General features: G+C 44.0%; 1 protein-coding gene across 2 annotated transcripts; it reads left to right on the top strand.

The window, feature by feature from the left end:
- The first annotated feature begins 14,881 nt into the window (after positions 1–14,881).
- On the top strand, positions 14,882–71,097 carry CD2BP2 (CD2 cytoplasmic tail binding protein 2). 2 transcript variants are annotated; one of them, XM_069244370.1, is made up of 7 exons: positions 14,882–15,002; positions 37,536–37,644; positions 43,521–43,665; positions 44,661–44,818; positions 44,957–45,536; positions 60,633–60,721; positions 70,467–71,097. In XM_069244370.1, the coding sequence occupies exons 2-7, from the start codon at positions 37,567–37,569 to the stop codon at positions 70,575–70,577; spliced, it is 1,161 nt and encodes a 386-aa protein (XP_069100471.1). In that variant the 5' UTR covers positions 14,882–15,002; positions 37,536–37,566; the 3' UTR covers positions 70,578–71,097. The 2 variants fall into 2 exon arrangements, with proteins under 2 accessions (XP_069100471.1, XP_069100472.1); XM_069244371.1 differs by lacking the exon at positions 14,882–15,002 and adding an exon at positions 15,065–15,083.
- The last annotated feature ends 992 nt before the right edge of the window (positions 71,098–72,089 follow it).

Below are 72,089 nucleotides of genomic sequence, written 5' to 3'. Positions count from 1 at the left end.
GGGCTTCTCGGGACAGCCACCACCTGGGCTAGGAAGAGGGTCGCCTGGGGGTCACTCCTGCACTGAGGTGTCGGTTCCTTCAGATCCTGGGGGCTGCGGGTGCAGTGCTTGGTCCAGGCGTCGGGTCCTTTGTTACAGTCGGTTGCGGTCAGGGGGAGCCGCTGGATTTTCTCTGCAGGCGTTGCTGAGGGGGTCCAGGGGGGATCATCTCGGGCTACTCACAGGGTCGCAGTCGCCGGGGAGTCTTCCCTGTGGTGTTGGTTCTCTGGATCTCGAGCCGGGGGCGTCGGTGCAGAGTATGAAGTCTCATGCTTCTGGCGGGAAGAGTGAGTTCTTTAAAAGTTGCTTCTTTGTTGCAAAGATGTTGTTGTTGTTGAGCAGAGCCGCTGCTCACGGGAGTCTCTTGGTCCTGGGGGTCAGGGCAGTCCTCTGAGGCTTCAGAGGTCGCTGGTCCCTGTTGGATGCGTCGCTGGTTGCAGGTTTTCGACTCAGGAGACAGACCGGTAGGGCTGGGGCAAAGCAGTTGTCGTCATCCGTCGTCTCTGCAGGCTTGTAGGTCAGCAGTCCTTCTTTGTAGTTCAGGTTGCAGGAATCTGATTTCCTGGGTTCTGGGGTGCCCCTAAATACTAAATTTAGGGGTGTGTTTAGGTCTGGGAGGGCAGTGGCGGATGACTACTGTCCTGGAGGGTGGCTACACCCTCTTTGTGCCTCCTCCCTGTGGGGAGGGGGGCACATTCCTAATCCTATTGGGGGAATCCTCCAAAACTAAGATGGAGTATTTCTAAAGGCAGGGGTCACCTCAGCTCAGGGCACCTTAGGGGCTGTCCTGACTGGAGGGTGACTCCTCCTTGTTTTTCTAATTGTCTCCTCTAGCCTTTCCGCCAAAAGTGGGGGCAGTGGCCGGAGGGGCGCGCATCTCCACTAGCTGGGATGCCCTGTGGCGCTGTAACAAAAGGGGTGAGCTTTTGAGGCTCACTGCCAGGTGTTACAGTTCCTGCAGGGGAAGGTGAGAAGCACCTCCACCCAGTGGCGTAGCGTGGGTTGTCAGCACCCGGGGAAAGGCAAGTAATTTGCGCCCCCTAACCCGGGGCAAGGCAAGTAATTTGCGCCCCCTAACCCGTGGATTTTAGCACTCGAGTCTCTTCCAAGATGTTACGCCCGGTGCGGCCGCCCCCCCCCCCTGCACCCCCCATGCTACGCCACTGCCTCCACCCAGTGCAGGCTTTGTTCCGGGCCACAGAGTGACAAAGGCACTCTTCCCATGTGCCCAGCAACTCGTCTGGTTGTGGCAGGCTCGCAGAAACTGGTCAGCCCCACACTAGAAGTCAGATTGGTATTCAGGGGACATCTCTAAGATGCCCTCTGGGTGCATGTTACAATAAATCCCACACTGGTACCAGTGTGCATTTATTGTGCTGAGAAGTTTGATACCAAACTTCCCAGATTTCAGTGTAGCCATTATGGAGCTGTGGAGTTCGTGTTTGAGAAACTACTAGACAATATACTCTTATGGCTACCCTGCATTTACAATGTCTAAGGTTTTGCTTAGACACTGTAGGGGCATAGTGCTCAAGCACATATGCCCTCACCTGTGGTATAGTGCACCCTGCCTTAGGACTGTAAGGCCTGCTAGAGGGGTGACTTAGTATGCCACAGGCAGTGTGAGGTTGGCATGGCACTCTGGGGGGAGTGCCATGTCGACTTAGTCTTTTTCTCCCCACCAGCACACACAAGCTGTGAGGCAGTGTGCATGTGCTGAGTGAGAGGTCCCCAGGGTGGCATAAGACATGCTGCAGCCCTTAGAGACCTTCCCTGGCATCAGGACCCTTGGTACCAGGGGTACCAATTACAAGGGACTTATCTGAGTGCCAGGGCTGTGCCAATTGTGGAAGCAAAGGTACAGTTTAGGGAAAGAACAATGGTGCTGGGGCCTGGTTAGCAGGGTCCCAGCACACTTTCAATCAAAACTTGGCATCAGCAAAGGCAAAAAGTCAGGGGGTAACCATGCCAAGGAGGAATTTCTTTACAAAAATTAAAACGCAAAGTAAAAAACACAGCCAGTCATGGTGAATGAAACTATTACTGTAGAGCCAAAATTGTTCAAACTCAAAAATCCAAGGCACAAAATACAGCTAGTATCAAAAAGGTAAATGTGTCCAGAAAATAGTCCCCAGCGTGAATGGCAATCACACACTGGAGGAAATTAGGTTCTGTGTTTCTTGATGGTGGTGGTGGAGGTCTTGCCATTTTCTCCTGGTTTTCCCGGATAAACATCCCCTCATGACGAAGGGAGTGGGGATCCACAGTTGCAGGGACTTAGGTGGTTTCAGGTATTTCTTCTTGTGGCAGAGCCTCCCTTTCTGTGGCTGAGGCAGGTATAGTGGGCCCACATGCTGTAGGACTCAAAAAATGGGTAGATGTTCCTGGGAAAGCCCTACACATATGGTTGTAAATGTCAAACATCACCCCAGTGTGGGAACTCAAATTAGAGTTGGCATCTCTGCATTGAGCTCCCTCTGCAACTGTTTCATGTCCCGGAACTCTGTAAGACCTGACTCATCACGTCTTAGGTCTGATGTAGCGATCCCAAGACTTGGTCAATTGTGGCCTTGATGACAGTGAACCCAGTTGGCTCACTTTGCTGGCCCACAGATTCCCTCCCATGAACCCTACTCCCACTACTCTGTGCCCTTGAGCCAGAGTGCCCCAACCCACTGGGTCCCAGCTGAACTGGAGGTGGTGTTGGCTGAACAGCAGCTGGGACTGGGGGGCGGGGTGGCACAAGAATGGGCTGTTGTTTCTTTGGATACAGGAAGCAGAGGTATCCATGGGCTGAAGTGTGGTAACAGCAGGGGAAAGAGGAGCAGGTGTGGGCCGAATGAAACTCACTGGAGCTGTCTGCCCAGACAGACCAGATGATCCAGGAAGCTCATCATCATCCGGTCTTGCAGGAGTGGAATCCTTGCTAAAGGCTTGATCATGGTCTGGAGTGAACGTATCCTCTGTGGCAAATGGCTGTCCACAAACTCTTGGTGTAAGACCTAATATGAATTACAAGAAAAGCAAATTGTAAATGTCTGGATTATTCATCAAATAGGTTTTGACCTACAAATCAAGCAAACTAAAATTCAAAAGAAAATTATTACTATGAATAGAATTTTTAGTGTTTTTGGTAGTTACACAAACATTAGAAATTACATACATGCAGACGTTAAAAAAAGCAGGTAACTTAAGAGCAAAAACTGCAGTTACGTTTAGTGAGACATTGAAAAGTCTAATTTACCAGCCTCCACTCCACCAGAGATTTCTGTCAAGCCTTCAGTATGTAGGATCTGCAAGGCCTTCTCCTGCCAGAGATAATTGTAAGGAGAAGCTGGGTGAACCACCACCAGTCATCTGGGCTGCCAAGTGACGCATGGGGGCCAGGAAACACCCTGCCCCCCCCCATGCAGGTTGTTCCACCTCTTCCTAATTTCCTCCTTTGTGAACAGGTTGTTTGCTACAGCAGTCACTCTGTCAACTATTCTGGTCCACATTTGCCTTTTCTGAGCTGTAGTTGTATTTTGTACTTGGGCTACAAACAAATGTTGCTCTGCTCAAATTATTTCATCCACCATGATTGGCAATTCTCCCTCTGTAAAATCAGGATTTCTCCTCCCAGCAATTATGAGTAAATAAAATTTAACGAAATAGAGGACCCACCAGTTAAGAAATTAAAAAAGACAACTGAAAAATAAACAGAGGGAGAAAAAAAATTGCCTGACTTCTTTGTGGCAATTTGGGCAGCAAGATGATATTGTGCATTGGAATGGCATAGGATCATGGTCTGAAAAGGTGTGTGATTTATAGTGTGGCATGCAATGTTCACAATTAGCCAAAATATATCAGGTATGTGCTGCTTGCATCGATCCAATAGCCACAAACATATTAAAATGTTGACTGGGCCCGCAACGGACTCCCGCCGTCAAGAATCCACTACTAGAACAACTCCAGCACAACGGTGAAATCTAAATCTTCTCAGTGCAATCCAGCCATCCTGACAGCGATGAAGTAATGTTAGCCAGCATAGGTTTCCGCCCCATCGCCAGTGGGAAACCGCTTATGCGACGGACTACACTCTGTTGACGTGGACGGAGGTTCAGCCGCTATACATCTAAATACAGCAGTCGGAATTCCATCAGCTTTACAGAGTACTAGAAACCGCTGCCAAGGAGGGACAACGGAACTCCTGTCAAGATCTAAACCAGGCCCTTTTTCAGTTCCATTATTTTCACTGTACATATTATAGCCTTGACTGGTTGTGAAGTGAGCTGAGTCACTGCACTGTTGGTGCTGTGGGAACTCTGACAGTTCCTTCTTACACGTCATTTGGACCTGCTAGGCCATAACTACATATTGGAATACAATTAACATCAGAATCACACATCTCATTCAGATTACAGATATGGACTTGAAGGTGTCCTTGTTGGAGATAATGAGGGGCTGGGTAAACACTAGACTTCTACGCCTGTTTGTTAGAATCGGGCATTTGATAGCCAAGAGAGACACAGCTAGATGTTGAAGGCCCCCAGATCTCTCCAGTACAGCGGTCTTGTCAAGAGGAATGGACCACTGCTGCAAGGCAGAACACAAAATGTATCAATTTGGGGACTGCACCCCCAAACATAACAAGAATTGGGGCCTGTGGCTCTCAGATTCTACACCCAATAGAGACTGAAATATTTTCTCTGGAACTTTTGTCAGATACTGTGATATGGGTAAGGGTGTTTGATGCACACTATGGTTGCTCTTTGTCGCTGGTAACACTGACTTGCTATTATGGCATTTGTTATACTTCAAACACAATAGAACAATAAGGATAAGTTACTTACCTGTAAATCCTAGTTCTCTTCCAGGGGTATCCTCATAAAAGTCATAAACATTGAATATTCCTGCCCTCGTGCGGGGACCCCGGAGCATACATAAAATACACACATGTAAAAGTATGAAATATGCACGAAAAAAATATATATAGCATTTTTAGTAGACAATTTTCATACCAAACTCATGTATACGTGTGTACAACAACAATGCAGACTTTATTCATAAACAGGCTAAAATGCTTTATTTCTATGGAGTTTTTTTTTTTTAAACAGTCCCTTTCAAAATTACAATAAGAGAAAAAACTTTCCAAAGCCCAAAGCTGGGCGCAGGGAAAGAAGCAGTAGCAACATCAGTAAAAAAAGAGAAAAAACTACATTGAAAACAATGGAGCGTTATTAGCCAATAGGCTGCATGCAGGTTAACACAGGAGAACCATAAAATTCTGGCACTGTGCCTTTAAGACCCTGAGCACCTCCAGTATCCCACCATGCCCCAGGGGTGAAGGAGAGGTGACAGTTGGTTCACAGTTAGGTCAGTTCTTTTTTACGTGACAACGTATCCAACAAATTGTAGAGATAGTCTGTCCTGCACTTCTAAGAGACTTGGGTCCGGGGAGGAGAGTGGGTTGTTTATGACTTTGATGAGGATACCCCTGGAAGAGAACTAGGATTTACAGGTAAGTAACTTATCCTTCTCTTCCAGGGGATCCTCATCAATAGTCATAAACATTGAATAGATTAGCAAGCCCATCCCTTAACTCTGCGGACTGTCCAATAGAAGTGCAGGAAAAGATATACACTATGCAAACAAATTTCTCAGAGACTCTTGCCCAACTTGAGCGTCCGCCCTGGCATCTGAGTCCAAACAGTAATGCCTAGTAAATGTATGTACAGACTTCCATGTAGCAACCTTACAGATTTCCGAGATTGGAACATTATTAAGGAGGGCAGCAGTAGCCGCTTTTCCTCTTGTCGAATGAGCTTTAGGTCTAGCTAATAACTGTTTGTTAGCCAAATGATATGCAGTAACAATACATGAAACAATCCATCTAGATATTGTTCGTTTCGAGGCTGCATCGCCTGTTCTCATATGACCATAATTGACAAATAGGTGGTGAGATCGTCTAATCAATTTGGTCTTATCCAAGTAAAGTTTTAGCACTCTTTTCAAATCCAGAGAGTGTAAAGCTTTTTCCGCCAGAGTATCCGGATTCGGGAAAAAAGTTGGTAGTGAAATAGTCTGATTAATATGAAAATCAGACACCACTTTCGGTAAGAATGAAGGGTGAGTTCGCAGAACCACTCTATTTTCATGGAAAACCGTGTACGGTTCCTTGGAGGACAAAGCCTGAATTTCACTGACCCTCCACGCTGAAGTAATGGCTACGAGGAAAGCTGTCTTCCACGTAAGGTGTTGCAAAGAAGCTTTGTGGATAGGTTAGAAAGGAGGGCCCATGAGTCTAGAAATCCTTGACTACTGGTCTTGTAAAAAAGGATTCCTGAGAAGGTGACTTATGATAGGCTGTAATGGCAGATAAACGTACCTTAATAGATGACACTTGCAGACCTGATTTTGCCAGATGGAGCAGGTAAGACAGTATGACCTTCTCCTGAGCCAGTATAGGATTCTGACCTTGCTGACGACACCATATGTAGAACCTCTTCCACTTGAACGCGTAAGAACGCCACGTGGAAGGTCGTCTGGACTCCTTTAAGATGTTCATGTACTCCTGCGAGAGCCCTAGATGCCCATACTGCAGGAACTCAGGAACCATGCCATCAAGCTCAGAGAGGGAAGGTTGGGGTGAAGTATCCTGCCTTCCAGCCTGCAAAGGAGATCCGGTCTGCACGGCAGCCTCTTGTGCGGTTGTTCTGATAGGTTGAGGAGATCCGTGTACCAGAACTGACGAGGCCATGGCGGGGCTATGAGAATCATTCTGGTGCTGGATCTGTACAGTTTGTCTGTCACAGCTGGTATGAGGGGAATTGGTGGAAAGGCGTATAGAAATATCCCTGACCAGTCGATCAACAGGGCATTCCCTTGAGACCCTGGACGGTAGAACCTGGACGCGAAGTCTGGGCATTTCTTGTTTACCTCGTCTGCGAAGAGATCTAACTGAGGCCGGCCCCACTGAACGAAGATGTCTTCGACGACCTCGTCGTGAAGAACCCAATCGTGGGCGTCCTCAAGGGTTCTGCTTAGGAAGTCCGCCACGTTTTGCTGCCCTGGGAGGTGAATTGCTGTAAGAGACATTCCCCTCGCTAAGAGCCAATGCCAAATGGCCTGAGACTCCCGAGACAGGGGCAGGGATCTTGTTCCTCCTTGTTTGTTCAGATAATACATTGTCGTCGTATTGTCCGTTTGTACTAGGAGAGATTTCCCCTGAATCGATGGAGCGAAAGACTTGAGAGCAAGATGAACTGCTCTGAGCTCCAGCAGGTTGATGTGGTACGCTCTTTCTTTGTTGGACCACAGACCTTGAGCTTGAAAGGAACCTAGATGAGCTCCCCAGCCCTTGTGCAACGCATCCGTTACCAGAGAGTCGGACGGGATTGGCTGATGAAAAGGAACTCGTACTGACAGGTGATGTCTGTGCATCCACCATCGTAACGATTGTCGTGCTCCTATCAAAAGAAGCATTCTGTCTTCCCAGTGGCCTGTACGCTGGTTCCAGTTGTTCTCCAGAGCCTCTTGAAGAGGCCTTATATGCAATCTGGCGTTCGGGACAATGAAAATGCAAGAGGCCATGGAGCCCAACAGAGACGTCACCTGACGGGCCATAGGTGTGTGGGAACTCAGAAGGTCTGGACACTTCCTCCTGATTGATAACAGTCGTTCCTCCGAAGGATACACTCTTTCGAGCTCTGTATTCAGTATTGCTCCCAGGTAGTGGATGATTTGTGTTGGGATAAGGGTGGACTTTTGGTAGTTGACTTGTAGACCTAGAGATCGGAAAACACTGAGCACAATGTCCAGATGTTTTTTCGCCTGCTCAGGAGAGGAGGCTTTCAGTAGCCAGTTGTCTAGGTATGGATAAATGAAGATTTTCTGCTTCCTTAAATGCGCCACTACCGTTGCTACACATTTGGAGAAAACGCGAGGGGCAGATTTTAGGCCGAAAGGAAGCACCTTGAACTGATAGTGTTGGAAGGCTATCAGAAAACGTAGAAATTTCCGATGTTTGGGAATGATCGGGATATGAAAATACACATCTTGCAGATCTATGGAGCACATCCAGTCTCCTCAATGCAGTTGAGGGAAAATCTGGTGGAGAGCCAGCATCCTGAACTTTTGCTTCTTTATGTACTTGTTCAGCAGCCTCAAGTCTGGGATCGGTCTGAAAACTCCTTCCCGACCCTTCTTTGCTACTAGAAAATATCTGGAGTACACTCCTTTCCCTCTGTGTGCGACTGGAACCTTTTCTATTGCCTTTTTCTGTAACAGAGCATGAGCCTCTTTGCGTAATAAGCTCATGTGAGCCGGATTGCATTTGATTGGTCTCAAGTGAGGAGGAGGTTGCCGGAAAAGAAGAGAGTACCCATTCTCTACAATGTTCAGCACCCATTTGTCTTTTGTTATTCCACGCCACTCATGAATGAACGCTGTGTTACTTCCCCCAACCGGAGTGGGGCACAGTACTAAGGGAAGCGAATCCTCATTGTTTTGCAGGAGCTTTGGGGGTAGACTGCTGAGGTCTGCTTGACCCTCTGTCTCTTGTGGCTTTACGAGACTGGAAGAGCGGACGCCCTTGTTTCTGCTGTAGCCTCTGGGACCAATGAGGGGTTTTAACCCTCTGTTGGAATGGGCGTCTGTTGTAAGGCCTATATCTTCGCCTGAAGTCCTTCCTTCTCTCGTGGCCTACTGCCCTCATGGTGTCCACTTCCGCCTTCATACGCGCCATCTCCTCATCTGTGTGGGTTCCGGAAAGCGATTTTCCGTTAAATGGAAGGTTTAGGATACGCTGCTGTGCTTCCTGCTTCAATCCTGTGAGTCTTAGCCAGGAAGACCTTCTTGCACAGACCCCATGCGCGTAACCATGTGCTGCTAAGTCTGCACCATCTGCTGCCTCACTGATGACCTAATTTGAGACCAGATTTCCCTCCTGAAGGATCTCCTGAAAATCCTGTCTGTCCTCTCTAGGCAGCTTTTCTGTAAACCTGCTCAGTGAGTCCCAGAGCAACCAATCGTATCTGCCTAGGAGTGCGGAGGCGCTGGAGACCTTCATCAAGAAAGCTGCCGTGCCACACATCTTCCTCCCCAGAGAGTCCAGGTGCCTACTCTCTTTGTCCGGTGGAACCATGGAGGATGATGCCACTGAGTGCGTCTTCCGGGCTGCGGCCAATATGACTGAGTCTGGCGGTGGATCAATCCTGAGAAACAAAGGATCTTGATCAGGTGCCTTGTATTTCTTTAAGATCCTAGCAGGAGCTGATCGGAGGTTGGCTGGTGCTAAAAAGGTGTCCATGGTTGGTTGTAGAAGACCAGGCACCAGCGGTAACAATTTCTTTGAGACCGCCCTGTGTTGCAGGGTTTCAAAGATTACGGATGAGGAGGTTGAAGGCTCTGGGACCTCAATATTCAGCTTCTGTGCTCCCCTGAGAAACACCTTGTTAAAAGTTGTGATATCGTCCACCGGGGAAACTCTAGCTGGTGGAGAATCCGTTAGAGTCTGGGAGTACCCTCCTACTGAAGACCCCGACGATGTGGACCAAGAAGGAGACCTTCTGTGACGGCGTGATCTTGATCTGGATCTTCTCTGGGAGCGTGACCTGCTCCGAGATCTTGTTGCAGCGCGCCGAGGCCTAGTGGCAGGCTGGCGAGACACAGAACGAGCCTGTTCTGTCCGCGCTGTTTGGCGATGGTGTCCTCAGAATAGAAGCCGAAGGTGAGTACATTCTCAAGTATTGCGAGTCTGGAGAAGCAGTCGTTTTATTAAGACTCTCCAACCACCTTGGCGATAAGTTGATGGGCGAGATGTGCCCAGACGATGCGACTCTCGACCGCCCAGATGAACCACTCCTTATGGAGACCACTGGACTTGTTGGAGTGTTCTTATCAGCCTGCGGTAGCCGACGCTCTTCTTCTTGTGAGATGGGTAACACTTGTGTCCACGTCGAAAGTTGCAACGACGTCGAAGGGAGTACCACTGACTGTTCTGGTCTTGACGTCAAGTGTCTCGACGGTGACCGGTGGTCCCTTGACCGCGACCTGCTCGACGTCGTGTGTCTCGCCGTCGAATGGTGGGCCGCCGCCGGCGGATGTCTTTGCTCTCACCGTTGAGGGGATCTCGACGTCGTTTTCTGTGCCGTCGAGGGGTGGGAGGCCTTCAACGGCGAATGAGCACGCCGGTGCTGGCTCGACGTTGATCGGTGGGTTGCCGTCGACAGAGATCTGCCCTTATGATGGCTCTGTACCTTCGACGTCGTATCCCTCGACGTCGGTCGGGTCGCCGTTGACGGCGATCTATGACTATGTGACGGTGGCAGCGATGACGTCGACTGGGAACAAACAGGCACCTTCCTACCGGCTGACGTCGATCTAGCCTGTCTCTCCTGAGAATGGCTTGTTGGCTGCCTGGGAAGCGAAGAGGATGATGTCTTCTGTCTCTCATGAAGACCATGAAGTCTGATCTTCTCCCTGTCCTTCAGAGTTCTTTTTTACATGTTCTTGCAGTGTCTGCAAGTGTCAGGGCAGTGACTCTGAGGTAAACACACAATGCAGAGAGTGTGTGGATCAGACTGGGCCTTCTTCTTCCCACAGGAAGGGCACTTCACAAAAAGAGAAGGCATTTTCCAGTCAGGAAAAAATCCCTTGACTCAGACAAAGGTGTGAAATGTCAAGTGAAGGTAGAAAAAACGCTGTTTTAAAATATTTTCCTGAGAAAAACTCAGAAAAACTGAGAGCTCAATGCTCCAGGATCCTCTAAGAAGAAGCCGGAAAAAATAACTAACCTAACTGTGAACCAACTGTCACCTCTCCTTCACCCCTGAGGCATGGTGGGATACTGGAGGTGCTCAGGGTCTTAAAGGCACGGTGCCAGAATTTTATGGTTCTCCTGTGTTTTCAATGTAGTTTTTTCTCTTTTTTCACTGATGTTGCTACTGCTTCTTTCCCTGCGCCCAGCTTTGGAAAGTTTTTTCTCTTATTTTAATTCTGAAAGGGACTGTTTTAAAAAAAAAAAAAAAAAAAAAAATCCATAGAAATAAAGCATTTTAGCCTGTTTATGAATATAGTCTGCATTGCTGTTGTACACACGTATACATGAGTTTGGTATGAAAATTGTCTACTAAAAATGCTATATATATATTTTTCGTGCATATTTCATACTTTTACATGTGTGTATTTTATGTATGCTCCGGGGTCCCTGCACGAGGGCGGGAATATTCAATGTTTAAGACTATTGATGAGGATCCCCTGGAAGAGAAACAGATGTATATAAAATGAGGGGAGGTATGGGTTTTTAGTAATTTGAGGCAAAATGTATTTTTAAAGGGCTTAAAAACAGACAGTGACGCCTGCATGTGTACTGTATCCCCTTTCCATGACTTTACTCAACCTACCCAATTTCTCACTCGTTTAACAGCTGCCCAATTCTAAAATGGTAGTATTTTGGTAGACCTCTATATATTTATTGCTGCGTGTCAGATGTCTTAATAAGACACAAGTTAAAGTTAGTGGCCCCCTCTCTGTGACAGCAATGCTGGCTCCCACAGGAGGTGGGAAGCCAGTTGGGACCATGGGGGCTTTCAGTCTCCCCCCATGGTCCCCAACATTGAGACTGGGTGCCCTGGGAGGCATCCATTGTCACATGGATGAGCCCCAGGGGTGAGATCCACAGGGCTGAGATTGGCTCTGGGGACGGGGGTGCCGTGCCCCCCCCACAAAATAAATAAATAATTAGGCCAGTCCTGGGGGTTGGGGTCCCCAGGGCCAGGATTGGTCTAAGGAGGGGGAAGCGGACCCCCCTCCCCCCCCAAACAATTTTATGTTTAGGCCAGGCCCGGGGATGGGATCCATCGCCCTCTTCCCCCCAAAAAATATTTAATATTTACGCTGCGCCCCAGGAGATGGGGTCACCGGGGCTAATATGGGCCTGGGGGGGGAGGGGTCATGAGAGTTTTGGTGGTTATAGGGGTTGGCTTCAGGGACTGGCTGCAGGCCAGGCCCTGCGGCCAACCCCAGCCCTACACATCGGCGGATAGATTAACGTATAGTAATGAGAATTATTATACGTTAAAAAAATAAATAAAAAAAACTTTACTGAAAGATCAAAGGTTACAGGGACATTATAGTTAGGTTCTGAATTTGCTTATACTGTACAAACCCACAGAAATTCAGCAGTTGTAGAGTTCTTTCAAGTAACTATCTAACTTGCGCTCTAAGGTAACTCGAACTCGTGCCTTCGCCATGTACAGCTATTTACTTCACATATTATGTCACTGATGAGATCTTGCATGGCATCTTTGATATCACTGCAACGTTTGCAATAACAGTATTGATAAGAAAACTGTGCATGGCAATGGCGCGAGATATATTTACTTGAAAGAACTCTAACTATAACTGCTAAATTTCTATGGTTTTGTACCAGTAAATTCAGAACCTAACTATAACATCCCTGTAACCTTTGGATTTTTCAGTGAAGGTATATTATACCTACTGGTGGTTGCCAGTAGGTAGTTATAGTTAGAACCTAGTTTTCATAGGCAAAGGAAAGTGTTTTTTGTTTTGCGTATAACTTTGGTGCCAATTAACAAATCTTCACAAAATTTTCAAAACTAGTTTGCCAATTACTTCAACTGTTGTCTGGAAAGTTTTGGGATGATTTGTCAAGCAGGGGCCAAGAAAAAGGGGTGTGTGTGTCCCAAAAGCCGTTTTACCCATAGTTTCATATAAGGATTTTAGACACGACTACAGCCCAAACCACTGGATGGAATTAAATCAAGTTTGCCAGAAAGCTAGATCTTGATCCAGAAGGATCTCTTTTTCTAATTTGGTGTAAATCTGGTCAGTAGCTTTGGAGTTATTAAAGAAAAAAGATTTATGTATAAATAGAGACGTGGATATACTGCAGCGGATCCACATGCCAACAGCAATGCCATTCTTAGCTGGCCCTGAACCTGACAGGAAAGTTGCGGCCACCATTTTGTGTATTTGCCTAGGTGAGGGGAGGAGCTGGAATAAAACTTAAAACTATTAGAAGGGGTCAGCTTAGAAGTACCTGGAACCCATAGGACTGATGGAGGTGTCAGTGCGGGACCCCTCATGGGTGAGAAACTTAACCAAAAATGTTTTTTTTGGGGGGGGGGGGGGATTTGAGGATCCGCAGATCATTTATTGAAAAAACAGAGGGACCCATCCTGTAGGTATAACCAATAGTAATAGCACAAAAACCTGTGTGGTAATGCTGAAGCATCGTGATGACGATGTCAAGGGCCCGAGGGGGATCTACAAAATGTCACACGTTGCTGAGATTCTGACTTTTCTGGGAATGGTGAAATACTGTGAGGTAACCAAGTGAATAAGTGACTTCCTGAAAACAAACTCAGCATGTCTATGGTCACAGGACAAAAGCAAGGAAACAAAAATGGTGGATGGAATGCAGAACCAATCAAACATTCAGCCCCAGTCACAGATCTGGGTTTAAGCTATCAATTATTTTGCTCACGATGCCACCCCAGTTTGGCCCCAGCCATATGCAAATCAGTCTTGACCCTGTTCCCCATGGGAAGAGTCCAGCCCGAACTGCCAAGCATCCTGGGACCAGTGTCTGGGTGTCACCCTTCATCAACCAGGCTAGCTTGAATCCAGTGGCAGTGAGCCTGGGACCCACGTCTGGGCATACCCGGCACAATTATGGCGACAAAAGCAAGGAAACACAAATGATGGACGAAATGCAGAACCAATCAAACATTCACCCCCAGGCACAGATCGGGGTTTAATCCATCAATTCTTTTGCTCACCATGCCACCTCACTTTGGACCCCGCCATATGCAAATCAGTCTGGACCCTGTTCCCCATGGGAACAGTCCAGCCCAAACTGCCTGGCCAGGTCCTCCCTCGCATCAAGAGCATTTGTGGTGCATAACGGTGAGTCGCTTCCCAGAGCCAGAAGCACCCACAGATCCTTGGGGTAGAGGTTTGCCCCAATGACAGCCTGCGCTATAAATACACAGGCTGCGCGTGCTCCTTCGTTATGACCGGCCACCTACGAGACCTATTGAGATAATTGCGCAACCTAACAGTACTGCTCGTTCTGAGCATCTGCAACACTGAAGCGTCTAGGCAGTGAATGACGTAGAAATACAGAAATGCATGTACTTCTTCTCTCAGAGTACCTGATAGTTTTACTCTCCTATTTAAGGCACTGGACACTGCTGAGAAGTCTCGGTAGTATCCCTTCCGAATTAAAGTAAAGCAGTTCCGGAGTACCTGATAGACTGGGATCTCTGTGTATGAGCACCACGCGGAACAAACTTTTGACACATGGCCTGACGTGACAGGGGAAAAATCAATTTAGAAACAAAGAGCAAATCAAACCAGTGTCACATAACTAACAGAATATCCAACGTTACTGAGTGCTGGAAATGCCGTACGTCCCTTAACAAAATGCCATCGTAGCCGAGAACTGTAGGGCAGTCACCGATCCGGCCTGAGCCCCAGGAGCATGGATAGCAGCAAAGCCTAAAGGGTCCGCTGACTGTCAATAACGAATAGACTGTGTCAATGACCAAACATCGCTCACTCTGATCCTAACCTCGGTCTCCCATCGTGGTCTAGAGGATTATCTTAGTACAGCCGAAATCCAAACTCAGACCACCCCAAACTAGTACACATCTCGATTCCCCAGACTTAGCGAGGGAGCTATTTCAAAGGAGCGCATGGGCTCACAACCAATCATCACTTTAGAATTCTTTGGAGCATTTTAGAATTGGCTGAGGCGCCACCAATACTCTAATCATAGGTTGCCTAACATCTCACCAGTACCGCCCACTCCCGGAAGACTCCTAGCACGTGTCAAGCCTTAGGATTGGTTGTTATTCGACCCGGAAGTTCTAACATTATGATGAAATCACATCCGTTAAAACTGAAAAGATCAACACACGGCGGACAGTAGGCTGAAGTCACGGACGGACAGTTGTGTAAGTTGCGGAGAGGTAGTGGTCTCCTTAAGCAAATGCGCGGAAATACAGACTGAATATATGTGTCTGCTCTTCGACAAGGTGCTTATTTAGGACGGGTGATGAAAACCCCAATTGAAATACATTTGCAGAGCAGTGTGACTGAATGTTCTTAGACACAGTATGCGACAAAGGGCACGGTTTAAGTGCACTGACGGTTTCGGAGGATCCACAGTCTTTTAATAAATTACTGCTGCATTAGTATTATAATGTGCATTGGTGATACTTTTGGTGTTGTTGTAGTCGGATTGCTGCAGCACTGGGATCCGTTGGTGAAGCCGCGTTGAGAAGAGTTTTTATTTTTTTCGGGGGGGTTGGTACAGGGTGCGTGTGTTGGGGTGCTGTAGAGTTAAGTTAACTGGCTGAAAATATATACGGGTTTCTGTTGCTGCATTTGCAGTTAGATGTTGCTGGCAGAGCCGGACCTTGCTCGGAATGTGCCCTGTGCGGAAAGAGATGTGGCGCCTTCGCATGTGAATCAAGAGACACAGTTGGCCCCTTTTGTGTTCAAAGCTCCGTCCCTGGCTAAACACAGTAGGGGCTGGCCTCCAAACACAAACATCTTTGGTTCCCCGCCCCACACCCACCAAACTTTCCGGAATCGCCCACAGCTTAACTCCGTCACCTTCTTGCCAAATTGTTCGTTGGGCGGACGGGAGGCGGGTGTACAAAATGGAACCGACGAAGTATTAAAACGGCAGGCAGTATGTTAAAATTGAAGAAAAGCACTTCTACACCGATTTACCGAAGCTGAGTGAGAGGGACTCTGCTGTTTGCATGACCTTCAAGGAGACAAATCTAAGCGCCCCTAAGAAGATTGGCATCCTAGTCCCCGGTCTAGGTCGCCCATGACAAAAGCCAACTTGCTGCAGGCTTGTGGGCACCTGTCCCGATAGACAGTATTGAGATAGACCGGGTTACACTGATAAGACCTGTCTAATTGCTTCCCACTCAGCACAAGCATCAACTAGGGATATCACCTCACTTCAAGTCACTGCACCCTAACACACACCAATCGACCGACTTCCGCTACTGGCTGCTGTAGTGGCCAGACTCCCTCCACCCTTTGTGTTGCTTGATATATACTTCTGCAGCCCCTTCCATCGTGCTACATGTGATGCGTCGTCTGCCGACTTCGAAGGGGTGTCTGCATTCCGTGTGAAACGAAAAGCAATTTCTTTGTGGTGCCAGACACCTCTGCTTTCTCACATCCCAGCAGTGCCAAAAAGGCTATCCGCGCCTCACATTTCCTGTGGGAAAGAGGGCGCAGCTTAAGCTGACCTCCAAGTCCATTCATCGCAAAACCACATGGACTACAGCCCTAAAAGATGTAAAAGGGTCCCTGTATATACACAGTTTCAGGATTCAGTGATGTTACTAAGAGTCATGGGATCAGTTAGGCATTGATGAAGGCAAGCTAACATTACACTGGTATTGGATGTGGTCTTTCTTTAGCTGGCTGGCTGCTGCCATTTCTAATACTTTTCTATGGATGACTACCCAGTGAGCACAACGTGTTATTCATTTGCTGACTCCATAGGTATGTCATTTATTAAGTAGAAGAGAACATTTTCTTTATTAAATTGGATCACAAAGGGGCATGGCTTGGAGCATCAAGTTGGTAGTCGTACTCTGAGTGCTTCAGACTCTTCCGTCATCCGCTGCTATCCACAAGACATCAGGATGCTCGTTGTTTTGTAGCTGATCCTAGCTTTGCCTTTGGGCGTGCCCTGCATGCTGCCCACTCACAAAAGGATGTTGAGGCCCCATTTACCGACATGCCGCGACGCTCCTCTTTTCGTCCAATCATAGCTGCCCACATGGGACTAGCGTGGCTGGGCCTGGGAGTGTTGCAGGTTGGGCTGCCGCCCCTCGACTAGATCCGACACTTGAGCGTCCTGCTCGCCCAGTGGATCATGGTGTATCTTCAAAGATCGAGACGCTATCTCGAGAGTGGTCCGCTCTTGCCCAGACCTTAGATGCAGCAATGCCAAGGTGCATATTATTCCAGACTACACCAGAGAGGTGCAGATGCATCACTGTTCGTACGCAGCAGTTAAACAGAAGCTCCAAGGGCTCAACCTCTCCTATGTGGACTGTTATTCTCAACACGAGTTAGAGTTGTATACACCAATAAGACGCACTTCTTTGACAGCCAGAAGTCAGCCTGGACATGGCTCACAGTGGACTGACTGCTCTGCAGGCCAAGCCCCACCCACCTCTAAAGTCTGGGCTCTCTGAATCAGTGACAGCGATCACAGCTCCGAAATCAAAAAGGAACCGATCTCCTCCGTCCACTTATGTCCGAAACCTTTTCCCATCTACAGTACACTCATCTTAGCATCTCACTGGAGTAGGGTGACCACCTGGCACTGAGGCAAATTCTGGACAGGACTGTAAAAAATTCAGGACAAAGGGTCAAAATTCAGGACAAAAATTCAGGACAAAGGGTCAAAATTCAGGACACAAATTCAAGAACAAACGTCAGTTTTACAGACACACGCAAGAGAGGCCATGCCTCACTATGTTGTCAGTGCATTTATTTACTCTTTTTTAACATAGCACTATTAATTCACTGTGGTTAATTAATTTTGTGATTGCCTCCTGGTGTGCTACATTCAGGTGTCACATTATGTCCTTGTTCAGTAGTAAATTAATGCCCTTCACCCAAGGCCATCACCCCTACCCAAATCTACCCGATCTTTCCTGAAGAGAAAGTAACAGCAACATTTTGATTGTTTCTAAACATTTCAAAACCCCTGGCAAACAGTTTGGAAAACATTAAGGTAATTAACCTAATGCTAGTTTAAACAAATTGAACAAAAACATCTGGCTTACCCCAACCGCCCATGGACTTTCAACCTAATTTTTTTTAAAGAGGCAGGGCAGATGGTGTGGGTGACAGTCTCACACCTAATGACAGGATGTGATGTACCCATAACTAGTCTGTAGTCTCACTGCACTAGAGTGTATGTTTGGGACTCTACATTTATCTCAGAAATGGGAGCCCAGACTACCAATCAAAGATAATAAAAGAGTAGGATGAAATGGGAGATGCACGGCAAGTAATTCAAAGGGTTGTTGCTAACAACTGGATAAATAAAGAAGAGAAGAACAAGGTGGGACAATTCCTAAAATCAGACAAGATGGGTCCACCAAGACTATTTGAAGGTATTGGGTACCTGGGGAGTTGCCTGCACACAGGAGCAAAACAGAAGGGGCACTGTCAAGTGGTTGAACAATCAACACCCATCCACCTTGGCAAACTCTTCTGGTGCAATGGTTTGCTGTTAGTGCTTGTGAAGGGTGAGCAGGGGCCAGACCCCTTGCAAGGTTGTGCAAGGCAATTACCCACTTAGTCCATGTCTTTATATGGTTTTGAAATTGAGCAAAAGCCAAACTAGAGATCTGGGTTATCCCTAAGTGTCAAGTACACATAGAATCTTCAAAATATTTGGGATGTAAATTGCACAAACAAAATTTACAAATTTTAAAATTTAATTAGTGTTTCTTTAACATATGGCACTGTTTTCACCTTCATACACAATTAGATCTCAGATTGAACTGGGAACCAGTTACCTTTTGACACCTAATGATTAATATCTACCATTCTTACACTGATTTCCAGGATGAAAGTCTCGGCAGAGCGAACGGTCCCTCCAAGCCCAGTTTGCTTTTTGGTCTTCTCTTCTGCTTTCTGTAGAGGCCATGTGGCACTAGCGAAGATGGTGTGCTACCACAATGATAGTATTATTTTGCAAACCTTCCCCTGCTCGTCCTTCATTCCTTCTTCAGACAGGCCACACATCTGATTTGGTCACTGCTGCGCCATCTGGAGCTCTTTCCACTCTAAAGCTAACTGTGACTGCGGGTGGATTAGATCTTCTGGACTTAGAATGCTTTTATTCAGCTGCAGATGTCCAATGGGTGGCTCACTGGCTTTCTGCCCACCTCCCTGCATGAGATGGGGTTTACCAGTAAAGACTTTTATGGAATGCTTAATGCACTGCTCATCGTTTCCTACTGACCATTCTATGGATCACCATCCGGGGTTATCATGCATGGCTTTCTCTTGCCTTGCCTGAACCTGTAAACTCACTGACACGAAGAAACCCTATGCTCCTGCACTACCTTTGCTAAGCCTTCCCACTCGCACAGGATGGCTGTGCTCAGAGCAACTCCATCAGTGGCATGTTGCAGGTGTCTTAAAATTGGGGACTTTGTTTCTGAACAGTGAGCTACTAAATTTCCAAACCCTTGTGGCAGTCTACCATCTTCACCCCGGTCAACTCCTTACTTACAACCACCTTAAATAATCATTAAATGCCCTATTTCATGTCTGCTACCTAGCACTAACCCTACAAGAGGTGTGCCAGAAGCTCTGTACCATAGGAAATGGTGGCAAACTGATGGAATGGGTGTACAGACCTATCCTGCAACATGGAAACCACTCCAGGTCTTCTTGTCATACTGCCTGGGTGATTCATGTACCAAACCTCTGCAAGATATGGACTAAAATACTGGACTTTCCCCACAAAGTATCCCACAGCTGTCACTTTAGGTAAATTCATAGTGCTTCCTTGTGAATGCATTCTGCCCGTTGCTTGCCATTGGCCTTGTGGTTTGTAACTCACAATTTGTTGCTTTCAATTTGCTGGCTTTATTTGTTTTAGGCTATGCAGCTTGAATTCTTCCCTTCCCTTGCCAAAACCTTATTTACAGTATCCTGCTGAGTGCTCCCTTTCTGTAAACAGGCCTGTAAATCTTGTTCTTATCTTATCATATTTGCTGTGCATTCAAAGAACAAAGTCAAATGTCAGGCTCTGTCTTAGGTGGGAACTTACTGTTTACTTTCCTTTCTCTGACTTCAAAGTGAGAGGATTTATGAAACAATCTTGCTGGATACTGGGGTTAGGAAAGAGTTTTTTCTAATACATGACAACATTTAAATAGACTTCAGAATATATCAGAATTCGAAGTACAAATCAAGCACATTTTTGTTAATTCTGAACTGTGCTGGAAACAAATACCTTTACATGATTAAAACAAATCATTGCATTAGGTGATGCAATTTCCACACATCATAGTCTCTGCACAATATAGTTTGATTTGAAAAACTGTATATCTGTGCAAATGTAATGGTCATTTCAATCAAAAATGTGTTGTCTGTAATGGCAGCGTGTTACTACACCTGAAACAATCTATTCTACGCCACTGTACTCTATACCACTCTGACCACTGCACTCTAGTTCAATTCACTCTACACCACTGCAAGCTGACACTCTGCAACACTGCTCTGGCCGCCACTATACTCTACACCACTCTGCTCTGTACTACTGCATTTTGCACCAATATACTCTATTCCACTGCATTCTATGCCACTCTACTCTGCCCAATGCCACTCTATGCAACTGCACTCTACACCAGTGTACTCTAAACAACTGCACTGCCCTTTACTCTGCACCACTGTACTCTATGCCACTGTTCTCTGTACCACTCTACACCACTGCACTGACACTCTACTCTGCAACTCTGCACTCTACACCACTCTACTCTATGCCACTGCACTCTAGGCACTATACTCTACTCTACACCTCTCTACAATACTCCACTCTGCACCACTCTACACCACTACACTCTATGCCACATGAGTCTACTCTGCACCCTATGACACTGCACCACTCTGCATTACTGCACTCTCTGCTACTCTATTGTATGCCACTCTACTCCACTGCACTCTATGTAACTCTACCCCATGCCACTCTATGCCACTGCACTCTGCGCCAATGCACTCTAAACAACTGCATGCCACTGCCCTCTACTCTTTACCACTGTACTCTACGCCACTGCTCTGTGCCACTCTACTCCACAAAACATCACTGCACTGACACTCTACTCTGCAGTGTTGCACTCTCCACCACCGTACTATACACCAATGTACTATGTACTACTGCATTCTATGCCACTGCACTCTATGCCACTCTACTCTGCATCACTCCACTCTACAGCACTTTGCCCTACTCTGCACCACTCTACACTACACCACTGCACTCCCTGCAACGTGAGTCTACTCTGCAATCTATGCCACTGCACCACTCTACACTACTGCTCTCTCTGCCACTCTATTGTATGCCACTCTACTCCACTGCACTCTATGCCACTCTACTCTGTCCCATGCCACTCCATTCTAAACCACTGCACTCTACGCTAACGCACTCTAAACAACTGCACTGTACCCCACTGCACTGTACTTTGCACCACTGGGCTCTACGCCACTGCTCCTGTGCTACTCTACTCCACACCACACCACTATGCCACTAGCTTTAAGCCATGCTGAACAGCAGCTACGCTGGTGTATAACATGGCTAATGGCTAAAACACATTTGCAAAGCCAATAACTCTTTCGTAGATGAGACCTACTGGCTTTGCCAATGTTTGTTAGTACAATGAGGTACTGAGGTACCTGAAAGAACTGTAAAAAATACAATTACACCATAATAAAGGCTGCTACAAAATGCGCAAATACATTTCGGTTAAATAAAAAAAAAAGCGCTTCTCAAATACAGATTTGAATAATATACAGTTTCTACCTAGTGCTAAAAAAATGTTATAACACTCCATTAATACCACACACTCCACAGCTCACCTTGGAAAACCATTACAATACCTCTCTGAAAGAAATATCTTTGCCACCAGAAAACTTCAAGTGGCTCCTTCCAGTAAATTCAATGCAGGTTTTCAAGCCCCTTTGTATTTGCAGATTTACCAGTTGCCCACATTTGCATGTGTTTAGGGAAGGAGACCCCCTGGCAAGAAGGCCTTTTCTTATCTGTCTGCCCCTCCCTCCCTCAGAGCACAGGAGACCCCCTGCCTTCCAGCTCAGCTGGGGAAACTCCTCTGCCTGTAATTTCGCCCTGCCTCCGTTGCCCTTTAGGTGAAAGGCTAAAATTACGGACAAATACCGTCCGTTAAAGCTTTCATCACGGACAACGGTCAGCAGGGCGAAATTACGGACAGTCCGTGAAATTTACGGACGGGTGGTCACCCTGCACTGGAGTGGCCTGCCTGCCAACTCGGGATGACCTGCAAACTGTGATTGCCGCTCCCCCAACTGAGCAACTGGCAGACAGCGATCTGTCGTATAGTCTCACAATAGGATCCACCAGATTTTCTGACTCCCGACAAAAGCCGGGCACTGTCCCTTGTTACTTACTGAGCATCTTCCTTACTGATGGTTGGCTTTGATCTTGCATTAAGAAGGTGTACACCACCCCAGTCTTGTCATCAAATTGGGTTGTGCATTTGTTTCTAGTTTTTAGGCGGCAGATGCTTCTGGGGTGGAAGTATGGGGGGGTATTAGATGGTTGAGATTACGTAACGTTCTGTTTTTGAGGGGAGTGGTGTTCACTTGTTTTATAATGCTCTTTTGTTTTGCTCCATACTCAGACATACACTTATGCTGCAACTCACATGCCACGATCTAGGTACACTGCCATTCAGTGCACCCACTGGGCAAACGTTCTGAACCATCCTTTCTGCAGGATCAAGTGCCTCCTGCCTCAGATTGGCGCAAGATATCCCTCCACAGACATGGAGTCTTTACGGGAGTGGCCCTGGAACCTTAATGGGTTACCAGACTGTGTGAAGCATACCGAGGTCCTGAGATACATGCACTGCCTCCTTTTTGCTTGAGGAAACCCACCTGTTGGGGAAACTACTGTTCCTTCCTGTGGCACTAGGGATACGACAGGGTCTACCACTATGGTTATTCCCAATGCTCCCAAGGAGTGGTGATCTTGCTCTGATGTTCCTTCCCCATAGCTGTCGATCAGGAGACAAGTGACCACCAGGGTTGTTTCCTTGCTCTTACCGTCATGGTTGAAAGGTGAAACAGTAACCTCATATGTGCTTACGTAGCTCCTGCAGCCCTCGTTGATCGATCCAAGGTACTGTTAGTTCTCCCAGAAAGAATGATGATGATTAGGGGTAACTCCAATGTAGTTCTTGCCCCGGACATGGACTCCACTAGCACACACTCTGCCTCCTGTTGGGCCGGTCCTTGTGCCTGACTAGACCTCTGCCTCCGTCTTTGTGATGTGTGGAGGGTTTGGAATCCCCGTTACCATTAATACAACCACACTTCATCCGCGCACCTTACCCATATAGATTTATATTCATGCCAGCACCCGACTGCCACAAGGTGTTCCGGATCCTTCCACAAAATATCTGATCATTCTCCTTTCCTCCTCCACTCCCTGCTAACGACCCATGCCCCATGTGGCATCTCAGCGCTTGGTACCTCCAGGACGAGTGGTATAAGCAGATGCTGGAAGGGCGAGCAGAGAGCCTACTTCCAGGCCAATGTCTGCTCAGTCTGCTCTTTTGGCAGCTGGGCTCCCGGTAAGGCAACTATCAAGGGGTACTTCAAGGGCCAACATAATTGAGCCTTTAACTATGTCTACCAAATGTATTGTATTAGAGGACTTTAATGTTTACTTTGATGATAGTCCAGACCCTCACACCAAAGAGTTCCTGAACTTCATGGCGGATTTTAATTGGCAGGCATGGCATGGCAGGTCAGCTGCTGGCCGGGATACTTCCCCGTCATGATGACTTGATTTTGTTGATGAATAAGCCGCTTGATTGGACTGACCACCATCTTCTCATCTTTAGTTTGACTAATGTTCAATTCCCTCAGCATGTTAGTCCTACCATGAAACCAGTTAGATACTGGAACCGTATTAAGAGTCAACAACTCGGACCGGCATTGGTATCAGGGTGGGAAGCTGCAAGGAATCTTTCCTTATCGTCAACCAACAGCTTTAATCAGGGGATCAATATTGCAGTTGATCAACTTGCTCCGCCTAGAACCCCTTTCTTTTTAAAAAAGGAAAAAGTTAGTTGCCCCATGATTTACTAAGGATCTCAAGAGCTTACAGAGAAAATATCGCCAACAAGAACGGAGATGGAAGTTAGATCCCAACTCTGAGGAGAAAGAGAAGCTTAGAGCTGTCCTTAGGGCCTATAAAGATGCAAGAATTAAAGCTAAATCTGATTATTTTACTCAAAAAATTAAGGAGGCATCTAATGCCCCTAGAGAACTTTTCAAAAGTGGTACGTTCCCTTACGGTCCCCACTATGCCCCCAGAGCTGGAGAATTCTCAAGAATTTTGCAATAAGGTGGCTACCTTTTAAAAAAAATAAAGTCTTACAAATTTAAGCGAGTTTTACTCATTCTGTGAGGATATCTGACCCATGCGATTATTTAAATAGCACTTTAGACAAGGACTGCCCCATGTTAACTAATTTCCAGCCACTATCACCAGAAAGGATTAAAGAGATCATGATGGGTATTAGATTGTACTCAACGTGGCTTTATGGAAAGCCCATAGTACGGAATCCGCCCTCATTATCACATCAGATACTATCAGCAGACTTGTAGATGAGGGGCAAGGAGCTATATTAGCTCTATTGGACTTATCAGTTGCTTTTGATACTATTTCCCCTCATATTATGGCATCCTGTCTCTATCAAGCAGGGATTAGAGGTACAGCACTAAATATTTTGAAATCTTTTTTAGGAGAAAGATCTATTACAGTAAGTTGTGGAGATTTTAGAGCATCAGCATATCAACTTCTATGCGGTGGGTGTCCCTCAAGGCTCCTCACTCAGCCCCACATTATTTAATCTGTACTTAGCCTCACTGGCCAGACGTATTCGTTCGTTTGGCTTTTTGGCCACTTCTTATGCTGACAATACACAACTAATCATTCCTGTCCCTAAGAACTGGGAGGAAGTTGCAGATCGCTTCTATCACTGTATGAGTGAGGTTAACAGTTGGATGGACTTGAACTGGCTTAAGATGAATGGCGATCAAAGAGAGATTTTGCTTTTTGGCTCTAGTAAGGAATTGTGGAGTTCACGATGGTGCCCATCAGTGTGTGGCAAATTGCCTGCTCTGATTACTTGCACCAGAAATTTGGAAGTCCTATTCGACAACTGCCTATCTTTTAAGTCTCAAGTTAATTCCATCACCAAATCTAGCTTTGGACTCTGAAAATTCTGAAGAAAATTCTTCCTTATTTGCGAAAGGAGCTTAGAATCACAGTGATGTTGGCACTCGTAATTTCTAGATTAGAGTACTGCAATGCTCTAATGCTCAATGTTGACAACACCTCGCTTGGGAAACTCAAATTGATTCAAAATACAGCTGCCCGTTTAATATTAGATCTTCCCCGCTCAGCATCGGCCAGCAGAAGTTTGAAACAATTGCATTGGCTACCTGTTATAAAGCGCATTATTTGTAAAACTTTATGTTTGACTCACACGTCTTTGCATATGCATGGATCTGAATATCTCTCCTCAAGGCTACAATGGTATATACTGAGGCGTCAGCTCAGATCAACAGGAGCCCATCTGGTCCATGTCCCTAGAACTTGTAAGGCTAGATGGGGGATAAAGCATTTTTTGTAGCTGCTGCCAAACATTGGAATTTGCTCCCTTTGATTATCAGGAAGGAACAAAAATGTTTGGCCTTTAGGAAGCAAATAAAGATTTGGCTCTTTCCTCAGTAGTTTGTTTTTCTCCTTTTTGTTTTCCCTCAGACACTTTATCCTCTATTGCTTAGCGCTTCAATGCCATGGCCGGAATGCGCTTTATAAATACAAATACAAAACTCTGGGAACTAGAACAAGCGTGCTCCCAGCACCTCACTTGTCTGTAGGGGTAGAGGCACACCTTGCTGCCGACCCTCAGGGAGATGTACATCCGCAGCTAGGTTTAGTGCCGGAAGAAATATGCTTCCTGTAACTCGCAACTGTGAAACAAATATGGCGCAAACTAGGTTTACGGGTGTGGAAACAAGAATGGCAAACTGCTGTACTGGCTTGCCTCCTGCCCACTGGCGAACAGGATAATACCTGAAATCATAGATGAGCATGGCCAAACTCACCGATCCCTTCATGGCATTGAACAAACATTTGCTGATCAATTACAGCTGCCTACATACAGCGACCCCCAAGTTGGAAGCCAAACTTGACACTAGCTTACTTCACGAAGTGCCCCTTCCTTGCCTATTGCGCTTGGAGATTCAGCTGCTTGACCAGCCACTATCGGCTGAGGGGGTGGGAGTGTCTCTTTCAGCTATGGCCTTCAGGAAGACCCCTGGTTTTGATTGGTTTCCCACAGAATACTATTCCCTATTTCGAGAAATCCTAGCACCTCATCTTCTAATGCTGTACACCGAAGTGGCAAAGACTGATGCCTTTTTTTTCAACTGAGATGAATACTGCCACCATTGTGGTAATTCTGAAGAAACAACCCTGGTCGACCTCCTGCTCTGATTGTCGTCCAATCTCCCCTATTGATGGTGAGGCCAAAATCTTTGCTACAATCCCAGCTGCCCGACTCAAGCCAATCCTGTGCACCCTCATAAATTCTGACCAATGTGGTTTTATGTTGCTAGGAGTAAGAAGTTGCAGAGGTATCTATGTTTTCCAGAATCTTCCATGAACCTTACCTCATCAATTGTTCCGTGAGCTGGATATGGTATTGTCATCACTCCTCTGGCATAGTTCCAGGCCCCGCCTGGCCCGGAGCAGCTGCCAGCTTGCCCATTACAATGGAGGTTTGGGGATGGCCCATCTTTAGCTCTGCTATCTCGCCTCCCAACTTTTGGTGCTCAACGATTGGCTTAGCAGGGTTGGGCTGATTCTGCTTACCGATTGGAATTGGCAACCTTGGGGTTTCTGTGGCTTATGACCATATTGTATGGATCCTTAGTCCCTATGACTCTCCCTGTTGTAAAACAGGTTGTCCTCCTCTCATGGAGGGCCGCTCTACTTTACACCATATGGGACGCCGAGCTCACGCTTCAAACCCCTCCTGTGGCAGGACACTTGGCTGCACGACGTGTCAGCGCTCGAGGGCTTTGGAAAATGTGACCTCATTGGCATAGTGCAACTTGGCGACATGTGGGCTGTGCGCACATGTGCTCTTTCTGGAAACGCCAGGACATCTTTGCACTCACCTCTTCACAATTTTACAACTATTTGCAGCTCCGGCACCCACTTTATACCCATATGTCGTGCTACGCCTCTCCACCCGAATTGAGGCTAAACTCCCCATGGGCCCATTGGGAAGAGGGGGGCATCTCTCAGATTTACTGTTACCTTGTCTTTAATGCTTCCTGGTACACTGGAGCCCCTTAGGGCCCGCTGGGAGGGATGGCTTGGTCCTCTTGAAGACAACTGGTGACATGCTATATTGGTACATAGAGTTATAACAATTTCGTCCAGGCTTTGCCTGGTTCAGACCTACTATCTTTACTGTGCCTACCTCATTCCTCCAAGACTACACCGAGCAGGCCTTCTTCCTGATCCCACCTGTCCTCACAGTTTTTATGCCCCCTTTGACTTCTACCATATGGTATGGTGCTGTCCAGCGGTTCAGAGTTATTGGACTGGTTCAGACCTACTATCTTTACTGTGCCTACCTCATTCCTCCAAGACTACACCGAGCAGGCCTTCTTCCTGATCCCACCTGTCCTCACTGTTTTTATGCCCCCTTTGACTTCTACCACATTGTATGGTGCTGTCCAGCGGTTCAGAGTTATTGGACTGATTTAACAAGAGAACTGACTGAAGTGTTAGGTTGTGATGTGCAACTTTCACCGTTATGTTGCTGCTTGGGGTCCTGGAGAGTTCTGCAGGCTTCAGAGTGGACCGGGTGCTCTTGGGCATGGTCACAATGGTTCCAAATTGTGACCTATCAGCCTGATTGAAAGCTCCTGCTCCCCTACGATAAGGCAGTGACAGGGAGACGTGGACTGGTATGCACTACAAGAGTGACCAGTGTACGAAGCTAGGTTTTATCCATCAAAGCCTTAACGCATCTGGGAGAAATGGCTGGGTCAGTTCTTAGCTTCCTTTGATTACCACGACTGGCAGGCATTTTCTTTATTTCCTCTGGTTAGCAGGGAGTGCTAATTAGAAACGGACATAATAGGGTCGGTTCTAATCAGTAGCTCAGGGCCTTGAGTCTGTTTACAATAATTTACCATCATTTCCTCAGTTTCCTTGATTATATGGTGACAGCTGTGGTCCTGCATTTCAGGCTTACCGAGGGGTGGTGTTGTGAAAGTTGATTTCATGTAGAATAGAACACTCAAATGTCAGTTTCAAGAATATTTCTTTAATCTATAGATTGAACGTTAACATAATACCCACGGGAGAAAACTAGAAATACTTACCACTTGATGTGTAAATATAATCCCAGTCTGTTTTACATTCTTTATTGCAGGAGTCGTCATGATGGGTCGTAAGGCCATTCCTGATTTTTAATATAAATAGGATGTTTGTAATTCACACTTGGATTATGTCAATGCATATGTATTACTGGTTTTAAACCCAAACTCTAACATAGGCCTTGTGGACCAGTGTTGCACACCCCTCCTGCAGAGCAACACAACATATGTGGCGGATCCTGCCAATAAGCCAATAAGATAAATGACCCCAGAGTGCTATGGAAATGTTTGGAGAGTCCTATCACTATACAAAGGCTGGTTAAAAATAGCAAGCACTCTCAGAAGCTGGCTTTGTGATTTGAGCCTTTCACGAAAAACTACTATCATCATAACCAGCTAGTTTGGGGACACAGTGCACCTTTGAGTGCTTGACTGGTCTAATTATACTATATTTTGATATCTGCTAGGAATGCAAGGGTAACTTTAGAGGCTTGTCTTCTGCTGAGGATTTTTGAGAGGTCCATTCAGGCTCACCAATTGAAGATCCAAAGAAGCTTGAGGCTAACTGGAATGTTTGAGGTGAAAGGCTTTCAATTCTTATCAGTGTTGTGGCGTTTCCTATGCTCGCCATGGGTTAGTAATTAGTTGAGTGTTCAATATCAAACCTTTTTGGGAATAAATGGGTGTTGTGACTTTCTGGTAGGGTTAGAGATACTAGACCACCTTCATGCACTCATTTGGGAGTCTTAGTCGTACTGGTTTTCTTGTTGCTTTTTGAGAAGCCTACTTGTTTTTGGGCCTAACAGATAACTTCTAGGGAACTGCCATGTGTGTTTGGAAAGTCGATTCAATGGTGGTTTCCTTCATTCTCACGACACATTTAGCACATAGTTTGGTATCTCGAAGAACAAGTGGACCTCTATTTCCTCTAAAGTGGACAACAGAGGCTGTAAAAGCTCAACACGAGGAAATTGGTAAGGGATGTCCAGAGGAGTGGAAAATATTTAAGTTGCTCTTTGTGCAGTGGAGTAAGTTCCCTAGGCTGGCATCCTGTATGTTGTTGATCCTGTTGCCCTGCATGCACTCTGCAACTTTGGCAGGTACTTGCTCAAAATGGCATTGCAGCAGTTGGGTGAGAGTGGTAAGGTGTTCCTGAGGTTGGCCACTGGCTCCTCACACTGGGAATGCTTCTGGTTCTCAGTGCAGGGCCATGTAAAAACAAGTCTGCATGAAGTCTTCTTGAAAGGGGATATAACTCTGTGCATCAACAAAGATCCAACAGAACAAAGATTATGAAAGTTCTACAGTGGATAAATGACAATTCTCACAAATTCTTGCAACGTAGTATGCGTCAAAGAAAAGCCTCTTGTGATTTCCCCAATCTCAAATAATTTGTATAATATAATTTACTTTAATTCCCTGATGTTATGTAGGAACAACTAGAGAACAAAGAACCAAGGATTTCATCTAAGTAGACATTGGCCTAGTTGCAATGGGAGGGCTTTATGACCTCAGGCCCTTTTTTAGATTAACAATCTTAGTTCAGTATGTCATGGGCAGAATGGGATAATAGGCTTGAGAGCATTATCTTTTCTTCTATTTATGGGTGATGCTGTCATTTTAGCACAAATCCCTAACAACCTTAAAATCTTGGTTAACGCCTTTGCAAGTTTTATGAATTATCTTGATCGCAATCCCAACATGTCGAGGCCCTGTGTTATGTCCTATGGCAGGAAAATCTCTAGAATGTGATCTATCTCTATCAATAACACAGTTCTTAGCAGTATCCCTCAATTTCCTTAGGGGTAGTTTTTATCAGTCATTAATTGTGGTTACCCTGTTTCAACCAGGCATATCAAATTCTTCCAATCCAAACCTCCCTAAGTTATCAATGCATGAATATAGGCAATAAGCCATTTGTTCCACTCTTGCAAATATATAAGGCTCAGTGTGTACCAATTGTTAGATTTGATGCCTAGGTTTGGAGAAACACTAAAAGCACTGTTTTACAATTAGAAGAAAACAGATTTATCACTTTTTTTTCTCTCATTACTTCTGAGTTCCTCCCATTATTTTTGTCACAAGGAGTTTGGTTTAGGCCATGGGTACTCACAAACATTTTCCCAGGGGCCAAAATGTTAGGTTGGTGGTGTACTAAGAGCCGCACTGGTGACACCAGGTGGTGTGCGTGTATGTGGGTGAGTGGGGGGGGGGGGAAAGGTGGGCAAATAGTTGGGTGTAGGGGAAGTGAAGTAGGTACATCCTAGTGGATGAATCTAATTGAACATTGTGGAACCAAAAAAAAACAGGAATCCATCCCGGCTTTTCTTCTTGATCAAATTGTGTGATTCTTGGCAATTCTTTTATTTCCCTTCTTTTTCTTCATTATCACATACAAAAGGACCTCGACATACATGACTTCAGGCTGCGCTCTGTACAAAAATGCATCCTGTGTTTGATTTAATAAGCTATAATGTTGCTTGTCAATAATAGAAGCCAAGTCACCCAAAGGGTGCACATTACAACTGGTTTGCCTTTTAGTTCACATTTGGCACTGTTGTCAGGGTGGGGGAGCAATTCATGTTAGAAAACTTTCAAAAAAATACTTCTCATTGCACAGATATAATCCGATGTGCTATGGTGAAACGGTTGTACATGCAAATGAATCACACTTGTTGCATTTTAAAGACATTATCATATTTTTACACGTATGCTGCAAGATGACTTTATAAATGAAGGTGCTGCTAAAGTTAAATGGTGCATGACACCTGTGATGCTTATTCTCTTAAACTGCAATGAACCTTTAAATAAGGTCTGTCCCTTTATTTAACATATTTTTAAAGTTAGTGCTGAGTTAACAACATTCCCATGCTGCTGTTGACTAGGGGGCCTAATATAAAGGTCAGGAGGGACGCACTTTTAAGTATCACTGGTCTAGGCCATTGGATGATCATATTAAAGTGGCCCTTCCTCTTTTATTGATTTTCATCTGGTTAAAGCCCTACACCATACTTAGCCAGAGGATTATTTTGGATTGCTTAGATAGTGAGCACTATAAGAAGTAACCTTGGCTTGCCTATTTTAACAAACACAAAACATGATCTGGGCAGACCTATGTTTAATAACAGTCGGTCTGACAATGATGGGAAAAGCATATCTTCTTGGAGGGCAGATGGTTGGACAGCATCCAGAGTTAGTCAAACCATCTCTATGTCACTTAGCCGTATTGCAAACCTGCAGTGGAATCGAACCATATATTTTGTCTCCACAATTCATTAGAACAAACGCTCTTGGCTAGATTTTGAATTGACACTATTTGTCAATTTTTGTGCTTCCTTTTACGCCAATATTGTACTGCAAGCATTGGTGTCCCTGTGATGACTGTTTTGCTCAATCTATTTTTTTGTAGTTATTATTCATTCTTTACTGAAAATCTTTTAATGCCTGTTACTAGGTAGCACAATTTACCAGATGCAGGCTGAGCTGGCGCTCTGTTATTTATGTCTGATTATGGCACTTGTCTTGCTTTTGGACTGTTTGTAAAACTGGCATGCATGCTTGCATCTCCATGATGTTTTAAGTATTTGTGTATTTATTGTATTCTGTGACTTTTGTGATTTATTTTTGTATAATCAAATACATTTTTTATCTATATCTAATCTCCTTTGCTCTTTTGCAGTCGAAATTATGCTCTCCACATCCTCCCAAGGACTATTCCAGTCACTTAAATGTTATCCTTCAAATAGCAGGATGATTAATTCTTTAGGCAAAACAAAATCTTGCCGCAATTATCCATAAACTTCTTTCTCCTGAGGGTTGCCTATTCACTGTTGAATCTATGTATTGCTCCCTTTTTATTTGTGCAAAGACAATATGCCTTCCTTGGGTATCTTTCTGGGCCAGTGCCTACTCACTTTAAATCTGCCCTTTCTTTCCCTCCTTTTTTTCCCATTCCCTTCCCTAATACCTCAAATTAGTCACAAGCTCTCAATTATTTTAAATAATTGCATAGATGTCAATTTTATGCCCAACATTTCTTCCCTTTACGCTACCTTGGCAGAATATTTTTCCATCACTTCCATCTATTGACTGCATTTATTTTTTAATCCTTTTAATTTTAGGCAACCTGTGCAGTGGCCAGTTTAGTGCAGGCTAACTCTTTCGAGCTTTGTTCTAACTAGGAGGCAGAGAGACTGAAAGTCAAGATGTAGCTTCATGCCCTGAACGCACTAATTCAGTGGTTCCCAACCTGTGGGCCGGGGACCCCTGGGGGTCCGCGAAGACTCCTCAGGGGGTCCACGGCTGCTTAAAACATTTAATAATATTAGGTCCCAGCTATCAGTAATGACTCCTCGGGGGTCCCCGTGTTCCAATAATGATTCAGTGGGGGTCCCCGGGCTCCAGTATTGATAAAATGGGGATCCACAAAAGTCAAAAGGTTGGGAACCACTGCACTAATTGATTAATTTAAGGTGTAGCTGTTGATACTGTTGAGCACAGGGCCTTTGTTTCAATCACATTTCAGGGTGAATCAGTTCATATGAACAATTCAATATTCTAACAGTCTGTCAACCAAGAGAGGCCTTCATGGTCAATCAGTCAGTCAATCAAGAATTTGTAAAGCGCAGTACTCACCCGTGAGGGTGTCAAGGTGCTGAGGAGGGGAGGGGGAGGTGCTGCTACAGCTCAAACAGCCAGGTCTTGAGAAGTTTCCTGAAGGTAAGGAGGTCTTTGGTCTGGCGCAGCTTGGTGGTAAGAGTGTTCCAAGTTTTGGCTGCGAGATGCTAGAATGTAGTTCTGCAGATGCGTGGGACATTTGCGAGGGTGAGGTCGGCGGAGCGGGGATGCCGGGTCGGGTGTAGAAGGAGAGTCGTCTGTTGAGGTATTCTGGTCCGGTGTTGTGCAGTGCTTTGTGAGCGTGGGTGAGGAGTTTGAAGGGGATTCTCCTGTTGACTGGGAACCAGTGCAGGATTTTCAGGTGGCCTGTGATGTGCAGTGGCGGGGGATGTCCAGGATGAGGCATGCAGATGTGTTCTGGATGCTTTGCAGCCTCTTCTGGAGTTTGGCTGTGGTTCCTGCGTAGAGAGCATTGCCGTAGTCCAGCTTGCTGCTTACGAGGGCTTGAGTGACTGTTCTTCTGGTTTCGGTGGGTATCCAGTTGTAGATCTTTCAGAGATTGCAGAGGGTGTTGAAGCAGGAGGAGGAGATGGCGTTGACTTGCTGGGTCATGGATAGTGAGAGGTCCAAGATGAATCCTAGGTTGCGTGCGAGGTCGGTGGGAGTCAGAGTGGTTTAGAGAGTGGCAGGCCACCAGGAGTCATCCCATGTAAAGGGGGTGGAGCCGAAGATGAGGACTTCAGTCTTGTCGGAATTGAGTTTGAGGCAGCTGCCCTTCATCCATTCGGCGATGGCCTTCATTCCTTCGTGGAGATAGGCCTTGATGAGGGAGAGGATCAGGTGGGTGTCGTCGGTATATGAGATGATGTTGAGGTGTGGGATCAGGCGATGTTAGCGAACGGGCCATGTAGATGTTGAAGAGGATCGGGCTGAGGGACGAACCCTGGGGTACGCCACAGATGATTTCAGTGGCCTTCGAGCGGAATGGGGGAGGCAGACTCTGTGTTCTGCCGGTGAGAAAGTAGGTGACTCAGTCCAGGGCTCTGTCGCGGATTCCAGCATTGCTAAGGCGTGAGCATAGGGTGTGGTGGCAGACGGTGTCGAACACGCCTGAGAGGTCCAGGAGGATAATGGTAGCGGTTTCGCCGCTGTCCAGTGTGGTTCTGATGTTGTCATTGCCGGCGATGGGGTCCGTTTCGGTGCTGTGGTTGCTGCGGAATTTGGATTGGGAAGGGTCCAGGGTGCGGTTCTCCTCGAGGAAGCAGGTTAGTTGTCTGTTGACAGCCTTCTCGATGACGTTTGCCGGGAAGGGGAGCAGGGAGATAAGCTGGAAGTTCTAGAGGTCCTTTGGGTCGGCTTTGGGTTTTTTGAGGAGGTTTTTGATTTTGGCGTGTTTCCAGCTCTTCCTAAATCTAATTGCCCTATAAAAGAAATCTACTTGTCCCTTTGGTGCCATGTACAGCAACTACACATTATGGCAGGGCTTGAATGCTAGCAATTCCCTTGTTTTGCCATATTTCTCCAGGTCTACATACTGGGGATGGAGGCAGCGGTAAGCAAACGTTTCAGGATTGGAAAGCCCTTTTGAGTCTGTGCAAACTTACTACTTTGCATGTTTGTGGGTTTTCACAAGCTCTTTCCTAATCTTTTCCAAAACTGGAAAAGGCTGAAAATGTAATATTGAAAAGGGCAGAAGTAAAACTTTAAGTTGTTAAAGGGAAAGTGAACTTCTAAACGTTCAACGTATTTTCACATGAGCAAATCCACACGTGCATATTTGCTTGTGCTAAAATGCAGGTCTCAAGTATTTTCTAGAAGTACGAGTTCCTAGTCTACTACTATAGATTTATGTGAATTCATGAAATATGTACTAATGCAAAGACGTATGGGTACACTTTTGTGATAACCTTTAACAATTTGGCTCCTACTTTAGTCTGTCGTTAACCAAGACTGTTTGTTTTTATTAAATTCTATCTTTCTTTCTATCCATCGCTCTTTCACAAGAAGCATTTGGCACACAAAGTAGTTTTGTGCGGTGCCATAAACTAGAGGCAATATGTGCTTTTTGAGATCAAAAAATATTTTTGCCAGTGTTTGTTACAGTGGTGAGGGCCCAGCAGCTCCTACAACAATAAAGTTTTATAAAAGCCATGTTAAAATAAGACACACATTGACAAACCAAAAGACTGACCACTGATGTCAGACCTATTGCCTTTGCCTGTGCTTGTTTATTTTTGTGTCTCATACTCCTTTTTGAAACTGGTTTCACTGATTTTCTATTATGAATATTTTTTGGAATACTTGTATGCATCAAAGCGTTTTACTGAATGATGCTTCAAAGAAATGGTAACTAAAATTTCAGCGTAACTTAGCAAAACGTTTTTTCCTAGTTGCATTTTTTTCTTGCTTTCAAGGTTATGCAAATATTTGCATCTAATCAGAGAGTATTGTGGGAGTATTACACGTAGCCTCCTATTGTTAAACTTTGCAAATGTGGTACATTTTTATTTTTTCTCGAACCACTGTCAGTAGGGCAATTTGAGCTTGTGACATGTAGTTAGAGCACTCGCCCTGATAATAAAGGCTTTGCATTAATGAACCACAAATACAAGCTTGAACAGCATAAGCATATGGAAACAAATATTACCTCAACTGCAGACAATTACTTCCCTTCCTTGTTCCATAATGTGCTACTATGAACTGGCAGCCAAAGGGTTTGTGCTGCAGGGGGTCAGGCCTACTACAAACAATATGTCATGGGCGTCTGGCTGTAAGAATTCCACATCCCTTGACATTGTACCCGGTAGAGCTGGAGCAACTGATTTGGGATTGAGCACAATGTGGGTTCCAGCTCCTAAGTCAGATCTCTAAAAATCAAGTCCATGAATGAAGTACCTGCAGTCAGCAGGGCACAGGAGCTATGAGGAGGAGGGCTTACGAAGAATGGTTTGCTAATGTGGGTATGTTATTACCACAAGCAACAATGTTTCCACAAGTGGTTACAGGAACACACACATTTTGGATGTACAGAACTGTCTTGTTTGTTGGGAGTAAATGGTTTAGGAAATTGTACATCTTTAGACTTGTCAAATGATGCAATATAAGTCTGCGTTGATTCTGTGGTAAATAGTCAACAACCACAGCCACCATTAGGCTGGGGTGGGGAATCTTACTCTCTGGAGTACATAATAACCTGCTAATCCTCGTCTGGCAGTGTTTGGAACGCTGCATAGCAACACTTACAACTGGACAAATACTTGGTCTCTGCCGTTGGAGCCCACAGAGTGAAAATGAAAATAATAGCTGCCACACAAAACAAATAGTTGAGAGTATAAGTAATTCCGAGCTAATTATCGTGGATAAATAGCAAGACACCAATAATGGGGATCAGGCATATCCAGTCAATGAAAGGGAATCATTAACATACGCCTAGTAACACGAGATCAGTAATTCCCAGCCAGTGATGGAGTCAATAATATTCAGCTTCCTCACAGGTTCAGTAGTACACAAGTAATGTAGGATCAATAATACCCCGCCAATGACGGATCAGTTCTACTCACATAATAGCTGGGCTCTCTTACAGCCAAATAACAATAGGCCCAATTTGATGTAGTAAAGAAGAGTTATAATAGCAACAAGTCGGACAGTGGCAGGGATGAACTGTACCCATGCAAAAACTGCAGTCTGTAATATCCACCTTATATCAGGCTTTCATTAGGAATTTCTTAAGTCATTATCAGACTCAACAAATAACGGGTTAGGGATCATAACCCTTTTCAGAGGCCAGATCAATAATATTAACAGAAATGCATAATAATAATAGCTGGATCAATAAAAGATAGTTTAAAGATCGGATTCTGACACAAAACAAGTTATCGCCAATGACAGAGGATCAAAATAACAATTCACTGCTGATGTATTAATCGTTTAAAAAAACACTCTTTGCAGTCTCATCGTAGCATTCACTGTATGCCCTATTGTAGGAACGTTCCCCTCTGTAGGTTATCTTCCCACTGCCGGTGTCCCTTCTGATGGTGTTATCCCCCTGTCTACAGCCTAGTCGTGCTGAACATAACGCATGTTCTTGTTACTCGTATATCTGAGCGTCCCTTTGGTTAGTTGTTTGGCCCTGTTGCTGCAGGCGACTGATAACAGTATCTTGTGGTAACGGATGGCAAGAATTGCTGCCGCATGACACCTTTTGCACACACCAGTTTGTGTTAACTGTGCCAACACTGCATTAGTTTATTATGTCTTCATGTCAGCAGTATGTGACTGATAAGGAAAGGCGCATGCTGGGAGAAAGAGTAGGACTTGAAGGTGGCAACAGCTGGTGTTTTTTGAGTGTTAGTTGGGCTCTTGCATGTTGAGACTCGTAGACTTCGGTTGGTGTGCACTTGATCCTTCTTTTTTTGGTCAGTCTAGTATTTCAGTCTTGTAAATCCTTGCTTTGGGAATACTACTACTGAAAGAGCCTAGGGTGCGGAGTTGCATGTGTTTTGAAAATGCACTCGTGTAGGTGCCTTGAGGAAAGGCTGTTCAGCCCTCACAATTGCTTCCTTTCGTCCACATCTGCCTTGACCATTCCATCACTTCCTTGGTAGTCTTTGTCTTCATGTCTGTCTCTCTTCCAGGTCAAGTGTGCCCACTTTGAGGAGGTGGACCATGTCTAAACGCAAAGTAACCTTTGAGGAAGGGGCTGTGGATGAGCAGCTGGAGGGCCTACACCTACCCAAGAAAAAGGTAAGTGATTACATGTTGGAACTCTGGGAGCAGCATTCTTGCTAGGCACCCAAGGACAACAAGGTACCGTCCACTTGATTTGTTGATCATGGGTGTGACATTTGAGCAGTCTTTGAATTAGCCCTAAGCGTATCTTGCATGTTTAAAAGGCCTTGAATGTGGTGGCTGTGGGTTTGTATGCTTGGTAACTGCCTGACCAGGCATGGGTACCCATTGTAGAGAAAGATTATCATAATAAGCCTACTTTATCCTAAATCAACTATATTAGTAGCTTGCAATTCACTCCTTATTAAAATTCTAGCGTATTTGCACTTGGAACAAAAAGGAATGCTGCCGGATATGTCTGCCTCCCACCCTGACCAGTCGTTGACTGGGTAGCTTTCCTTTAAACTCAGCGTCCCTCCTCATAGAGCTCTATTCTGAATAAGAAGTGAAAAATTGTTACTTGTGTGCTGAACCAGTTGTAAGGAGGGACCCCGCGATTGGCACCTCTCTGCTCCCTTTGAACTAAACTTCAAGTGAATCCTGACCACAGTGTGTTGTCCAGAGTGATTTGCTTAGGAAAGGACCTGGCCTCTGGCAAGCTATAGATTAAGAGCGTGGCATACAATGTGAGCAACAGTTGTGGAAACAATTCAGAGATTGGAAGAGGAGCAAAGATCCCCAGGAGAACAATTCTAATGGATCCAGGAGGCTTGATGAAGTTTTTCAGTGTTTGTGGTGCAGATGTTCCAAATGCAGATCTATTGAAAGCTGACCGACTAAGATGGAACAAATTACTGTTGGAGCGGGAAAAATATAGTGGTTCAGTGTCAAAAACAACTTTAGAAGAATTAATGACACAACATGCCCATTCCAGTTAATAGTATAGCATTGCTGTGCTTCCAGATGACTGTGGGTTTTTCAGCAAAGACTCAAGTCTGATTATTTTTTAGGAAATGCGCTCCCTCTGGCATGAATATTAATCCATCCTATAGTACCTACTTTCCCTATGATAAAAGCCACTCTTGTCCTACTGTTAGCCTGTGTGGACATTGCAGTCTTAAGTGCCACCATGAGAATGTTCTTCTATGCCTGTTTTAAATAAAAAGACCTATTTTGCCTGGGAAGAGACCTAATTGATGGCTGCTTCTGATCATAAGAAATGTTTATCGATGGTGTTAACTCACATTGTCTGTTCCACATCAAGCAGGAACAATTTCACAAAGCCCTCCATTTTCAATATCTTGCCCTTAATCTTTCACCTGATTCCAAATGGTTCAAATATCTAAAGTTATTTAAAGCACAAGAACCTAATTCGGGCTATTTTAACAGGAAGTATGGTGACCTTCCTGTGGAGTCACTGCTTTTGGCTGAAAGTGGCAAAGTCGATGACACTGTGACTTATTGAAATATGGTGACCCTCTGCCAATTAACCTTTTTGCAAAGGATAGAGAACGTGTCTCTCAAAGCTCTGTTGGTCATCCAAAAAGCGACATGACTTGCTTAAAACGGCCCGTGAGCTGTTATGTGAAGCAAGGCCATTGCCCTGTCTGTGTTTTAAATCGTTTCTATACATTGAACCTCATCTTGTCACTTTTTTGTATAGAAACCCCAGTAGCCTTACTCTTGGAGCAGGTCTGCTGGCACTTACATCTACATTAGTGGTACACCAAAGAGAGGACCTGGCTTGCTCTTTAAGTAACACAGCATCTTCTTTCTACTCTTAAATTAGAGGATGTATTGGGCCTTATGAATATCTTATCTGAAATCTGCTTCCAGAAAGGAGAGCAATGTATTCATTTATTGACCTGAACGTTATGTTCAATGATGTGGGAGGCAGGTGCCTAATACTCCTTAACACGACTAGGTTTTCACATGTAAGGCTCAGGAAGTAGTATAGTTGTTTTATGTCAGAACGGAGTGACTATTTCCTGGAACATTTAATATTAAAATACCCTGTTTATTACACTAAAAAGGCAACTGAGATAGGAACTCTATTTAGGTTTCTCTTGTGAACCCCCACTACTAGGGTTGGTATTAGCACACCTTCTTCACTTCTGTTGGGATTAAAAGCGTGCTGTAATTTCTTAGTGTGCATGTATGAAATCCAGTGTTAGTCAAAACCTTTTTATTTTACCAGTTCATCCATTCCTCTTCCTTCCTTGGTCAGTTATTGTGATTCCCATGTTGTTCCACCCACTGTAGCATACAATATGGGTCAGCCCATTTCAGCCATTGGCTAATTCCTCATGAGAGACCGCATTCTACTCTTCCACAAGGAGCACATCTAAACAATGCAGTAACCCTTAAGTGGTATGGACTACCATGGCAAAGTGATTTAAAAAAAAAAAAATTTAGTCCATAAAAGCTAGACGGCTCTCCCAACAATAAGGTTTCTCAAAAACCATGACAAATCAAGCTGTGACAAAGCTAAAGGGATGGCAGCCGACACCAGACCGATCTGCTTTGCCAATGTTGTTTGATTCTAGTTTCTGATTTTATCATATTTAAGAATAAGTAGTGTTGCGGATCCGCTTAATTGATGAAATATCGTATACTTAGAAGAACACTTTCATTTTGCATATGCCTTGTGGCGAAATCCAATAAAGCGACTGTAGCAGTACTAAAGTAGGGAACCGGAAACGGATGTCGTCCTTCGATTTAGCTGTCATTTTGCGCCATGACCACTGGATCAGAACATATTACTTCTTAAAGCACGTCTGTACCCACTTTCCTATGTTCTCCTGAGTGCGCCATACTGCTGGAACGGACGTGTCCTTCTTGACAGTACTTTTCTGTCGACACTAGTATGACCAGTACCAGTGTTCTTTGCAGTGTTGGCCCCCTCTGCAGTGCATTGTGGGAATAGCTAACGCACTTACATCGGAGCCAAGTGATGGGTGCAGGAGAGATGGGGCAGAACAAGGTAGAGGCTGCCGAAAATGTCGTGACTGAACATGAACCGAGGACATACACGGCTCTCCCCGCGTTGCAAAATCCACAAAGATCTGCACTTGTGGCAAAGTGGCTACAGTACTTTTTTGTGAAATATACCCATGCTGAGGATCTGTTATTGTACAACGCGAACTATACATGTGCTTATTCAAAATACTAGAACATGTATTCAGATGCAAGAATTCAGAGATGTGGCAAAGGGTGCTAAAGAATAGATTAAAAACTGCTGAAACCCTGATCCTCTTGATAATTGTAGACATTACGCGAATCTGTAATTTATTTGTGGTGCCTATGCTGTGACTGTCTTACCTGTAATAGCATGCTTTTGTAAAGTTCAAGTTCATTGTGGTTTTCTTGGCGCTAATTAATGGACGTTTGTTAGCGAACACCAAAGTACTAATTTCATCGATCTTTTGAGGATGGAAGACTTAGTTCACCTGCTATTATTAGAACCTGTGACCTCCTGGTTTCACCCCTAAGAATACCTTGCCACTATTTGGAAATGCTAGTCACTGAATTCAGGGGTATTTATTTTACTGCACTTGTGAGGATGAAAGGCTGAGTGGACTTGCTGGGATTCAAACCTGTGTCTGTAGGGGAAAAACAAATCCTTGCTTTGAGTGCTTTTAAACCTATGTTCAAGAAATTCCTAATGAGTATTGTCTAAAATTCGACCCTTTTGACTAATGTTACTAGCACAATGTGCTTTACAATGCACAATTTTCTGAAATGCTGTTCAGATATTTTTGATTTATTATACTAACCGCATAATACAATTAAACGCATAGCATCTTTTAAATCTGACAATAATGTTCAGTTTTTTTTCTTAAATGTCAACAAAACCCAAATTTACTGTAGATACAAAATGGCTACTGTGGACTCAATTGTTGTTCCATCTGAAATGTACCAGGGCATTACGTTTAACTTGGATAGTTCTGATATGTCTGATGCCAGATATTCATTTACTTCAACAAGGTATTAATATAGTGGGGCACAAACTCCCTATAGGGTTAATTGGTTTATGTAATATTGCCAAAGTGAATAGGCTGCCTAACGTTTTTATATCTGCTTGTAGTCCCTCATTAATCGCCAACTTTTCTTTTCTAGAACCCTAGTTCACACCAGCTTTATTTGTGTGTACAGGAAGCCTCCTAGTACACTAAGATGTTTTAAATTGGAGAAGGAAAAAGGAGGCGGGGCATTTCCAGAACTCACTACCATTTTACGGAGCTCTGTGGGACGGTTGATGTTTATACTATTTATGAGCCCAGTAGCTGATTTGTCTCTGCATGTTGTACCCTCAGCCTATGGATTGATGATAGGATTTAGTGTTCCTGGGCTCTTTTTGCAGTTTAGTGGTCCCAGCTAATATAAACTATCCCCTTTTAGACATTAGTTGGCCTATAATATCTGCCATTATATCAATGATAACTTCACAATTGCAAAGTGTAATACATACACAGCATTTTGGGGCAGTCCCATTCATGCTAAATATGTCAATATTCAGGTTGGAAGGCGTGAAGGAGGGCTGGTATTCAAACAGTTGGACAGCTATTTCTGTACTAAATGTTCAGTTCATTTCCCCAAATCCAACTAAAATATGAATTATCAAGGGCAGGCCTCTTCAAAACTTTACATATCAGAAGTGGTGGAGAGAACATTCTGCAAATCAGAGAGGTTTCTCTGATCAAATTATTTCAGAGACCCTGATTAGACCTTATATAGCTTGATCAAAAAAGAGGGCCAGGATCACACAGTTGCACAGTTTGATATTGGATTTGGATGTGGGATAATACCTTCAGTGAAATAATCCAGAAATAGTACTTCTCTTGGTTACTTACGTCTTCTGCCCTGCAAATTTAAAGATACCTTTATGACTGTTTATACATTGTTTAATTGCATTATATACATTATTTCATTGAGGATTTAAAAACAGTTGTAAATGTACACGCTGTGGTGCAGACTTGATTTGTATTTTTGCAATATGTCCATGGTTAGAACAGTATTGGTTAAAAATCTGGTTATATATTTAGCATGCACATCAACAAAATGTACTCTTTCAACATAATCAATCCACTTGGGAATTGATGCAAGCATATCAAAGAAATGTGAATACTTTACATTTGTTATTATGGTTGTCGCCTGGCTGCGCATCGTGAAAAACTGGATTAATCTCAAACCATCTAGTCTACAGCACGGGATGTCCAAACTGCTTGTTATGAGCTAGAGTATGCACTGTTTAGAGCAAAGGGTGAGAGAACGTAGCTTAAATTTCAGTCAGTGTGTGGTGCCTTGGTGGACCGATCACGGAATGAAATAAACTTATGGAATTTGTTGTTACATATGATGTCTAGGGGTACCTCCTTGTTCCATCTTATCGACTTTAACTGTGGAGGTGAGCCGTGATTTATTCTCTGAAACGTGTTTCATTAAATATGTTAACTCTTTTCACTTTGTCAGTGGAAAAAGTGTTATTTTGTTCTTTTGACCAACTACTTTGCAAGAACCCATTCCACCCTCCACAAAATCCCTTTTGCACTCTTGTCCTTACCGGTGACAGTAGTCCCCAAATCCTGTGCCCGGCTGGAGCCACAGTATGCATACAGAAAAGCGGAATTTGACACAAGAACTATCACTTTATCTAGTGTAATGTTTAGATCAGGAAACGTCAGTTGTAGAAGAAGCAGCAGTTACAGTGGCAGGAGCCATCCTTCCACAAGGAAAGGATCATTCTTAAAAACAAGTGTTGTTCCACACATGGTTAATGTTGGTGGGATATTTTATTCAAGAAGGAGATGTGTGTGTGCCATAAGCGATTAATAAATAATATGTCTCTGCTGTGAATGGCACATCCCTAGAAAGCTATGGTTAATGTGTTCATAACTAGGCGCAAGTGCTCCCTAAAATGTCCCTGTTCTATTTCTCATCTTCATGCCTAGTTTGAGCAGACCACTGGGGTGAGCGGACCTGGCAGCCGCTTTAAGGTGAAACACTCCCTGGACAGCGATGAAGAGGATGATGATGATGACGAGGGTGGCAATGATTCCACTAAGTATGATATCCTAAATGCAGAGGACGTCGAAGGTGAGTGTATGGATGCCACACGTAGAGCAAGAGCTGGCCTTGGATTTCACCTAGAGCCAACGGAACAAGTGTTCTGCCTTGTAGATTACGCGGATTCGGAAACGTAGCAGGCCAGTACTTCCTGAGGGAACCAAATGAAAAGGCAGTGCTGATTGGATCCCCAGAGCAATAAGTGCAGCCTTTGGCCCCTCGAGGGAAGAAGCGCCGCATTTAGTGCTTACAGCTAAAAGAGAGCGCTGATAATACCGCCTTCATTGCTCATCCAATACTGCATCTCTCTGCTCATGTCGCACATTCATAGGCTTTGCATTTGGGATTGCCCAGGGGAAGAGGCTAAACATGTGGGGTCGGTAGTCCCTTCTCCAATCCAGGTGAGAACTGGAGTCTTTGATCCCCTTACTCTGTCTCCTGCACCGCTTGAAGGCAAGGCTGAAAGTGCGACATCCTTGGTAGGAGGGGGGACCTGTTGAGCATGTACCCCCGGCCAAAAAAAACTTTCCCTCCACGGGATGTCTATGTCCATTGGGCACCTACTGGAGGAGTAAAGCCCGAGTTCTTGCAGAACAAGCTCCTCCATGGTTTGAAGGGCTGAGGTTGAATACAGTTTCATATGAGCAGAAGTAATGGGCGATCTGGAGGTCCTTGAGAAATGAATTCTCTCTACATCAAATTGCTTTCTTCTTATCTTTGCTTCACTAGGCACTGAGTGTCTCATTTCCTCTACCGCTGCTACACTTGTCTCTTCCCATCTTCGTTTTTCTTCCAAATGTCAGTTTTGCAGTTATTTCAGTATCTCTTCCTTGGTCTTATTCTGCCGTACCCCCCTACCCCGATTTTCCTTTTCTCTTGGTGTCTTAATTTGCCCACCTACCTCTCTTGCTCCCATTATTTCTCCTCCAAACCACTCCTCCTCTTCACACATCTCATTGCTGCCCTTCAACATAAATGTCTTTCCACTCCCTTCCTCTCAACCTGGTCTCTTGTTTATTCCCCAGGCCAGGAGTCTGCCACTGTGGACTTCGAGGATGGAGTGCGAATCACACCCTTTAACTTGAAAGAGGAGATGGAGGAGGGCCACTTTGACTCGGAGGGTAACTACTTTGTGAACAAAGAGACCCTAATTCGTGACAACTGGCTGGACAATATTGATTGGGTAAGTGTAGCCTCAGCTCTCCACCTAACCTCTGCTTTCTTATTATGCAGGTAGAAGACTAGCACCTAGGTGGCTCTTTACTAATATAATTGTCCCCTTATTGATTTTGACTACTTTTTTGTTTTTTATCCCCACAAGGTGAAGGTAAAAGACCAGGGTCTTGGGCAGCGAAAAACGATCCTTGTGAAACAGGGAGATGATGAAACAAAGGATGAAGATGATGATGATGATGATGATGATGATGACATGGATGCTAAAGGGAGGACTCCATTGGAAAAGAAGGCCCTGCTGGAAGGGTTGCTGGAGATGCTGCAGCCTGGAGAGACAGTGGCTAAGGCTATCCGGCGCCTGGGTGTGCGGGGGCCCAAAGAATTGGCTTTGCCTCGCAAGTGGAAGCCCCGCAAACCAAAAGAGGGGGAGCCAGCCTCAGTGGTGCAAGAGGAGGAGCCAGTGGATGAAGCAGAGAAGCTCCGCAAAGGACAACTAGAGCGTCTGACTGGCTTGGCAGACCAGATGGTGGCCCGGGGTGTATATGAGATCTACCAGGACACCTGTGAAAAACTGGCCTTCCGGCTGAAAATGCTGACTGCTGTACCAGCATCTGTCCCCACTGGGCCTGTTGCTGAGCATGAGCCGCTTGACATGTTTGCAGATGAAATAGATGAAAACAAGCTAAGCAAACAACAAGCTAAACAACAGGAGGAAAAAGAGGAAAAGGGTAAGCTGAGGCCATACTAAATTGGTAGTGGTTTGATACATGATGGGATGAGGTTTGATTACAGATATTGCCCCTTGAGACTCTGAGTTCCTGCAGTGAGCCACAGGAGGGATCAGCTATTCTTTAACATGCTGTATTTTTACCGAAAGCCCAGGGAACCTTCTCTGTTTTTTAAACAAAACAGGTACACCTTTTTTGGATATGAAATTTTCCTGAGGTTATTCCCTTTGTGCGTAGCAAGCAGTTTCTATTACAAAGCTTAGTGATTTATTAGCAATGTAAGAAATTAAGCACCGAGACATGTATTAGCAAACACCCTATACTGTACTTCATGGAGATCAAGTGGAGAAAGATTTGTATTTAGTAAAGATGTAGGGAAACCATTTTTTTTTTTATATTTCAAAAACCAGCAAATCGCTGGGGCTTGGGAGTGTCCTTATGTGAATGTAATATTGGGAAATATTGAAATGAAAAGTTTGATGCACTGCTAAAAAAAAATGTACTGCATCGCTTCTGCAAGTGTGCCATTTTTCAACTGTGCAGACAGTTCAGAGAGGACAAGTCAGCTTTTGTAAAGCACACACTGCCATGCAAGTTTTCTTGGCCCCAAAAGTTATTTTTAAATAATTATTTTCAGTCATACGTATCTGAGCTGCACAGAAGTCAAATTCCGAGCTGGATCTCTTCCCCTCTTCTTGGGGCTTCTTGTTGCTTTTTTCATTTGAGTTGATTGATACCTTAGCTGACTCTGCCAGTGTCCCGTGACCAGACAGCCTGTCCGTCAGAAGGCTATCGGGTTCTAGTGGCAGTCAACCTGCTCCTTTTAGGTAGGGCTGATCATTACTAATTTTCTATACCTGGGGTTGCTGACCACTACATGCCATCCCAAGTGGGAGAAAAGCACAGTGCTTCCTGGCCCTTTGTTTGTTTATTGAAAACAAACTCCTGCTTTAGTAGTTTGTTTTCAGAAAATGAATGTTTTGCCAAACGGATGCATCAAACAAGGCTCCCATCTGGCAAACCCTCAGAGCCTCAATAAGAGCTACAACAGTGTTAGCTCTGCTGAACACATAGATTCCCACCTACCTAAAGAAAATCTCTAAATATGGTGATTGGCCATCTGCCAAGTGGGGGGGAGAAACCATTACCTCTGCTGACAAACCTCCTTTCATATCCTAAGTGCGACTCCTCAGATCTTCTCCAAGCTCTCTTTTCCCCAAATTGGGATTTTCTATTTATTTTCCAATGTCAATGTACTTGCTAAGTGATTACGTACATACTGCTCCAGGCAGTCTATGAAAAGTGGTCCATCCTTTGGTGCGGGCAGTGGGATTTATAAAGTCTTCAGGCACTGGAGTCACCCTTGAATAGTAAATCTTAAGTTTTATATCTGGATTAATTTCCTGAGGTGGTCAAATTGGCTTCATTGTGAGACTCTAGCAGATGGCTTGCAAAATTTCTTGAGTGCAGAAAGTAAGATAAGTGCAAGCCTTTCATAGTCCATGGCCTATGATGTCCAGAGAAAAAATAAAGGAATTCCTAATTCCTAGTTCTTACCAGAAGTTTCCTTTGGCTTCGTGTGCTACTGTAAAATGTGGATCTGAAATTTTAAATTGTTTTGCATGAGATCATTTCTGATGGGCTCCCCTTCCTCAGCCATACATACTTGTCAATTCAACTAACAGTGAGTTTTGTCTTATGCATTCCTCTGTGAGCAAATAAGCCTTTATTATCACCAATTATTTGTCGATGACATGAGGACATCCATCAGATACCTCCTTTAAATGAAGCTGAATCTACTACAGCAAGCCATTATGGCTTTTATAAGTCACCTGACAGGGCTCGAAAAATCCACTCGACCACTCGCGTTGGAGAGTCTTATTTAATCATGTCGATAAAATATTTTAATAGGATGAAAACAAATCAGAATATTTTGTGTTGATGTGCAAAGGATATGTTTTCTAAAACTCAGTTTTCAAAGATTAATACACTATATAGTTTTATCAGTAAAGCTGCAAGTTAGTGGAGAGGTTTTTAGACATTTCTTGGAAAGTTACTGTGTGTGGATGACTATGTTACCACATCATGGTTTAATAATATATTTATTAAAATTGTCTGTAAACAAACTGAGAAACACTCTTGCCCTAATGGCAATGTTGTTAGTAAACTAAAGTAAGTCCTGGGTTATGTGGGCTAGAAGTAGTAGGAATGTGGGCTAGATTCTTGTAATGCATGCAGCAAACTTTAGTCTACTTAATCAAACAAAAGAGGTTTTTTTGTACTGCTGAAATGCTGAGCGCACATATTTGGAGGTGCAATCATATGTGAAAGCAAAAAAAAGGCGACTCTGTAAACTATTTAATCTATTTGCCTAGGATCACACAATTTCAGACCTGTTTAGGTTCAAGTACATTACAGTTAGGTCGAGTAGATTATTTAAGTTACTCGACCTGCAGGTCTAGTAAAAGATTTATGATTTTTCGAGCCATGCCTGACCAGGTCGTTTGGACCTCTTTATAGCAGCTTAGATGGTGGAATAACAATAATTTGCTCTCTGTGATAACATCTCTGCTTCGAGCCTGTGCGACAAGTGAAAGAACAAAGGAGTAGGTGGAGAAGATCTACTCCTTCCAGAAAAGAGAAAACAACTTAAAAATTCTTAATCTACGATCCCATGTTTTACTCCTCTTACGTGTCCAAGCAAATCTTAAAGGAAATAGAATGGCAGTGCTTTAATCTTTTACAGTTGAACAGTGATTGAAAGTTCTTATCAGGGAATATTACTTCAAAGAAAGACTCAACCCCTAATATTGTTCCACGTGAACTCGAATCTCTGGTACCTCTGCTTTATCCTACATCAGTCTAATAAGCCAGAACCCTTTGCAGAGCCTCAAAGTACCCCCACTGATGTCTGTGTAGACACTGAAAAGGGTGTCTCAGCGAGGCGCAGGGGTAATTCTGGCTGGAGAAAGCTGGACTTCATTATCCGGTGTGAGGGGCTCTGGCCATTTCTCCCAAATGTAAGTGTGTATTTTGTCATAAGCAATATTATCACATATTCCCACCAATTGTGTGTCCAAAATCACTTTCCGAATCTGGATGAGCTATACTGATCAGGGATTCTGTATGACTGCATTTGATGGCATGTTGATATTGTATTTGACTACGTTTGTTTCCTCTTCTTTAGATGTGAACCATTGCTGGATAGTTGACAGTAAGGTTGGAGCGGTGTATAGTATTATTTTATAATTTTTATTTTATGATAGAATACATTGGATAGTAGCCGGCTAGATTTGGTTATGGATTTGGATGGGGCATGGTTGTGTGTTTCCTAAAGAAAGTTGCTGTTTCATTCTGCTGTGGTATACATTTGTCCATTGCTTTGTGGTTGTGAAGTTTCAAGACATCCTTCCTCGTTTTGGCTTTGACTCAGTTTTTGTAGGTGCAAGATTTATGTGACTAGATACACCACTGAAGTGGCAAGTGCTTAGCCACCTAAATGGTCTTGAGCCTTATGTATATGTTGGTGCTGATAATTGTTTAATATGTTCTGTTTGTAGCTTGCATTAGTGTTAAGTAATGCTGGGCCTCAACACAGCCATTTAATATACATCTGAACTGTCTTGGATATATGCGAGTATTGTGTTGTGTTCTAACCTATGGGTGTATTATCATTTTCATACATAGATTAGGGGGCCATTGCACCAGTCAAATTAAAGTACATCACTATACAGACACAGCAAATTCTGGCTTCTATCAGCCTGTCCCTCTTGCGGATGTTACCGTTAAGTTATAGTAAATATAGGATCCAGATCTTGTGAGGATACGTGCTGTGATGGGTTCTTTCTGTTGGAGATTCCTGTATCAGGGCGGACATGCTGGCATGAACAATTTGAGGAATTTTGACAGTCTAACAGAGTGTGCATTTTGCAAACCTAATGTGGATTGAATCTTTAACCAGACATTGAGGCTGTCATTTTGCTTGATCTTACATCTACCGAAACTGTGATCAGAGAAAGAGCTATCATCCTATTGCTACATTGTCTTTGGAACATTAATAATTCTATCTACAGTTTCCTTCTTGCACGCTGACGAAACATTGTATCTAAAGAAGATTGACGACTACTGAAAACATTTCTATCACTCAATGCTTGGAACTGTCTGTGTGAAGAGCGCAGCTTTGAAGAAGAGACTGAGTGTTGAAGCACGTGTTAGCTGTTTGGGTGTGATTCATTCTTTGAAGAATAAAGAAGTGTATATGGAGCAAGCTATTGTGAAGAAATGTATTCTCAGTCTATCCTAGTGTTCCTGTAATAGGGTCCAGAGAGCCTCTCCTCCTAGGCATTACACCATTCATGTATAGCCACTACAGGATCAAGACATATCTGATTAATGGGCTTGTTATCATGTGAATGCATGTTATATGCATTTGTATAACGTCTTCAACCGTTAGTAGGGCACCAAAGTACGGCATTCCTAACTTGGCTGCGCTTTTCGTGTAGTTGGTATGCTGATGTTTAGAGAGTGAGTGAAGAGGGAAAGGGAAACTGTGTTTGTTCATCTCTCAAATTAAAGGTAGTCTGTTAGAGGGCTATTAGGCACAAAATAATTTAGGCAATTAACACACGGCACCTCTCTTGCTGGCAATGTCTGCATTCAAACCACAGTTAGCCAGCCTCCCTTGATGATGCTTTGCCTGTGGGACTCACAAGCTGAAGTGGGGGGAGTTAGAGCTGGATCTACTATGCACAGTCTCCTCCCTTTACCACAGGCTGCACAAACTGCAGTTGTTAACCAGAACTTGAAAAATCAACAACTTGACTTTAGAGAAGGAGGTTAATACCCTATTAAAATTACTCAACCCACAAGGTCTCAGAACTTTTTTCCCTTAAAGGTTTAGTAAAAATGTATATCTATTGTGCATTGTTTTCAATTTGGCAAAATCATTGCACTTCTCATTTTTATCTTGTAAATAGTGATGGTGTAGCAAAGTCCATCAGATGTTTGAAGCTGCTTCAGATATGAATGACATTGTGCCACCTGTCTCTCCTTGAGATTCAGGATTAACATATTTTTATTCTGCTGCACCTCAACTTGCCTTTCACCGTTCTTTCTGACATGACTCACTGTTACCAGAACTACTAATATTGCCATTGATCGGAAGTTTGCCTCTGGGTTCACGTTTACATCTCATGTAAATGACTCTTATCTTGTAGCCCTACTAACTTTTGACGTGAGATCTAGCATGTAACCTGCTTTGCTGTCTCTGAACGGTCTGCCACTGGCAATACTGCCATTGTGATAGACTCTGCTCCAAGTTGTCCTCTCCCTTTATGAGATGATCTACACTAGCGACTGTAGTGCTGGCAAGTTGAACCATGCCATGCGTAACAACCATCAGCCATTAGTTTTGTGGAATACACTTGAAGCATGAAACAGGCTAGGTGCTTACAGCAGTTACAAAAGCTCTATACAGATCTAGGCCCCCAAAGGATTATGATTTGTGTCCCCTACTCGACAGTAGAATAACAACTGCACAGGCTTGTGTATGTGTAGTCTTCACCATTCTTCTGCAAGAGACCCACTTGGAAGCCAGTGGGAGTTTTTTTGGTTTGAGACTTTTACTTCCAGTTTAACCATGTAATGCTGCATCAAATGTCTTCTGGTCCTTTGAGCTACTGGTCCGAGACATCCCAGGAGCCTGGTTTGAAAACTTGAAACTAGCAATCAAGTGATGCTACCATAAGTAACATGATGTTTTTGAAGTCAACCAGCTCCAGAGTAGTTTAGGTTTTAAATTTATTTAACACATATTTCACTTACTAGCCTGGGTGTGCCTTGTAGTCATAGTTCATAGCAATGAAAGGGTGAAATATTCTGTTTCACTGCTGTAGCGACTGAATATGAATGTTCTTCATTGAGTTAGCCCCACAGCCTGATGGAGTGAAGATTTACTTTGGTATATTTTAACTTTCCATCTTTCAAATCTTTGGTCTGTTGGTTCTGGCCATGGTCATATTCATGTGTCTTTTTTGCTTTTGTGATGCCAAAAGATTACTGTCTCCCTGAATCCAATCATCCATGCAATACAACTATATGCTGGTCAAGGTTTGCATCCAGTACACATTCATGGGAAACAGAGCCACACTTAATGGCCACAACTCAGTTCGGGTAGCTCATAGTGACTTAAATTAAACATGCCAATATGGCATGCCATAAAGTAGATCCTGCCTTCTTTTGAAATTCATTCATGTGTAATAGATTTCAGTCTTTGCTCTGTCACAGTTTGTTTTCTGTGTTTGTCTGATTACTTCTCACATACGTGCACATTGGATGGCGGCAGGTTAGAATATAGATTACATCCCAAAGTAGTTAGCAAGATGGCTTGCGTTTATGAAACAGACATGCCAATATGCTTTTAAAGCCCAAATCAGCATCTATAATTCTAACACTGTTGTAGGTTCACTGTGGCAACGGAACACCTGTTGACTATGGAATAGAACATTTGTCTTGACAAGAGCACTGAGGTCTTGAAGTCACCAAGCTTAGTTTATTAAGACTCTAGAACCCTAGGAACCTTTAATATTTAGCTATATCCCACTTTAATATGAAAGTGGGTTATATACCATCAAAAAAGTGACTGAGTCATCATCCACTCCTGCCAACTAGAGCATCTGCACTCTTAGTGCATCATCCTTTGTCCCAGTGGGAAAATTATTACATGTGCCCTATCTGTCTCCCTCAGAATTCTTCATAAGGCTTAACTTGGTGCAGATACACTTGATCCCTTTTTGATGTGAGCTTGTAACACTAATAGGGATTCCATTCGACTACAGTACCTACCTGTGGTTTGGTGAGTTCCTCAAAACTGTTTCACAGTGACTCTCAGCTGAGAACTCGCAGATAAACGTGTATTCCAGAGTGATCCTTGTTAAACAGGAGCAGTCACTTTGCAGATTTAGTCCTTCGCTTTCCTGGTCACGTTACCTTTTCCTTGGAGACAATTTGGCATATCGCTAGCACAGGTCCTTACTGCCCTGGGGTGCAAGTTGGACACTAGTTAATTGCTCCTCCTCACTCGCATGTGTCTCCCTCGGCAACATTTCAGTTAAATGTATGTTATGAGTAAGAAAATAAAAAGTCCTGAGTGAAGAACGTTGAATGTTCACAAACACCTGTTTCCAAGTAAAAAAGCAAAAAGTTCAACAGTGCACTTAAATATGGAAACCTTGGAAATAAATGTTTCTTTCTACATTGATAGTAGGTTGAGCTGATATACCTTGCTGACATCAACTGTAAGTCCACAATGCCCCATTAAGTGCCTGCCAGCTTCAGAATATTGCTGCCTACAGGTTTGGAAGTAAGATAAAGATCTGTGTGAGTCTGTGTTCAACTTTCTGAGGGTTATTATATTACTTTCACCCATTGACCATGAAAGCCACAGCTAGACAATGCGTCTATAGGAATCTGTCTCGCTATACAATGTACCAAAATATGAGGTGCACTGTGCAAAGAGTCCTGATTTACCCAGTTAGTGTACCAGGCTTGCTTTAACAATCCCAATGTGCTCTTTTTGTGATAGTGTGGTTGAGCAGCCTTAGGCTTATAAGAGGGGAGTGCTAGGCATTTGTTGCACACACATAATCAATAAATGAGAGACACACTCAATAAGGCAATCGGAGACCAATTTAGAAAAATACCACAGTATTTTCTATATAGTTTAGACACCCGTTGTCAAATGTTTATGGCGGTGGTGTTTGGACTGAACACAAACAAGCCTTTGTGCTTGCAATAGGCTTTGGTATCCCGGGTTTTGGTGCAGGGAGTCTCCGGGGTGGACAAGCATCTCAGACTGGCTCGGACGATGAGGCGGGCCTCCTGGACACTTGGTGACCTCCCCCTGGGCGGCTGCAGCGTTGGTGGATATGGTGGTCAGCAGTTCGTTGGACCAGACTGTGCAGTTGATGTCTGCAGGTTGCAGGAAAATGCCTCCTCCACTCCAAGGGAGATGCTGGCCAGTTGGCAAGGTGCTGGTGGCCGCATGAGGCTTTTGGAGGATGCCCAGCTGCAGGACGAGTCTGGCCTTTGTGGTTTTTCAGGACAGGGGTAGGTTTGCTGGGTTAGGCACCAAAGTCCACAGCTAGTGCACAGTTCTTGCACTGGTCAGCTCTTCTTTGTCCATCTTCTTCTTTAGTCAGTCGAATCTGAGTTCCTGATGTCAAGGGGCCATTTAAATACTGAATTTAGGGGCATTTAGGGGAGTGGGCTACTCACCCGTCAGGTGACTACACCCTTTATATGACCACCTCCTGTGGGAAGTCCCAGAGTTCTAGTTCATCCAAAAGCATGATAGTGTAACCCTTGCTTTGTAGAGCACATCAGGCAGCCATTAAGGATGTGACTAGCCTGGAGGTGCAACATGCCTACTTTAAAGCTAATTTCCCGCCTGTCCTGATGCCAAATGGCCCTCAAGGCGGGGGGTAGCATTCCCCAGGCATGAGGGAAGCCAGGGTTGCATATCAAAGGGCATATCAAGGGCCAGCAGAGCCTTTGAATCCACCTGCCAAGTTATGCTGATTTACTAGCCATCCTTTGATAACACCTACATCTGGAGCAGGCATTATTTCTGTCCTCTGAGAGCGCTGGCTCTCACCTCTTGGGTGGGGAGTGGTAATCCGAAACTTGTCTGTGGTGGGAGACTGGTAGATACCAGTGAGCCAGCACACTAGAAGACTAGTCGATTTCAGGGTGCACCTCTAAGGTGCCCTCTGGGTGCTTGTCAAACTAAGTCCAAAATAAATCTGAAACTGGCACCAGTTTGAATTTATTAAGATGAAGTGCTGGTTAGCAGGCTTCAGTGCACTGTCAGTCGAAAACCAGCATCCAGTAGTTCAAATGAGGGCAAAAATTGGGGGCACAACCTGCAAAAAGCCTGGTTTCAATGTCTGTGGTACTTGCAGTTAAAACAGCAGATTTTAATGTATTTTTAGGACGAGCGCACAAGCGCTTGGACCTGTTGTAAGTTTTGTGGACTTTTAACCATGCCCACCAAATGCCAATCACTTTCACTCGTTCGTGGGCTTGCCTTTCAAAAATCCTTTATCATCATCATTGGTAAATGCTTTACGTTTGTCCTTCCTTAGGGAGGTTTTGTTACCGCTTTGTAGACTGCCCCTGTTACATGGATTATTTCACGATTGCTGATACTTTTGACTGCAAGCAAACTTATTTTTCCTATTGTGCGTCCCTTCGCACTTGTGCTTATGGCGGCCATGTCACTTTGAATTGGCTCACTTATGTCAACTGTATTACTTTTCATTTTCAATTTATGTGGCAAGAAAAGTCCAGTTAGAAATTTACAACGCTATTTTAACTCGAGCAAATGCGAGACCTATTGCATTGCAAACACTTGTTTTACTGCGTGTTCGAGGTTGGAAAATCAATGCTTCTGTGGCAATTATTTTTTTAAACATTTTTTTAACATAAATTTGTAGCTGCTGACCAGCATAGACTATTTGTATGCATGCTCTTGGTGCTGGGAACACCAAGGTATGTCACTAAAATTGACTTCCAGTATTGCATATATTCAGCCATGGCTGATATGGGCTGAGATAGTTTTTGAAGAGGAAAGGAAGAAAAATTCCGCTATTCAGATGTAGAAGAAAACTACGTCCTATAATACATAAATACTTAATCTGGATGGGTAAATATATACTCTGTCTATCTTTCAAGCCTTTGCACCTGCGAATTTAAGATTACAAGACTAAAATGTTCTCCTTGATGTTGAAACCATTGATAGATGAGAAGCGTTTGTAGAAAAGGCCTTGCAGGTTGAAGCACAAAAGCCACTGGTAAGGACAATCAACATTAGTTTCAGTGTCAATATATCTTGAAACAAAGTGAGGCGCAAGCTCCTCCCCCCAAGAAAAATGCACAGCTGATTTCCGGTGTGAAAAGTTCTTGAAGTCATTTGGCATTGCAACAGAAAAGATGCATCAGCGTTAAAATTGTGTTAAATTCATGGAAAATTCCAACAAGAACAGGACCTAAGCAGCTAGAGAGAGGTACTGTTGAAACCCCATGCATGTCAGACACAAACACCAGAGTAACTCAGGAGGATGGGAGATGCCTGAGGCAAGAAGATGCTAATTGCCCCATCAGTACTGCAGTAATACACAGGGAGAGCTAGTTGGTGCAAACATGTAGCATAATATAGAAATGTATTCACCACGGGAGAGGGTTAAACAATAGACTTCAAAGCCTTCACCACCAGATACCCTAGCAGTTAATCATTATTTAATTAAACGAGCTGCCTGCAATTAATGAGTTGCAGTTGTAAGATCAGGAGAAATCGTGCTTCCTAATAAAAACTTTACAAACTTTGCAAAGGAAAAGTAGGTTACATCTTTGTTACCAAGTGTATTGCAACAATGGAATGAGGAGTTCAAATCCACTAACTGCTAACTAAGGCTGTAATACCCAGAATGGAAACACAACTGCTGGCTTTCGTACATAACTCCAGGTATATCAAAAATCTTGTGGAGCCCAATTCTCTAATACTGGCTACTGTGCAAACAAATCTAATAATCCAGCATTGCCTGGCCTACCATCAGATAAGGAAAGCAAAAGACTGAATGTAGTGGAGAACAATGTTTCAATGAAGAGGCACGTTTCTACAAGTGTTGCCTAATCAAGAAACAGGCCAAGGTAGAAAAACAACAAGGCACAGCAAGGTGGCCACCATCAACAGAATGGCAACTTAACATACACCAAAAACAGCCCTTTTGAAGCATGAGTGTCATGGCACACGGCAGAGCACAAGAGGTTCAGAACTAACTTATAAGTAACTTTATCTCTTCGCTTCTAAATCACCACTAGTGGGTGGGGGTAGGCTAAATGACATCGTTGCACAATGTCCTCCCCCCTCTTGCCTCGATCATTTTCTCTACACCATAAACTGTAAGGATGTCTACTTCTGTGTTCCTATACAGAAGAATCATTGAAAATATATCACTGGTTTTTGAGGGGGTATTTATTATAGCCTTAGAACCCACTGTAGCTGGCTCTACCGGCCATTAAACGCCCGCTCTTGCGTTAAAGATCCGAACCGAAGGCCGGTAGTGCCTGCTACGGTGGGTTCTAAGGCTATTAGAACATTCTGCTACTAAAGGGCAGAATGTTCTATTAAATAAAACAAATTCCTCACAAAGCCCGAGGGGATTAAAATCCAGCTGTTGCTGTGAACAAAGAACATTGCCGCTCTGGGCTTTTACCAGCCAGTAAAAGCCTGGAGCATTCCATTGTCTGCAATGGAGATCCAAACATTCCAATGTTCTAATATCATATCATTGTGTTCCAGTGAATCTAATCGGCCCAGGAATGATGCCAGAACGTTATGAACAAGGTCCTAACACTCCTATTCTTATTTGAATTTCCAGTAAACTTGAAAAATGCCTCCCACCTCCCTAGTAAAAAGTACTACTCTTAGGAGCATAATTGAACACAGCTGCAGCAAGGCAGTACTGACATCCAGGCAATTGTTGGCATTGGAACAGATTTACCATTAGCATCAGTGTCTTAACAGTTAAACCTCTGATGGCATCAAACATTCATTTGATACTTCAGTCACAACTGTACATGGAACCTATACAAGAATGAAAGTGCAAAAAAACGATAACGTGGGTTGACTGCGACAACACAACAAAGGAAGACCCCATTCAAATAACCAGACCTCAAAGTTATAATTAAGGATAACTGTAGGTTGGGCATCCCTATAACCTTCACGACCTTTAAGTTGCATGCCAATGAACGATGATGTGATCAGACGTATTACATTTCTAAAGCGCAAGGCTGTTCTTCGCACTAAAAAGATTTCAAGATCAAATTCAAGTCAAGCTTGTGCATCTCGAGGCATCTTGAAACAGACAACACCACTGCTATGTTTTACATGAGCAGAGAGGAACAACAGCATACAAATTGTCAAGCTTAGCGCATAACATTTGTCACTGGGCAGTTTCATCCCAGATTTCGCTGGTGGCACACTAACTACCACAGAACCAGAATGTTGAGACAGACATACACCTATTACATAGACAGATGGGTATTTCTTATGAATGGGAGCATAATCAGAACACTGTTTTTTCACAACTTGATGATTTCCAGGAAGACAAGTTTGTGCTAGGGTCAACACAAAATGCCAACTCTTCATCTCCAGGTTTCCCTGTCCTCTCAGTTTTAAAGGAGCAATCTAGAGAATGTTGCAGTACTAAAACCCTCAGAGTCATCATCAAAGAAAGCAACATTCTAGAATGTTTATTGTTGCCAATTGTTAGTAATGCAGGGGTGGGTAAAGTAAACAAATTTTGTTTTACCCGGAACCTAAGAGCTTAAACCTGGCAGCATGGTTCCTAAAGTCTTAGAGCTTGGACATCTTAACTTACCACAAGAATGTATGAATGTTTTAAGGAAGGCTCAAAGATCAGCAACACATATGTTATGCAATAAAAATGACATGCTTTGTAAAGTGATGTCAAGACCATCATTGTCATTCAAAACATGCACAAGAGAGGCGTATAATGGAAAATGTCATGCATTAACCACACCACAAATTATGAAAAGCCTCTCTTAATATTTTTAATCCGGTATTCCTGCTTTCACAAGAGGGGCTAACTAGCAATAAGCTGTTTATAATAGTTGTTATGAATGGCTCTGATAAAGAGCCTCTATTGTTTAATTCGGTTTGGGAAAATCATAAATCCTTTCTTTGACATCACAACAGTTGATAATGATCAACTGTTGTAATGTTATAAAGGCCCTCCAGGCCGGGTGACAGGGTCCTCGGAGGGCCTGTCTGTGCAGCTCTGCTTGTCTGCTTTGACGGAAAGCAGAAAGCACAGCTGACAAAAGGGGAAGGAAGGCAGGGAAGGTAATGCATTTTGATTAAGGTTAGCAGGTAAGATGTTTATTTTTCACATTTGAGTTAGAGAGGAGAAGTCAGGAACAGATGATTTTGAGGGCCATGCATAACATAAAGTAATAAATGGGTACAAAGTGAATTATGGAGATGTTTTTCACCTCGGGGTTCTGGGTGACATCATAGACAACTTGAGCTTTGCTCTCATTGTCTATTTGATGTCACTCAGAACCCCTCGGTGAAAACATCCCCTGTCGTACCCATTAATAGTTCTCTGTACTGAGAGTTTCTTCAGAGAGCCAAGAGAATGTATTCATCACATGCTGCTCCAATACCAATTTAGAGCTTGAAATTTGTCTTCAGTCGTGTGTTATGAGATCTCCTTTTGAACCAATGCACAGGACAGTCTTTAATAAATCTTCAAAAAACGGTGTTTTTAATTGCAGTACTTCAGTACGCACGATTAGTGGAAATTTAAGTTAGTAAAAGAGTCTACCATACAAAATCTTAAAGATAAGGTGGCTGTGTGTACAAATCCTGCATTCATTTCCATGTTTATGTCTGAATTTCATATCAGTCAAGCAGTTCAGTTACCCTCTTTCTTTTAAATTTAGCTGTGACAGCTGAAAGACTTTACATCCCTAGGCTGTTAAAAGGGCTCTCATGCATTACATAAAGGATACAAGGTTAGTAAGACAGAGTCAACAGTTCTTTGTTGCTTGTGCACACAGGATTAAGGAGAAGCAATTACAAAGCTAACTACATGAAAAAGGTCTGTACAAATAATTCAGCAATGGCATCCTTAACTGGTAGAGTTCTAGGCAAAAAGCCACAGTTTTATTCCACTGGGAAGAAAGGGGCATCTTTGACTTACATTGTTAATATTCCAATTCATAACATTTGTTCAGCAGCAATCTGATCCTCTGTACACACTTGTATGAGAAACCACTGGGTAGCTATTGAGTTGCAATGGGAAAACCACGTAGGAAAGATACACTTGATACATTTACTTTTCACTGCCCGCACTTCATACCCTTCTCCACAGGAGCAAAACAGTTATATAATCAATGAACACCATATGAGTCTCAAATAGTTTCGCGCTGCAAAATAAATGATTTATCTGAAACAGAGATTTGCACCTTGACATTTTCTAGATCGACATGTGACCTGCCCTTGGTCTGGTGGAGGAGAGGAGTTTGCGCTCACAGATATGAGCTATAGCCTAACTTCACCCTTCCAGGCACATGTTTACCATTGAAAGTCCTGATTGCATCTTTCTTATTTTGCACATATCTGATAATAGTTCTTTGTACATGTTGCAGGTCTCTGGATATTCATGTTGGAATTTTAAATTTGTCAGGATTGCGATTTATTATGTTTACATGCTTCTCCATTTAAACTCTTATTGAGTAGTTCGAAATTGTGAAGTATATTGTGGCTATTGCTGATGGCTTTTTTTGGGGCTAGGAAGCATGGAACTGGCTTTGTTTTTTTTTTTTTTTTTTTTTTTTTTTTTGCCTTACTTTCGTAAGCACTGGTACTGTGCTGTCAAGTTGATGCCAAATGGTAGTGCAAATATTTCTTTGGAGGTGATGTTTTCAAGCATAAAGACTGCTAGGTCAGGTTTACTTACAATTCCATATGATCTAATCCTGAAATAAGACCCAGGCAACACTTCACTCAGCCACTGCTATATTTGTTTTTAACTCTATCCTATTCCTTACTGGCCCATGCCATTACCTCTTTGAGTATTTGCTATTGCCCCATGCCAGTCATCTCCACTTATTCCAATCCCTTTGCTAGCCAAAGAGACGCCTTGCTATCCACCCTTGTACCTGCTCCACTCCTCCTCCTTCCAATCTTCCCTGTACTGCTATCCTGCCCCTCAAGTTTCCCTTTACCTCCTAGGCTACCACTCTTCAGCCCCAGTGTGTGTCTTGTCCTAGACTCTCCTTTTCCACTCTTTCTGGCAGTCATTTCCCCGTTCCTAAGGCAGTTCACCTTCCCAGCTTCTTCTCGACACCTAACCTGCATCTTTGTTATTTGCTCTTATTTATTGGAAAGGAAAGTTGATAGAAAGTATTGTTTTGTGTGGAGCTGTTACAGGTACCAAATGTAGTAAAGGGCATTTGAACCTTCCCATACCTGCTGAAATCCTCAATGGTTCTCTGCTTTTCCCTCAGCAATGTTGGATGACACAATGTGGGAATACAGGTGGGAAAACAACGACAAGGCCGAGCTGTATGGTCCCTTCAGCAGTGCACAGATGCAGGTGAGTCGAGTGCAGCAGACTGCTTCATCTACTTTGAAAGCAGTTCTGTAGCAATCCCTTCTCTCCTGCTTATCCACTTTTTGTTTGAGGTCTATCCTCTCTCATGCCCATCCATTGTGTGAGGCTTCCTGTCTCAAGCCATGTGTTCTTCACCCACCCTCTGAGGCCAGCGTTACCAGTTGCTCTGTACCGGTCTCCATACTTGCAGCTGGGATATCACGTTCTCTCAGCACTGTTTGAGACATGGTGACTAAGGTCTCCATTGGCAGTTGCTCGCTTGGATCCTTGACCTGAGACCTTATATAGTAAACATTTTCTTTATTTATGTATTAATTTACAACAACAAAAAACAGATATTTCTTTTGCTTCCTTGGTGATCTAGGCCTGTCACTCCCCTCGACTACATTTTCTGTTTCAGACCTCGTGGGCAGACCATAAATATGTGTGTGTATGTATGTATGTATATGATTTCTGTGAAAAATCTGTCTTGTACAACACTTTGAGCCTTGCTCTAGCAGTCCCGGTCAGTCCTGTACATCACCACTCTCACTCACATTGTAATAAACACATGGGTGTCTTTCCTTCAGCTTGGAGTTCATAGAGCACTGAAAAAATATCTGTGCGGGGTTGGTAGAGTGTTCGACACCAACTTTGTTTCCTCCCTGAGGCCAACAGTGTATTATTGACTGGGTGTCTAGAAAGTGAAGGAAACAGTATTGCCAATCAGGGGAAGTGGAATTGTATTAATTATCTGCTTGTCCAAGGGACACATGTTTTAAAAAATCTACATGTCCCATTTGGTGCCAGAGATGTGACAAATTATGGCAGTGTTACTTGTATTGCTGAGCTTTGATAAGACCAGTACTATTATGGTATGGTTTGGATTCTAGCAAGGCTCTGGTAATACCACTTCTCCGTTTAGATCTGGGTTTTATTTATGTCTGCTGTTTGAATATTTGCATTCTCTTCATTAGGCTGCCAAATTTAATGTAAAGCATTTAGTCAGTTTTCCAATGTTGTTTCATATAAATGAATTGAGATTGCACATTAGAGCCAGTGCCTCTGTTGTTATCAACACGCCGCCTGTTATCTGACCTTCTCCACTAGACGTTAAAGTGTAATCTTGGGTGAACTGGTTCAGTGCCTCACTTCCCTCGGTTGCCCGAATTGTGAGCAAATACCAAATGCTATATCAGTCGCTGTCCAATTAAAATTTACAACTAAATTAACTCTGAAAGATCATAAGTGCAAAAAAGTGATAGAAGGGATGCTTGAATTAAGCTCGGCAACTGGTTACTACTCTTGGCCGCAACGCAGTCCACTGTTTTATTTTTTTTGCCCACCATACCTCATCAAATTAGACCCAGCATATGTAAATCAGCCTTGTTCCCATTCCGATAGGAACAGAACAGTGTACTATGGATGAACTTGTGAAGAATATTTGGATGCACTTTTCTCCTCTGTCACTCATTAGGTATGTGTTGAGGCAGGTGTCCCTGAACCCCCCTTCCAGGGCCCCAACAGGCCTGATACTCAATGCTCTTTGAAGATTTCCATTAGTCCTGAAAAAGAAGCTAATGAAAAGACCAGATCTTCACACCCCATAACACTGCCAGTTAGGGCACCCAGATTCCAAGCTGCTCATTCTCGCAGTTTGACACCTGAGGTCTTAGAGTTTGGTTATCTAAACCTCCAAGATGAGTGTATGGCCATGCTGCTTGAAGCACTAGTACATGAGCTTGCCATGCAGCCACAAATGTTTCCACTACGGCATCTCAAAGTAACTAGATCCCTTCAAAGTCTGAATTCAAGACATCATCTGTTACCCTTCACATATATATAGAAGGGAGATTTTGCTTATACCACCATACGTCTTCACCTGGATGCTGTCACAACTTATATGCAGAACATCTACAAAATCTGTGCTATTAAGGCATTTTTGGAGGGACTTAAAAGGACAGTACCACCAAGAGCACCACCAGCCTCCAGGTGGGATCTTAGCATAGTGCTCAGAAGGCTTATGGGTATACCTTTTGAATTCTTGTCTTGCGACCTGTGGTTTCGATCAAGAAATCTGGCTTGTTAAGTAGCTGTTAACACTCTCTTGATAATCTGTGAGTTACAAGCGCTCACCATTCAAGAGCCATTCATTTGGGTAAACATGGACAGGTTGGCCTATAGAACTAATCAAAAGTTCTTGCCCGGGGTACCTTTCCATACTAATTATACTATTGAACTCCTTATATTCTTTCCTCTACAAGATTCTGTAGCAGAAAGGGCATTCGTTACGCATGTTAGACATCAAGCATGTGTGATATTGACAGGACTAAGTCTTCTGCAACCCTGACCAGCTATTAGTAGGTTTTACTAAACCTTACCAAGGTCACCACATTTCCAAGGTAGGCATTGCTAGATGGATTGTCAAATGTATCCAAACTGTCTACGCTAAATCCAAACGTAGTCACTGTACCTCACATGAGAGACACTCCATGCCCAAAAGGGGCAGACCATTGCTGTTCTAGATAACATCCCGTTAGTAGACATCTGCAAGGCAGCTACCTGATCAACACCACACTCCTTCAGAGTGCACTACGCTGTGGCCATTCCAGACTGTCAGCATGGGAAGTTTAGTTGGCCAAATGGTTGTAAGAACATTATTCCAAATAGCTACATCATCTGCCGACTTAGAAGCAAACTGCTTTACAGCCATTGAAGAGCATGTGTATCTACAGCCTCCTAAGGTACGAAAGAAAAATGTTACTTGCACTGTGATCATCAATTTGAAGTGTGTAGTAATGTAGATTCACATGCGCCTACCCTCCTCTGTGGAAAGTAGCAGTGATGGCACTTGTTTACTTTCATTTTTAAAAAAAACTTTACAGTGCACATGGCACATCTGGCACCTTTGCATCTAGCTTGCCACTTGTCAGTGGTCTTCAGTTCCTGCTTCTTCGATTCTGATATAGCTGCTGCTGTTTTACCGAGTGACATAGCTGCTGTCTGGTTTTTCAGCCTGGGGTTTCCCTCTCACTGTTCAAGACAACAGAAGCCCCATCCACCCCAGGACCTAGTTAATGCTGGCTGCAGTGTGACTGAGTAGTGGGCATGCTGCTGGCACACTAAAGGCAAGCCCGTCTGCACCCATCTGTGCCTGGACCGCGCTCAGCGCCACAACCCCTGGACCTTCTGCCTGCCTCAGATAACCATCGCTGAGCTCTATGCCCTCAATCCCTGTACGCTGCAACAAACACTGCCGCCACGCCAAACCTTTCACCTGCACTAACTTTCACTTCACCTGTCACAGCAGACACACCCAGCCCACTGACCAGACCCATGCTGAACACACCACAGACAACAACTTGCATGCGCCCTTCTCAACACACACTCACTATGCAAACATACCACTGAGATTTGGTGCCTCGTCTTAACATTCAAAGCAGACGCCCTCTTCCTCACTGAGACCTGGCTCAACCCCACTTCATCGCCACCACAATACCCAAAGGATACAAGATCACCCACCATGAATGCATCAATAAGCCTTGTTGAAGGGTTCGCCATCGTACGCAAGAAATCCATCCAATGCACCACCCCAAATGACCTCCCCTTGAGCCATGGAACACCTCAGTTTCCAACTCCAAACAAACAGCAAACCTCCATCGAGGGCACCCTTGCCTACTGTCTGCTAGGATCATGTCTAGCCTTCTGCAAAAGATTTCATCTCCCCCCTCGCCATAGACCCCAACAACTATAATTTCCTCGGTGACCTCAGCTTCCTTCTCGAGGACCACGATGACATCAACACTACCAACCGCCTCGACAGCATGAACAACATCGGACTCACCTAACTAACACAACCCCACTCACACAGCAGGCCAAACTTTAGACCCCATCTTCACCTCCATTGACCACATCAGGTACAGCCACACCACAGAACTCGCCTGGGTTGCCCACTCCATCGTCCACTTCCACATCACAAACTCACAAACCTTCACCCCCAGTCTGCCCAATGCACCCCACCACAGCTGGATCAAAGTTTCAAAGGACACCTGGATCAACACCCTTAATACCACCCACTTAATCTCCTCCAACAACCTCTCAAAAACTCCAAGAATTGGATCACCATCTCCACCAACACCGTCGCTCCCATCAGCAGCAGCACCCACAGAAGGTCCACCAAGCAGGCTAGCTTGTACACTGAAGACCTCATAACTGCTAAATTACACTGTAAACAACTGGAAAGGAGTAAACGCACCAGCAAGGATACGACCAACAGGGCCACCTTCAAGACAGCCCTCAACCTCTACCACAGACAGCTAAAAGAATCGAAGAAAAAGGCCTTAGCTACACGCATTGAGTTAAGCTCCAATAACAGCAAAGAACTCTTGAACATCGCCAAAAAATTATCCAAAACCTCAGCTGCAACAAACATTACCCCCTAACGAACTCTGTGACAACCTTGCAAACTTCTTCAACAAGAAGATTGCCTACATCTACAGAATATTCAACCCCAGCCAAAAGCCACCAACTTCTTCAAGCAACACAACAACCAGGCTACCACCACAGAAATCTGACTAACCGAATGGAGCCAGCTCGCCAGGACACCACCTCCATCATGAACTCTGTTTACTCGGGGGGGCCCCAACCAACCCATTCCTTCACCACATGTTTATCCTAAGCAAAGGCAGAATCAGCCACTAACTCACCACCTTGTTCAACACCTCAGTTGTCATGACCACCTTCCCCGTAGACTGGAAATGGGTAGAAGTCAACACCCCACTAAAGAAACCATTGGCAGACCTAAAGAAACCATCAGAAGACCTAAAGACACCATCAGCACACTCCACAACTACGACCAATCTCCCTACTCTAGTTCCTAGACAAAGTATTAGAAAAAGCCAGCAACCAAAGCCGCTACTCGCATCTAGAACGGAACCACCTACTCAACATCTCCTAATCTAGATTCCGCAGCAGCCACAGCACCGAGATAGCCCTCATCACAGCTACAGACGTGTCTGAGCTCTACTCGACCAAAGAGAGAATGCAGCTCTGATTCTCCTAGCCCTCTTGACAGCCTTCAATACTGTCTCCCACACACTCATCATACGGCTAGCCAGGTATTCCTGGAAAGAGCATACTCAGCCCCAAAGGCCAGAGCCCAGCGACATCCATACAGAGCTAGACATGGAGGTCGGAGTAAACATACAAAATGAAACGTGTCACCCCAGAGTAATCTCAGCATGAGACCAAAAACTAATTTTGAGAATAAACAGAGTAATGTGTCATCTGCCAAGACCCAATAACATTCAGAATAGTTGCGGCATAGAGATCTCCAATAGCACATAACACTTCACAAGGTGTGTATCAAAGCATGGGAACAATTTATCAGAACCCAGTATTGGTCAAAGAAAGTGAGACCTCAAATGTTACTAAGCATAAAGCATAAAACTCCTCACTTGGAATATTCATAGCATGAGAGCAACACAGAGCTGGAGGCTAAAGGGAACGTAATCTTAGTTGTCAGTATCAAGCAGTGGCTATGTAGTGAAATGCCTGACGTCTCAAAGAGCTCAGAACATGAAACTCATTTCATGGGAGTTATACTAAGAGAACAAAGTCTGGGCTTGGGAATTGGAAATCCAAGATTGTCCACCTCATTGCATCAAGCTTCTACTGCAGAGTGTGTTACATGTATCTCAAGCACACAAGAAGAAGGAGCTTGCGATTAATAGTTTATTTGTCATTGACTTGATGTGCGGTCTGGTAATTGGAAGAATCACAGCATATAACAAGTTCCGCAAGAGAAGCAAAGAGAGCATGGAGGCTAGGCTACATTTCTATAGTTCAATTGGTAAGGGTCACTGCATTGTACATTTTGTATTCTCTGAAATCCAGGGAGCCCTGAACGCACAGACTTTTTACATGGAAGTAATCCTGTTGTGAGAACAGAACTCAGAATTGTAAGAGCTCAGCAAAATGTACGCAGTGGGGGCTTGGGGCTCATACAGTACACATGCCATATACACTAATCATAATGGCACGATCCAAATGAAGGCAAAACGTCTGGAGACCCAGAAGAGTGTATGGTCAGCCATGATGATAAAGTGAAGCCCGTAAAGTTAATGTTCCTGTACCATGCATTTAAGCTAGAGAACACTATAAAGACACAATAGAAAATGTGTTCTCTTCCGCCGTCTTTTAATAAATGTTGCTGGCTAATTTATGCCTGACCAAAGTTCAGCCTAGGAAACTTTGGGGATGGTGAAGAGCAGAGAATGCAGGAAAACAATCATACGTTCTAAGCTGAGCCGTCGCTGAAAGCTAAATAGAAAGGCGTAGATACAATGGTAAGATTGGTCATATCACAGGGTGCATGCCATAAACGTATCACAGTGAAGCCAGTGATTCTTCAGAGCAAAACAGAGAACCAGTTGTCAAAGATGTTTGCACTTTACAAATTTAGTACAAAGTGCATATTGCTGGACATATGACTGCTAGGCTGACCTGGCAGTTATAAATGAGGTAACACCCACATAATCTCAACCAACGATAATGTGATTTTAGGAGAGTAATTGAAATTCATAGGTTGTTCAGCCATGACAGTTGTGAATGTGTGCAGACACATCAGTTTGTGTGCTGTTCTTGGATGGTCTCATTTTGTTACCCAATCTCTCACATCTTAAAACGAGACCCAAAAATATGTTTCACTCTTTTGTGGACAACTCAGCTACTTTCCGTTCTTTTGTCAAAGTGCATATATGCCCATCGGGACCATGTCGTGCCAAGTGGACCTCTGCCTCTCAAGACCATGGGATATCGAACCCTCCTCCACTTACTCATGCTTCACCTCTCCAATGTCCGACGTCCTCAGAGAATGTGTGCAGGAAATTCATAAGCTTTCCACTCTTGGAAGCCATTGCACTGGTTGGAAATACACAAAAGCATGTGTGGTTTTACTCCAGGTACTTAATTTACCTTTCAACCAGGAAAGAGGCCTACCTTCAACTTGTACATCCCAAATTGATTTCTCCCTGTTGACACATTTCATATGGTACGGTCACGTTGGCACGAATGCTGGTGGTGTTGCACAGAGAGTACTGATTTGCATTTGTTGCGGCCCAAGATGATGGACTACCTTTGTATTCCAAGCACTAAAAACAACCACATGTTCTCAGGTGTACCTATCCCTTAGTTGGCAGTATTAAAACAGAGGTCTCCTTTTCTGCCTTAGCTATCTTCCAAAGATGCACTTTGTATTGACAGTTGATCTACACAGCTATAAGCAATTCACTAATCTCGATGACTGACATCTGGAATGCAGCACTTCATAAACGGAAGTACTCCATAAAAATATAGAAGTCTTGATTTTCTTTACTAGAGTGTTCGCTTAATAGGAGCTATATTAGACGCCTCTTTATGAATGGTCTGCAATCAACTAGAGGGGACAGATTTATTCAAAGAGACTATTCATCACTTATCGTTGATGTCCCGGACATCATCTCAGCTTCCAAGACTCCTGGCCTACTGCATCAATTTTATTCCTCTGGCCATCTCAGATTCCTGCCTTATAGCACCATCTGACTGTTCATTAGTGCCAAAGTAGAGGGAAAGTTTTGAAATGTTCTGGACTTTGTGCCCAGGTAACTTCAGGAAGCTAACCTCTGTAAGGACAATGGTTTTCAGCCACCTGTCTTGTCAGTCACAATGACAATCGGCTCTTCTCAGTATGGGTGGTGAGCTCAGTTGATGGACCTGAACATCCAATGATTGTAAAGCACGCCATAAAGATGGCTTCATTCATTGTGGTTAGACACTCTTTGTACTTCACTTCCTTTTTTCCCTTGTTCTTGGGAAAATTGTCTGCATACTTGGATAACCCAGCTACCATCTACTTTTTGAAGAAGCAAGAGTCTATCTCATTTCCTGCTCACCATTGATTTGCGAAACTGGGGTATGGGTACTTTTAAAATTGCATTATATATAGCCCTTCCATTCACAGGAGAACATTTTCAGGCAGACAGACCATTTTATTTACAAATATCACATGAATCAATTGATTCTTTGACCAATATTCTGCAAGTGGAGATTTCCTCAGCTAGACCTGTTTCCAATCAAAAATAACAACCAACGTCTGTTTTCCTTTTGTAAGGAGTGTTTCTTAGGAAATACGTGTTATTTGGATTGTCCTGAAAACTCCTCTGTAGTTTCCCACCAACACCTCTAATTTACAGGATGTTAAAGACCACCAAGATTTCCAACAGCCTAAAGATAATCCTCATAGCCACCAACTTGTTAAGGAATGCTTAGTTTTGAAAACTGATTATGCCCTCTAGCTACCACTTTCTGGAACTTCTTTCTTCCAGGTTTTTTTTTATCCCTTGGTTTAGCTGACAGGAACTGGTTCTCCACTGTTCCCTATCTTTATTTGCAGTACATTGGACAGCAATCTTTGCATCAGCAGAGGTTCCAGTGCGCATGCATATAAAAGCTAATGACTTTATCATTGACACCGCTCTCTTAAACTTGGCCATATTCATTTGCTGCTGCCCTAGATGTCTTGTCTTTGCTGAGTCACCTAGATGATGCATGAACCCTGCTAGACCCTATTTAACAGTGCTAGAGGCAATTTCCTCCTGATAAATCGGGCATTTAGAAGACTTCTTTATCTACATCATTCTGTCGGAGACCCTGCTGCTCTGTGGTATCTCAGTTAAGTCCTTCTTTACTTGGACTTGCCATCTGGAACTCCACCCTCTTCACCTCATTGGCCAGTCAATTAAACCTGTATCATCTGCAGTATGCTATCCAACCATGGACAACTATGCTAGCCAACGATGGACAACTTGTGTGTGCTCCATCCATCCATCCTAACAATCACTTCACTGGAGCACTTGGTTCCTGAGGAGCTAAATGTATACCACTGGAGAACGTGATTAAGGTTTTGCCACTGTGCCTTTCACAAGTGAAAGCACGCAGGAATATGCATGGTGAATCGTTTCTTAACTCCAGCAAGCCCATAAAAGATGATCCAATGGACTGGTTATATTGTTTCACCCTGATGAGAAAGCAGGTGGTTATGGGACTAGATTTAGTTCCTACCATGCTTGGTGCTTATCCGTTCAAGTGGTTGACTTTGTGTGGCTTAAAGCTGCTTTCGTATCAAACAACCTTCTTTAAGTTGCATGTGTGTTTTAAAAGCATTTTATATGTCAGAGACCTTTTTATTAGGTAGTACTCAAAACTCTTGCTTACTTTTATTTAAGCCTAAAATATGTCTCCAAACCATTTGAATAATGTGATTTAACAACCAATCTTCTTTCAGTACTCTCACAATGCATAATATTATCAGAAACTCTTCAATTATATTTAGGCTGGTTCCGATATTTGCGTTCTTCTATGTTTGTCACATATGCTGGTGTAGATTAAGGCAAGGATGAAGGATAATCCTTTCAGAGGATATCCATAACATTGAATGCCCGTGGCATTAGAGGTATGGCGATGTCATCTGGGACTCGATACAGAACTGGCCTTTAACCATGTATGGGTTATTTTGCAAAACCTATTTAAAACGATATGGGGTGCAACTGCCAGACAGGAGGATTAAACAATACATACTGGACTGCATTAGCTATGTGACAGGTAAGCATCGATTTCTGTATTGCGGTTTCTTTGACCTTTTTCTGATCTCATCAATTGCAGTAATGCAGCATCTGTCATCTTAAACACTTTCCCCCTCTTTGTCCTGTAGGACTGGGTGGATCAAGGCTACTTTGAAGAGGGAGTCTACTGCCGGAAGGTGCTGAGCTCTGGTGGGCAGTTCTACAACTCCAGACGCATTGACTTTGACCTGTACACGTGATTTGATCTTGCTGCCTGGGAGTGATAGTTGAAGTAATCACCTCAACTCATCTTGATGGTACCTGCTGCAAGGACAGTTCATCTAATATTTCTTCCTTTCTAAGGCCCTCTTCATCATTGCACAAAGTCTACACATTCATGGGAGGCAGAGCGGCAGAATACAGGGACCGAACGAGGGATGAAATTACTACCAAGATGGAAATTGGGGAGGAGCGAATCTGTTGCAAAGAGCATGGACTTGTATTGCTCTGTCTACCTGTCACAGCATGTGAGCATAGATCAGAGCTGCAGAAATGGGGCTGTTGGCTTGCTTTAGGACTTGTGTTAATCCTCTCTTGGTGTAGTAGGTCTTGGACATTGTCAGTGAGAGGATCTCTTGGCCAATGCGCTTTTGGAGATTTCAAGCACCCCCTTTCCCTCAAACCAAGAATTCTTTGCTGAGAGTTTGTGTGTTTCGTTTGTTCCTTTATTTAGTTTTTTCATGTAATCAGTCCGTCAACTTAAAAGACTTAAAAACACTACACATCGAACAATCGCTGTGATTTGTCTGTGGTGTGTTGCTCCTCGAGTGTTGCATGCTGAATGACAAAAGAGTGAATGAACGCAAACCACTCTTACACTGTGCTGGTAATGCTTTTTGGCACATACTATAGATTTGTCATACATGGTTTATAAAACAGATTTTATTATTTTTCATTACAAGTGACCGTAGCCAGTTTCACAAGCAAAGTTAATACTTCTATACAGCAGGATATATCCATAATAGCAGCGGCAATGACATTACTATTGAACATAACAACTACAAATCTCCCACCCTCCTCCCAAAGTCGGTACTGGTAATTTGTGAAAACTGGGGAAGTAGCAGTCGCTCTTCATTCACTAGAGAGGTCAGCTGGGGTACGTGTGAAGTGAAAACCCAGAGGGAATTGTTGTCACTGGTATCCTATAGCCCATGTAGTCAAGAGCTAAGCATCCAGGTCATGCAAGCATTCTAGGGTGTATGTCCCGAACGTTCGGAGGAGGGGACTTCAGAGCTTCTAACAGCATCTCCCAGGCTCTGGCCATATCTAGTGATCCCTGCCCCCGACGGGCCTCCCAGAAAAGTCCCATGCCTTCATAATCAGCCCATCGTTCCAGTTCTTTCTGCCAAATTTGAGACAATGGGCCCCTCTTGCCTTCCTTTTCCTCATTCTCTCGTTTTGCGAATATAAATGCCAAATCCTGGAATCTGCTAGTAGCTTTCGTCTTAGTAGTGTGGGGAAACCTACTTAGGAGGCAATAGACTGGCTCACACTGGACTTCTCTGTCAATAATCTCGGTGATCACAGTAGTAACCTCTTCCCAGTAGTTTTCCAACAGTGGGCAGATCCAGAACATGAGGAAAAACTGCACCTATCTCTTCACAGCAAGGACATTTGGCATCTACCGCATGAAAGAACTCTGTTATTCTACTGGGCGTAAGGAATGCCCTATGTAAGATTTAAACCGTAATCTATTCAAATATGGTGTTTCT

The sequence above is a fragment of the Pleurodeles waltl genome, chromosome 7, assembly GCF_031143425.1.
Source record: "Pleurodeles waltl isolate 20211129_DDA chromosome 7, aPleWal1.hap1.20221129, whole genome shotgun sequence".
Taxonomy (NCBI): Eukaryota; Metazoa; Chordata; class Amphibia; order Caudata; family Salamandridae; genus Pleurodeles; species Pleurodeles waltl.
Note: the sequence above shows the minus strand (reverse complement) of the source record. Positions and strands in the feature narration are given on the sequence as shown.

Excerpts from the sequence above, each read along its gene's own strand:
- CD2BP2 (XM_069244370.1), top strand. The coding sequence starts at position 37,567 with ATGTCTAAACGCAAAGTAACCTTTGAGGAAGGGGCTGTGGATGAGCAG. Across the intron at positions 37,645-43,520 it reads TACACCTACCCAAGAAAAAG|TTTGAGCAGACCACTGGGGT; the intron begins GTAAGTGATTAC and ends CTTCATGCCTAG. Across the intron at positions 43,666-44,660 it reads AAATGCAGAGGACGTCGAAG|GCCAGGAGTCTGCCACTGTG; the intron begins GTGAGTGTATGG and ends TTTATTCCCCAG.